We start from the raw sequence: 70,959 nt of genomic DNA, 5'->3' as shown, positions 1-70,959 counted from the left end.
AGGGACCAGCAGCCTCGAAAATAAGGGATCAGCAGCCAAAATAAGGGATTTTTTGGGCACAGGTATGTTCAACTTCTGAGCCCCTCCGAGCCAAAGGCAGAAAGCCCAGCCAGCAGCCAAACGAAGCCTCAAGCGGTAGTTCCTACAGCGCAGCAACCTGGCAAAGGGGATGCAGCAAGGAAAACCACCGTCACCTCTCCGCTGGGAAGTGCTGAGCAAAGGCGAGTCCCCAGGCAACGTGGCCAATTTGATCAGCACAAGGCATGCAAGCTCCACCCCCCAGTCGTTCTTAGACTCATTGGGTGAGCAATGCAGCCAAGCAACACAGTTGGAGCCTCCCTCCTCCCTGGCCGGCAGGAAGGGAGGGAGAGGAAATGCTTCCTTTGAAACCCGGGAAATTTAAGGGACATCATCAATAAGGGACAGCAGCAGGCCACGGCGCTGGGATAAGGGACTTTCCCGCCAAATAAGGGACGGTTGACAGCTATGTGCAGGAGTTGTTAGAAGGAGGCGTGCAAGGCACTATCCAACCATATTGGGGACTGCGCTCCAGATTTGTGTTTATTCCTTACTTCATCTATGGAGGCAGAGCAAAGGCATCACTCCTAGTAGCTACTGACAGACTTATCTTTCCTGAAAAGTATGAGATCACTAGGACTGCTGTTTTCCGTATCTGCTATGTAGCTTCTGTCACATCTATAGCTGGGTACCTCCCAGATGCCAGTCACTGCCAAAAAAAAGATCAGATTTGTTCAAAAATAAAAATATCTGGCTCCAAATGAAAGTGTGCAAGTAAAACATGTTGGATCTTAGAGGGCAACTTTTCAACTGACTGGATTTAGAACGGAGGTAGTAAAAGAATCTGGATCATTTTGAGTCAAGTGCAAATATTTATCTCTTTGGAGCCGAGGTTATGTCCATAAGACGAGGCAGCAGTCATTTAAGAAGAGCCAAAGGCTTTGATATCCAGTTCAGCATCCCGTTTTCATGGTGGCCACCCAAAAGAACGGCATGAGTATAAAAGCAACTCTCTCCAAGTGTGCTCCCCAACAATGCCTCTGGAATTGGAGGTAGTAGAGAGACATAATAGCTAGTAGACACCGATAGCTTTAACCTCCACAAATTTGTTTAAACTCATTTTAAAGCCATCCAAGTTGGTGACCAGTACTACATATTGCAGTTATGTACTGTGTACAGGGTTGCCATATTTCAAGAAATGGAAATCCAGACAGTTGCTGAGCTTTTGGGCAAAAGCTAAAAAAAAAAGAAGAAGAAGAAAAAAGAAATAAAAGGAAGTTTTGAGCTATTTTTAAGGGAAATTGGCAAAAATGACACTGCTGACATGGGTTGCCATACGTCCAGATTTTCCTGTACATTTAGTGATTTCTGCCCAGACACTGCTTCTGGCTTCAGTACTCCGGGTATGTCCAGGAAATTCCAGACATATGGCAACCCTAGTACTGTGTAAAGAAGTACCTCCTTTTGTCAGTCCTGAATCTTCCTCCAGTAGATAACCCTGGGTTGTACAGTGGTACCTTGCTTTGCAACCGCTTTGGATTACAACCATTTTGGATTACAAACACGTCAAACCTGGAAGTGCATGTCTCTTTTTTTTGGATTACAACCCTTTTTTTGGGATTGCAACCCATTTATTTTTTTTTGAAGCCCCATTGGCGAAAGCGCGCCTTGGGTTACAACCTGTTTTGGTTTACAATGGGACCTCCAGAACGCATTATGGTTGTAAACCAAGGCACCACTGTAGTATGATTGGAGGTGTGGGGGGGGCTTCCCTTACGTTTCTGAGCAGAATTCAAAGTGTTGGTGCTGACCTTTAAAGCCCTAAACAGCCTCGGTCTAGTATATCTGAAGGAGCGTCTTCACCCCCATCGTTCTACCTGGGCACTGAGGTCCAGCGCTGAGGGCCTGCTGGGGGTTCCCTCACTGGGAGAAGCCAAGTTACAGGGAACCAGGCAGAGGGCCTTCTGGGTAGTGGCACCCTCCCGGTGGAACACCCTCCCACCAGATGTCAAAGAGAACAACAACTACCAGACTTTAAGAAGACATCTGAAGGCCGCCCTGTTTAGGGAAGCTTTTAATGTTTGACGTATTACGGTATTTTAATATTTTGTTGGAAGCCGCCCAGAGTGGCTGGGACAACCCAGTCAGATGGGTGGCATATAAATATCATCATCATCTTTCCTCATAAGGCATCCCCGTCATCGTTGTCCTTTTCTGAAACTTTTACAGCTCTACCATATCCTTTTTATGTGTGGTGACCAGAATTGTATATAGTATTCCAAGTACAGTCACACCACAGATTTGTATAACAGCTTTAATATATTGGCAGTTTTATTTTCAACCCCTTTCCTAATTATCCCTATCATGGAATTTCACCATTTCTACAGCTGCAAATGATGAATACAATTATGGAATAAAAGAATGAAGCAATTATGTAAGTAAAGTGGGCATGTTCCTTGTGACATCTGACAGAAAAGGTTTATGAGAGATACAAATTAAAATACAAGGGTTGGCAGGAAGGGTAATCTTCCTACCATAAGCTTGCGTCAGTATTTCTGCTTAAATTACTGAGGATTTCAGCTAAGCAGTTTTTCATGAAATGCATTTGATAGGATTTTACCAATAGTATTTCCCCCCTCTTTCAACAAGTCAACAACCCAGTTCACACATAATATCACAGCTATTTCTGCTCCCCATAGCCACAGATGAGTGATCAACCTTCTGGTTCCTAAATAAGCTGATGTTTCTTTGACTGAGGCTGGTTTTCTCATATGGGGAAAAGGAAAACCTTAAAAAATAGATAAATTGACTGAAGGGCCATCAGCCATCTTACTTCTCCAAGGCATTTGTAAATATAGCTAAGACAGATAGATGGTATCTGTTTTTCACATGATGATCCATTTTGCACATACTCTGTCCATAACAATAGTTTGTTGCATCTGAATCAGGAACTGGCTAAACTATGGTTTGCTGAGAGATTGTGTTTGTTGAACATAACAAAGAAACAGACCAATGACAAAAAAATATTTGGGAAGCATGTTACAGTTTAGGAATACAGACTTATTGTTCCTATTTCAGTTCAAAGTTTAGGTGAGAACAATCCCATTAAAGAAGGTATCTGTTATTCAAAATCATTGCATGCCATATTGACTTGCCTTTTTCCCACTATTTATTTTTTTGGTGCTGAGATAGTTGAAAAGTGCTTCATCTTGCAAACGTTGACTTAGATCCTAAGGTTCTGCTGGCGAGAATATTCTGTGAATGGAATTCTGCTAACAAGATACTCCCACAGTGCGGAAAGTCTGTATGGCATTCTTTGTTCATATCCCCTTTCCCCTTTGTTCATAAGCCCCTTTGCTTAAAAGGGGGGGGATCTGCTCTAGAGAGTGGGGTGAGAGACAAAAAACAAACAAAATCAAAACGCCACCCTGTACTCAGGCAAAAACCTATGCTGGAGCCTGATTTCCTCTGCCAGTGGAAAGAGCCCTTCTGTTTATGGAGAGTGAGTTAGGACCCAAGGCTATGCAGTATTGAATTAAATTGCAGGCACTTGCTATATCATTCAAAACTGACAGGCCAAAATTTTAAAATGGGGTAGGGTAGTGGGAAATGGTAACGGTATTCCATACATACCAATATTAGCAATATGCATGAGTCCAAATTTTTCTTCTGTTGGTGCAGAACTATTGTCGCCTTCAAGCTCTTCCTCTTCCTGACTCCCATCTATGCTATCTGGCACGTGCTCATTGTCTCCTGGCTCTGCAGTGAGATCATTTGTTCTTTCAGACGACTCTCCTTGCTGCTGTTCCATGTTCTCAAGGAGACCCTCTTCGTGGTCCCCATCTATATGATCAGCAACATGCACATTGTCTCCTGGCTCTCTGGTGTGATCATCTGTTCTTTCAGATGACTCACCTTGTTGCTGTCTCATGTTTTCAAGCAAACCCTCTTCCTGGCTCTCATCTATATGATCAGCAACATGCACAGTGACTCCTGGTTCTCCAATGTGATCATTTGTTCTTTCAGGTGACTCTCCTTGCTGCTGTCCCATGTTTTCAAGGAGACCCTCTTCCTGGCCCCCATCTATATGATCAGCAACATGCACAGTGCCTCCTGCCTCTCTGGCATGATCATCTGTTCTTTCAAGTGATTCTTCTTGCTGCTGTTTCTTGCTTTCAAGCAGATTCTCTTCCTGAATCACATCCTTATTATTGGTAACCTGCTCATTGTTTTCTGACTCTACCGTGCTGCTTTCCTTTTTGCCGTTGGTTCCTCCAAGTGGCTCCTCTGGCTGCTGTTCTGTGACACTGCCCCTCTCTTTCTTAGTTATAAGCAGAGCCACTCCCTGCTCTGCGTCACCTTTTTTCTTTGCTATGAATATCCTTTTAGGCATCTCCTCCTCGCTCTGTTGTCTGACATTCTGTTCCTCTTCATCAGTTACCTTTTCAAGTGTTTTCTCCTCCTCTTCTTCAGGTTGGCTTTCCTTTTCGTTGCTTATATTTTCTATTATACAGGTGGCAGCTGTACAACTGCTCCAGCAGACTCTGGAAACTTCATTTCTCCCGAGCCGTAAAAGCCTGTCCATACGCCAGAAAGACTTAGCATATGCTCTGTGAATCCATTCATAATCACCTGGCCAAGACTTCTTGCCTCTGGCACCCTTCTGAGTGAAAAGCCTCTCCCTCACTTTGTAATCTGCCCTGAAGACGGTGCAAAATGAATCTATGAATTCTTTCCCAGCTTCACTCACTTGGTAAGAGGGATCTTCGTGAGAAAGCTGGTCAAGGAGTAAAACGGGAAGTTCCACGGACGTCGTCTCTGCAGCAGAGATCCCATTGCTTCCATCAAAAACCCCAAGAAAGGACGTACCTGCCCTGTTCCCATAATTGTCTAACACGACAAATACGTCTTCCAAGTTTTCATGCCAATGAGCATTTTTGTCTTGACATATTGCGATGGCTTTTATCAGCGGATTGGTAACTTCTTCAACGTGCACAGAACTTTGAGCAATACTATCAATGCAAAAATATGGAGTAGGCTTCATGCTTTCTTTAAGGAGATCAAATGAACAGCCAATCTTCTCCGTCTTTCGTTCAACGTACTTAGGAGTCTTATATTTTTTCATTTTTAAAAGCAGACGTTTTCTCTGAAGAACTATTTTATTTACATCTATTGATTCCACCCATGGCCGGCGATAATCCAGTACTGCCAGAGCCTGGTGGACTCTTTTATGGAAAAGAATTTCGCTAATGTGTACCGTTTGTTGGCATATGGAGCAAAGTACTGTAATATCGAGTTTGTCAACTTTCTTGAAGTCAATCTTAACTACCTTTGTGGGATCTTCTTCAGATTTGTTGGATTTACATTGCGGAGATCCTTTTTCCCACGACATTCTATAAAAACAAAGAAAAGTAAAATGTGTTTCAACTATCCTTCTCAAACGAAACCAAGAAATACTCATAAAAGAACCTTGCAATTAGCTCTACATGCCAAATGGGGCTTTAGGATTGCGTTCTTCTGATAGCCTGCATACAATATGATCAACTGCTTCTCAAAGAGTTTTAAAGCCGTCTGATATGGAATGCTGGTAGAGGAAATATTTTTCACCCTTTTTAATTCTATTGCTTTGTTAACGAAAAAAACAGGTGCAAACATAAGAAAAAGAAAAATATTTTTTTAAAATCTTTTAAAAATTAAACCATAAAGCGTCACAGCCTGGAAAGACAGCTCCAAAGGGATAATAAAGTATTAACTCCTACAAAGATTTCCTTTACAAACAATAAAGATTTATTAAAAAAATAAAAGTATTCTCCAGCTGGGAGTTCCATCATTATTGAGAATAAAGGTTCTATATAGACTTAAATGATCCAGACATTTGCATATAGTGGCAGCACTGAGTGATTATGTGCCTCGATATTTGTGTAAGAAATAAAATCATGCCATACTGTATATATGTGGCTTACTTAGAAGTAAGCCCTGTTGAGTTCAATGGGACTTCTAACAAATTGCAGCCTATGCACACAGATATAGGAGTACAATTTCATGAACAGTTGGGACTTTTTTCAGAATAGATATCAATTTTAAGTTTTAATTCATACCCCTTTATGAGAGATTAATCATATGCTTGCTACCTACACTATACAGTATATAGTGAATAGCTATTTCTACAATGCATAGTTTCCATGTTAGGAAAATTAGGAAATATGATCAGTATTGCCAAAGAGAACTGAAATATACTCGGAGTTGAGTGTGAATTTCATGCTCTTTATTCAGCTCATAGTAGCAATGAATGAAACTTTCCCCAAAACGTCTAGCTATATATACATTATTTACAGAATGGGGCCCGCGTGATTGGCTAATTCCGGGCTGTTCCTGCAGGCCAATCAGGTCGCTGATTCACTTCCATCTGGAGCTGGATTGGGTGGCTCCTGTGGACCAATCAGACTGCTGCATTCTGGATACTATTGTTCTAGGATTCAGCTCAGTACATGACAAGAACCTAACTCTGAACAAAGTAGGCTGCATGCAATTCTACTGTCAACAAAACTGGAAACAAGAAAGGGTTTTCAGTGTGTATCAAGATCAAGAGCAGCACCATGCCAGTTTTGTCAGGGCCTGTTTAGCCTTAAAATAGCTGCCCAATCATGGTGAGAGTTAGCCAGTACCTGTTTGGACTGAAATTAGAACGCCCTTCATATTTAGAGATGAAGACAAGAGAGGAAGTTAGTTGTTTTACTGCAGGACACTTTTTTGGGCAAAGTTGTTGAGTTTTTCTTTTCTTTTTTTGCAAAATCTCTGGAAAAAATTAAAATTTCCAACATGGGTTGCCATACGCCCGGGCAACACCGTTGAGTGTCCCCCCCTAGGTACCACTGTATTATTTTTCCCCTGTAGTAAGCCGCCTGGAGCATGATTTGAACTGTGCAAAGGTGGCATACAAATAAAATTACAGTGGTACCTCGGGTTAAGTACTTAATTCGTTCCAGAGGTCTGTTCTTAACCTGAAACTGTTCTTAACCTGAAGCACCACTTTAGCTAATGGGGTCTCCTGCTGCCGCCGCGCCACCAGAGCATGATTTCTGTTCTCATCCTGAAGCAAAGTTCTTAACCCGAGGTACTATTTCTGGGTTAGCAGAGTCTATAACTTGAAGCGTATGTAACCTGAAGTGTATGTAACCCGAGGAACCACTGTATGTATGTATGTATGTGGCTGTCATACATCTATAATTTCCCAGACATAGTGTTGATTATTTGGCAATCCCACCCCGCAAAAAAGATAAACAACTTTTGTGTCTGGATTTTCACTTTTTGAAATATGGCAACCCTATGTATTTACTGTTCACATTTAAAAATAAATAACTGATGGGGAGAGATATGCTCAGTGGGGGTGCACAATTTCAAATGAAAAATATCTGTAAAGTTGTGGGGCATTGCTGTCTTTATAGTGTAACAGGGCATATTTACATGGTGTGTCAACAGGGCTATTTCCCCAGAATAAATTAGAGTCCCCCCCCCCAAACAAAGTGACTGGCAATGGGGGGGGGGGGGAGCTAGCTTTTCTGTAACTGAGCTGAGCAGAGCTCCTTTGTAAAGATTTGCAAGAAGAGCAGAACAATAACAATGATAAAGTTGCCGTATCCTTTAAGCTTAAGATACTGTACAACCATATGAAGTGTTTGAATTATTTTTGTTTCAGATATAGAAAGATTTTAGTAACTCCAAATATGATAATATTTGATGCAATCTCAGGGCCTTTCCTTTCAGCAGGAGAAGGAACCTTGTTAAGTTGTGGGTGAACATATCAAACAACACAGCAATTCTTCAAACATCTCTTGTTTATTCACAGGCCTGAACTGAACTGAACTGAAGGGTTCAGCCAGCCTGCTTATATAGAGCTCCACTACAACACAACTGTAACAATTTTCTGTAACTATCCAATCACTGAACGTCACTTTCAATCCCTTATTTGCATATGTGGACCTGAGTGAAAACTATCTACAGTATCCGCCTGCTGGCCCAGGGTGAGAACTTCAGTACATAGCAAACCTCACACAGAATAAAAATGCCAGGCAGAGGCTGCTTAAAGGTTCCTTCACATTAGTAACTGATCTCCACAGCTGGCTGCTTCATGGTCTATGGACTCCACATTTGGATAGTTTCCTTGATGGCCACTTGGTCGGCAACTGAGGACAGAATATGGAATATGTACTTACTTGTCTGATGAATTGGGAAATAGTTCACCTCAGGAAGCGTAGAAACTAGGGTTGTAACAAATGAAGGAAATATTAATGAATCAATTGAATTTGCACAAATCAACATATAAGGGGGTGGGAATATCATACTGAAGGTGTGTGTGGGGGAACCATACATTTCTTGTTCTTAGATCATGTGCCTGTATATTGTAGCAGGCTTCATCTTGGAAGATAATTCTCCTGTATGTGAAAGACAAAATGACCTTTTTAAAGTAGTGCTTAATTTTTAAAGTCATCTTAATATATTTTTTTAATGTACTGTCTTTTTAACTGTGGCAATTTTTAGTTGAAGGGCTGCCACGTGGAAGATAGAGCAAGTTTGTTTTCTGCTGCTTCAGAAGGTAGGACTCGACCGATGGAGCCAAATGACAAGAAAGGAGATTCTGACTAAACTTTAGGAAGAGCTTTCTGCTCGATGGTGGAATGGATTACCTTGAAAGGTGGTGGAGTCTCCCTCCTTGGAGATTTTTAAACAGAAGTTGGATGGCCATCGGTCAGGGATTCTTTATCTGCGATTCCTGCATTGCAGGGAGTTTGAAAAAGTGACCTGGGGGACCTCTTCCAAATCTACAATTTTATGAAAGCGTTCTTTTAAAAATAATAATAATAGCCTAATTGATTAAATAGTGATGCTCTAACTAGAAGAAATCAAGAGCAAACTATGGGGAACTGAATAAGCAATGAAAGGATGGTTTAAGCTGAGTCTGTATTGACTGATTCAAAATTACCTTCATGAGAAGTGGGGCTTCAAAGCCAGGTATCCCCATACAAGTCCAAAAGTGAGTGTCATTTCCAGATTTTGGAGGAAACTTGGGCAAGGCAATCCCCAGGGACCACCCTTCTTCATGAGCCCACCTCCTGAACTGCAAGCAAGTCCAGGGAACTTGAACATCTGGAAACAGTTACTTTAAAAAAACACCTATTTTCTTATGGTTTGTATTGGTCGTTGCCTCTGGGATGAGCCACTTTTTAGCTTAGTTAGAAAGGTGCTCCTAAAAAGACTTTTAACAATAGCTCTTCAGTTTCCCTGTTTCACGTACAATGATTTTTCTGATCCTCATTTATGCCTTTGTGCTAAGGTGTCTTCAAACCTCAGTTGATTTTGCTTACATTCATTCTTTCTTTTGTTTAAAGTTTTACTCAGTGGGAAATGATATACAATGAAATGAAAAGGATGTTTAAAATAACATTTGTAAAATAAACCCAGAATCCTTTCTCTTGGGAATTACAGGGATAGAAATACTTAAATCGCATAGAAACTTATTCATATATGCGACTACAGCGGCAAGAATGCTACTTGCCCCAAAATGCAAAGAAGCAGAAGTCCCAGCAAAGGAAGAATGGATACAAAACTTATGGAAGAATATGCAGAAATGGTGAAACTTACCGGGAGAATAAGAAATCAAGATAACAAACTTTTTATAAAAGAATAGAAATTGTTTATGGAATATTACAGATAAATTGTAAACAGATAAAAACACCGGCAGGATTATTGTAGTAACCTGCAGTTACATAAAAGTATATTCTTAAAGAAAATAAATAAATGAGTAAGTCAAGTTAATTTGGATATGCAGAAGATATTAAAAATAAATTTAAGGAACTGCAGAAAGAGGGGGGAGGAAGTTAAGATTTAAAATGCCAAAACGATTGTAAAATCAGTGAAATGTATACACCTGAAAAGTATAAATAAATAATAAAATTTTACTCAATTAAATTCTGTAAAAATATATACCTTTGATTCCTAGGAAGTTGTGGATTCTTTGGAAGCCATTTCTCTCTGTTGCTATTGGAACACTGGGACAGGACTGGCGGTGCCTTTCCAGTGTTTACAGTTATTACTATAGTAACCGTATCCTTAGCCACTAAGATGCTGTTCTGGTTTGTCTAAGAATCAAGATTAAAAGGTGTGGGTGGTGCTACAGAGCCTCTGTATTTTCCAAGGAATGTGATCAAGAAATGCACCCCCCACCCCGGCAAAAACAACAGCCCTGTTGCAGTTGTCTTGTGAACGGGTCTCGAGGCATACCGTGTCATAGTCCTCAGCACATGTTGGTTACAATCATCACCACCTCAAGATGAGGGAGTGATGTCAATTCAGTACTGCTCTGCTATATTGTACTTTTTGTCAGAATGTAATGGAACCTACATTTCCTCTTTTACACTGTTAGCTGTAACACCACTTACAAATCACTATAAAACCAAGTACCTTGTTTTATGAACTTAATCTGTTCCGGAAGTCCGTTCTTAAACCAAAACCATTCTTAAACCAAGCCGCTCTTTCCCTAATAAGGCCTCCCGCCACTAGTGCCCTTCCACTGTTCGGATTCTGTTCTTAGACCGAGGCAAAGTTCTCAAACCAGGACACTATTTCCTGTTTTGTGGAGTTTGTAAACCAAATCGTTCTTAAACCAGACTGTTCTTAAACCGAGTTACCACTCTATGTCTGTTTCTCCTTGTTTTTCACACTGATCAAACCAATTCATGTGGATTAATTCACTGTGACAATGAAACTGCAATTGCATATTGTATAAACTGAGACTAAATATATTGTATAAGCACTTTGAGAACTCCAGTGCCTTCCGGTCCATGTAAGAGTCCAATTCAAGAGTTGGTGTTTACCTTAAAAACCCTATGCAGGTAGCTGAATGAATGTTTGCTTCTGCATTAACCTGCGCATTATTAATCTGCCTTTGTATCAAAGCTCTGTTCCATCATCCTCATATGAGATGAAGTCCGTGGCATCCTAAGATTACAATGCAATCCTAAAAAGTCTCTTAAATTCACAGCATTAATACTCCAGTAGAAGTTGCTCCCCCATTAGGTTTCCAGCATGGATGTAGCCAGGGGGTGCAGCTGCCCCCCTACATCAAGTAAGTAAATAAAAATACTTAACTGACTAATTGCATCATGGATAACTCAGTTCTGCCCCCCCAACATAAAGCCTGCCCCCCTAAAATAAACCCTGGCTACACCCATGGTTTCCAGGGAGTCCCGTCCCCCCCAGTCATAGCTTGGGTTTCAGTAAGCCAAGACTGAAGGTCTTCCCAAGTCCATGAGAAGCTGAACAGCAGGTACTGGGCAGTGGGTTTTTTTAAAGATGCATGGCATGGCAAAAGTGGATAGAGAAGTTATCATCGAATAGTTGAGTTGGAAACATAGCTGTCAACCTTCCCTTTTTTTGCGGGAAATTCCCTTATTTCAGCGTCGTTTCCCGCTGCTTCTTGCTGCTATCCTGGATTGTTAGTTATCCCGTAGACTGTCCCCGGGACAGGTGAGGCTGCTGATCCCTTATTTTCGAGGCTACTGATCTCTTATTTTCAAATCTGAAAGTTGACAGCTATGGTTGGAAGGGACCCCATGGGTCATCTAGTCCAACCCCCTGCAACACAGGAATCTCAGCTAAACCCTTTTGTCAGAACACCAGAAATTGGGGACATACAATGTTGGAAGACTTCGGACAGATAAAAGGAAGTACTGTACGTTATTCACACAGCACATAGCTGAGCAATGGAACTTGCTCCATCAGGAGACAGTGATGGCTGCCACCTTGGATGGTTTTAAAGGGGGATTAGACAAATTCATGGTGGAGAGGCTTATGGATGGTTACTAGCTGATGGCTATACTTTGTCTCCACAACTGGAGGCAGCAATGATTCTGAATACTAGTCACTGGTAGACACAGGGAGAGTCTCTTGTGCTAGAATCCTGCTTCCAGGATTCCCACAGGCATCTGGTCAGCTACTGTGAGAATAGGATGCTGTAGGAGGTGGGCCATTGGCATGATTATGATTATGATTAATTATAATTATTATTTTTGGAAGTCTACCTTTAGAGGCAATGAACTCCCAACAGAGTTCACTTTGAACTCTACAGTAAAGGGCACGTTGAGCCCTCTCTGCCCAACTCGCTGCCCGTCTAAAGAGCCCATTTCCTTCCCTGCAAGTTTACGAAGAGCCCAGAATTAAAACTACTTGGTTGAAGATAAAATAACAAATAACAACGAGCGGAGTGCTCTTAAAAAAATAAAATAAAAAGGCTCCTTCTTCCTTCCCCGGTCCTAAAAACTGCAATGCCCCCGAGGGAAAGGAAAAGGAAAGCGGGCGCGCTTCGACGCCACTCGCGCTCGCCTAACCCTAGAATCACGTTGGGGGGCGGCTTTGCATTGCAGGATTGGCGGCTTCCCCAAGTCGCCGTCCTCCTTCCCCCATGAATCGCATTTGCAAGCGCGCTCCGACAGAAGCGGAAGAAGCCGCTTGGCAAAAGCGGAGACCCGCCCGCCGCTCCAGAGCTCTGTGGCGCTTGAAAGCCTGACGGACTTATACGTTGCTTTATTTTATTATTTTTTAAGTGCCGGAGGAGGACTCTTCTGCTTCCTCTTTATGACTTGCCCTGAGGGGACACAGCAGCGGCGCACACAGACACACGCCGCCAGTTCTCCTCAGAGAGATGCCCCCTGGAACTGTTCCTAAATTCTTCCGCGGGGCCCCGAAGAGGCGCGACCAGGACGGGCAAATCTGAGCTGCTGAGGCACTTGGCGCGCTTTATGGCCAGGACCGGCGGAGACGCCACTGCGCCGCTTCCCAGGCGAGGAGGGAAGGAAGGGCCAGGCAGGCCGCGCGGCCGCCCGGCTTCCCTCCTCCTCCTCCTCCTGGGCTGCCGGGCGGTGACAGCCGAAGCCAGGCTCGCTGGCGGCAACAACATGTCCGTCGCCTTCCCCTCCTCCCCGCTGGCTTCTTCTTAGCGGCGCCTCCGCCTCCTCCTCTCCGCCCAGCAGGACCCGCCCGCGGTGCGGCCCTGTCCCCTCCTTCCCTCCCTCCGGAGGGAGCAGCCGGCGGCGGCGGCGGCAGGGGGGAAAAGGGGAGGCTCCATCCAGCGCGCTCGCTCGACGGGCGCACCGAGCCGGGCACTGGGCGAGGAGCCTGGCGGCGAGCCTCGTCGTGCCGGCCGGGCTGCGGCATGGCTGAGGCTGGCGCGGCCGGGGCGGGAGCCGCCGCCGCGGCGTCCTCCGCCACCACAGCAGCCGCGGTCGGCGGCGGCGGCGGCGGGGGAAACGGCGGCGGCGGCAACGGAGCGCTGCAGCAGGGCTCCCCGGCCGCCGGAGGGCTGGCCGCTTGCGGACCCGTCCGGGCTGTGGTCGCCGCCGCCGCTGCCGCGACAGCCGAGAGCCCCGCGGCGGCGGCGGCAGCTGCTGCTGCAGCAGCGGGAGGCGGCGGCGGCCCGGGCAGCGGCGGCCCTGGCTCGGCTCGCGTCGTAGGGAAGAAGGCGCAGCTCCGCGCTGCGCCGCGCGCCAAGAAGCTGGAGAAGCTGGGCGTCTACTCCGCCTGCAAGGTAAGCCGCTCGGTGCGGGGTTTTTTGGGGGGGGCGGTGGAAACGAAAAATAAAATACAGTAATAATAATAATAATAATAATAATAATAATAATAATAATAATGGACTCGGCAGCGGCATCCATCCGTAGACGTCGCCCTGTTCCCTTGCAGCCCCCAGGGGGCGTCCAGCGTTGCCGCTGTTGCCGTTTGCTAGTTGCCGTCAGAAGGGGAGGCGCCGGAGCTGCTGCCGGCCGGGCTACTCCTTCGGCCCGTTTGGAAAGCGGAGCGAATAGGAGGCCCTTAAAAAATGGAACGGCTGCACCGGTGAGTGCGTGTGCGGGGAGGGGTGTGTGTGTGGATGTGCACGCACGCGCAAACGGGTGTTTTCATTCCTGCCTCTCTCACTTAAGGCAGCCTGGCAACAGGTTGCTCGCTGGGAAAGCAGCGATTTGCTTAATTTTCTTCTTCCTGACCTGTAGCTATGTTTCGTTGCGCGATCGCCTGATTCGGATTAGTTCATGCATGCGTGCATGCATGCCAGCGTAGCTGAAAAGAAAAAAGAAGGATCATTTCCCATTAGCTCCTGCAAGCTCCGTTGTTAACTGTGATTGGGGTTGGTAGTTATTGTGGGTTAACTGGCTCAGGGTGCAGTGGTGCACACAGTATTATGCGGTTGGATTACCGCAGTGCGCTCTGTGTGGGGCTGCCCTCGGGGTTGGCCTGGAGGCTGCAGCTGGTGCAGAATGTGGTTGCCGAGGTTGGAGACAAACTACTGTTTGTTGGGCTGTTGGAACAAAAATGTGTCCAACTCTTTCCAGAAACTGTAGATAATACGCACCTGTCATATCCACAGGACAGGACAACCACACAAAACACCCTGCTCCAAGTTACTGGGGAGTGCACTTCTGAGAGCTTTGAAACTGTCCCACAGACTGCAGCAATCTACTGGAAGTATAAGAAATAAGGCAGCCTCTCAAGGAACCTGGTCCTGAGCTGTACAGGGACTTAGGTGCATACCAACACCTTGAACTTGGCCCAGTAGCAGATTGGCAGCCAGTGCAAATCGCTCAAGCAAGGTGTCACATGCTGGCAGTAGTTTGTCTCCAACCTCGGCAACCACATTCTGCACCAGCGCGCATATATATATATATATATATATATATATATATATATGTATATATATGTGTGTGTGTGTGTGTATATATATATATATATATATATATATATATATATATGTGTGTGTGTGTATATATATATATATATATATATATATATATATATATATAAAATGTTTTAGCTGTTATTAACTATCGTAAACGTAAATCATCTTGAAATGTTGGCTTAGAATGCAAATAATTCATTAATTGTAATTATAATAACACACACACAAACAGTCTCTGAGCAGTGGGATACTTGAGGAGTGCCAGCGCTTATCTTGGGTTCTGTTTCTTTGGCATGAAGATCACTGTGGTGTCTTTTTGAAATACGGCTTTCCCTCCACATTTATACAACCTGAGCATAAGATAGAAGGACTCACAGCATTAACATTCCAACAGATCTTAATACCCCATTAGGTCTCCAGGGACCCTTCCCTCCTAGCTTTGGTTACAGCACAGAGAGCAAGTCAAGCCTTTGTATTTTCCCAGCTCCATACAAGCCTATCCCAGAGTAGAATTGTAGAGCTGGAAGTGACCCTGAGGATCATCTAGTCCAACCCCCTGCAATGCAGGAATGTGCAGCTGTCCCTTACTGGGGTCGAACCTGCAACCTTGGCATTATCAGCACTGTGCTCTAACCAACTGAGCTATCCATCCCTGGCCTATCGTTCTCGAGGGGCTGGAGGCATCACTAACAAATTGTTTCTATGGCAATACATTTATACTTGACCAGGCTCCCATTGTACAGATATAAAACCACAGGCTTGAAGGGCATCCGAAGGTATAATCCAAACCAAACCCCTTTCCCCAATCCATATTGTGGGACAGGTTGTGATTACTTAAGGGAAGGGGAGTACTTTGCACTTTGTGCATGGCTAGAGCTGCTCAGTTCTTTGCTTATGTGCCATATGTCCCAGGCTTGGCATGAGAGATATCTTTCAGAACTGGGTGAAATTCAGCCTTCCCTGTACTTTGTCTGCCTTCAGTTTCTCTATGACTCATTTCTACTTGTCAGCCCAATGGAAGGTCTTTCCAAAAAAGCCCCTTACTTGCCCTGCTCTGTTTTTAAGGAAGCCCCATGGCAAGACTGAAGGTTGCAATGTGTGTTGGTGCTTAAGTGGAGTTGTTCTGCAGTTCTCTGCACAGGAAGAAAAAAGAACCAATTTGCAGGCAGTTGTAAGGATTGCGAATGCATGTCAAAAAGGAGAGATGTCAGTGCATCTTTTTGGAGAAAGTGATATGGAGAGAGAGAGAGAGAGAGAGAGAGAAGGGGGGAAAAAACCAGGGAGAACATTGTGTTTTCAGAAGAAAAGAAAACTCAGGCCCAGCAGATTATGCCAGCCGTTGTTTTTACTCTATTATTTGCTTGGTAAAATGGTGCCCCAGCTGCTTGTCATGTAAACACAGGATTGAGCACAGAGACAAACTCCTTTAAGTGCCTGCTGTGTGTGTCTGTTTGAAGAGATAAACAATCCCTCCCTTTCTTTCTTTTTTGTTTGCACAAGAAAGCCATTCCAGCACTCTGTATCCAGTTGTGTGCAGTGCCAGTGTACTTGGGGAAGGAGAAGCTTGGATTGGGCGCTTTGAGCTGTAACTCCTCCCAAGCTCCCCCCCCCCTTTCCCTCTGCCTGGTCTTGGCAACAGAGCCTTTGTTTTGACAGAATGACAGCTGAAGGAGGTGGAGACTGTGGCTTGTTCCTTTTTTGCAGCCTGTAGCTGACGGGAAACCCAGATTACCAATAGTATGAGAAGCTCGAAGCTCAGCCGTAGGAGAGCACAGGTGAAGGATCTTCCCCTGCCTTTCTCCTTTACTACAGTAAAAACGAGCTTGAACCATGAATAATTTGGAAATTATTTCTTTTATTTTTACAATTTTATCTCTCCAGGAAACTTATTGTGGCGCATCTTCCGCCTTGCCCATTTTATCCTTAGAACAGCCTAACTAAAGTAGGTGCCTGGCCCAATTGCACTCTGTAAGGGGGTGGGGTTCAATTTCTCCAAAGTCTTAGTCCAGTATTCGAACCCACTTTATCACACTGGTTTGCAAACACTCAAGGCTACATCTAAGGCTAGGTTTGTATACCTCATATTGCAATGTGTGAATGAAACAAGCATATTTGGAATGCACAGTATATTCTCTAGCGAGATAAGATTGACAGCATCTTCTTTGTGCTTGGGTGAGGCCTTCACCCCCTCTGCAATCTGAAGATAAGATTATAAAGACCTTTTCCCAGCATTCCCAATACAAAAGTCCTTGCCACTGCCCAGTCCCCACTGACAGCTCCCCTCCCCCTGCCAAGCTAAAAAAAGGTATAAGAGGTAAAGGACCGCTGGACAGTTAAGTCCAGTCAAAGGCGACTATGCGGTTGCGGCGCTCATCTCGCTTTCAGACCGAGGGAGCTGGCGTTTGTCCGCAGACAGCTTTCCGGGTCACGTAGCCAGCATGACTAAACCACTTCTGGTGCAATGAAACAGCATGACGGAAACCAGAGTGCATGGAAACGCCGTTTACACCACAGTGGTACCTTTTTATATACTTGCACTGGTGGTCTTCTGAACTGCTAGGTTGGCAGGAGCTGGGACAGAGCAACGGGAGCTCACCCTGTTGCAGGGATTCGAACCGCCGATTTTCTGATCGGCAAGCCCAAGAGGTTCAGTGGTTTAGACCACAGCGCCACCCATGAGGGAGGGATGCATTCTGTCAGGATGTGAGGAAGTGTTTAATCCCCCCTCCCTGTGTCATGAATTCTGGATTACAATGCCCCTCCACATACACCTACTATTAATTTAAATGCGAGTTGTACACCATGTATTTAAGGTATAGTTTGACCCTCAGAATTTGCTATGAAACATTTTAGTACTCTGAAGTTTCTAAAAATAAAAAAAAGTCATTCTTTGACTGGAATTGTTTTTACACTGATAATGTGCACAGCATGACCTGCTTGTTAAAAATGGCCAAATCATCATAAGATTAGGCACTTCATTAGAAGTTGCTGCCTAATCCCTGTGCTCTGCACACAAAAGTAAGAAAATGAAGAGTTAACCTCGTCATGTCCCTCTAACCAGTAATATTTAGAGTGGCGATAAGGGCAATGAGACATTAGGAGCTAGTAAAACTGGCAGAATAATGCCTTTAAATCATGCATATACATATATGTCATGGTTTTGCACATTGCTTACATGGTGTACTGCTCTCTGTTCCAAGTAGCGTACAACCTAAAATTTAACGTAGAGGAAACGACAGATGGGGTGTGTGTGTAAATGGGGAACAGTTTAGGTTAGATTTAGATGTAGCTTATACAAGCTTAGTTACAATAGGGGTTGAGAATTTAAATAATTTGGCTTTGATCCCCTACATTCCAATAGTGGAAATAATACTTCAAAAGATGCTAGTTCCTGCTGGAACACTCTGCCTCCTGTCATTCCAAAACCCTGAGTCATGCAGTAATAGTCTGTGGGTAATAGGAGTAATAATAATCATATTGCTAGAACAGGGACATTGATAAATTAGTCCATGAAACAACCCTATGTTGTGAGGTTGAATAGAGGAAACTGTTTGTTAAAGCATTTGTACACTTGCAACTCGGCTCTGAACAAGTTTGCTTAAAAGTGATTTGTAGCGAATTGGCTGGGAATTTCACTCTAGTCAACAGCACACTCTGGTTCCCTTTGGATGTTGATGGACTACAAATCACATTAGCCTCACTCAGCCAGCACGGCCAATGGTCAGGGATGATGGAAGTTGTAGTCTACAACATCTGGACAGCACTGTGTTGGCTTCCTCTGAACAAAAGCCTTAAAAGTGCTGTAGTGTTGGGGTACTGATATGTTCCTGTGTTTTGGAACTAATATTTCCTGTGGACTTTACATAATTGAGTTCGCTCCTTTTACATTAGAGTGGTTCAATGTACAATGTCTCCAAATGCTCTTCAGTGTCAAAGGGTAAATTTCAAATCAGAAAATCCTTTTAAACTGCCCCTTTCTGTTTTTTTAAATACCGTATTTTTCGTCCCATAGGACGCTCTGTTTCTGTTTTTTTAAATACCGTATTTTTCGTCCCATAGGACGCTCTGTCCCATAGGACGCACCTAGTTTTTTTGGGGGGGAAATAAAGGAAATTTTCCCCCCTTTATTTCCCCCCAAAAAAGCAGGTCGGAGAAACCGAACCAGGTCGAGGAACAGCGGGATGGCGGCACTGCGCCTCCCTGCTGTCCCCCGAGCTTGTGGGGCTGGCCGATGTCTGCCCAGCGCGAGGGGCGCTCTGATTCAGGGCGCCCCGCCCGCTGGGCGGCAGGCTGCTATCTGCAGCGTGGGGAGCCCTGCGGGGAACTCCTGCAGGGCTCCCCCCACTGCGGATGTCTGTCCGGCGCGCGGGGCGCTCTGCTTCAGGGTGCCCTGCGCGCTGGGCGGCAGGCTGCTATCCGCAGCGTGGGGAGCCCTGCGGGGAACTCCTGCAGGGCTCCCCACGCTGTGGATGTTTGTCCGGCGCGCGGGGCGCTCTGCTTCAGGGTGCCCTGCGCGCTGGGCGGCAGGCTGCTATCCGCAGCGTGGGGAGCCCTGCGGGGAAATCCTGCAGGGCTCCCCACGCTGCGGATGTGTTCCCGAAGCGCCGGGCGCCCTGAAAGCAGAGCGCCCGACGCTCCAGGAAGCAGGCTGCTATCCGCAGCCTAGACATCCCTGCGGACCTCCCACATGGCTGCCTAGGCTGCGGATGTGTTCCCGAAGCGCCGGGCGCTCTGCTTTCAGGGCGCCCGACGCTCCGGGAAGCAGGCTGCTATCCGCAGCCTAGACAGCCCTGCGGGAACTCCCGCAGGGCTGCCTAGGCTGCGGATGTCTTCCTGAAGCCTGGAGAGCGAGAGGGGTCGGTGCACACCGACCCCTCTCGCTCTCCAAGCTTCAGCGAAAGCCTGCAATCGCCCTATAGGATGCACCCAGATTTCCCCTTCATTTTTGGAGGGGAAAAAGTGTGTCCTATAGGGCGAAAAATACGGTAACTAGTATGCATTTGGAGGTTTCTGCATAATGTTTTAAGAGGACTGGAAATGAAAATAAGCAGCAGGTTGTAAGTCATACTCAAGAGTAGATCCATTGGAATCAGTGGAGTAACTTAATTTGATGGGGGGGGGTTTCTTTTTAGACTGGTTTCAAAAGTTCTCAGATCTGAGAGTCTTCTGTGCAGCAGCAGCACCTACTCATTCTGAAACTCTGGTTTTCAAGAGCAGCTTGTCAGGCAATAAATACAGTCCTTCTGTGCTTACAGAAGTAGATTCACAGCTCTCTGGATCACAGCCAAAACATTATTACATTAATCTTCCTAATCATTAGCACTTCACTGTTTACTATTTATTAGAAGAAAGGGCAGTAGATATAATTAGGCATGTGGTGGATATATAGATTAATCACAGTGGTCTTTGAGAGTGGTGTATATAATCTGCAATCCATATATTGTGCTAGCACATATCATTAGAAAAATGTTCATCATAAACCAAATCCATACAGTAATTTATTTTCCAATGTGGGCGACTCATGAGAGCCAAGATTCCTCATTGATTAGAGTTTCAGTTTAGGGAAGGTAGTAATGCAAAGTTACACAATGATCCAGTTAATTGGTAAATTATAGAAAACAAAGACGTGCTCAGCTAAGTACTTTGGCTTGACTGAGTCCGTGGGCTGAATGCTGAGGGCTGAACAACACGTTACACTCCACTTCCCAAATGACATTATCCTGTTGAGTTTCCCCCAAACAAGTAGGATCGCTTGCTCTTATCCTGCTGTCATAATTATGTCCTACATTTCCCTACCAACATGGGTCAGAAGTTCACAATGTGGTGACCTCGGAGCATGAATCACCCGGCGTATTCTGAGAGAGTGGAGGGGAGCTCAACACAGGGGAGCCATTTTCAGCAATGGTTCCTTGTCTGTGTGATCATCCCTTAGCATGACAAATCTTCCTTTGTTTAAGAGAGTGATGATCATTGCCCAAGTGGCGTGAACACTGTGGAACACTCTAAAGCGCACATAGTCAATTCAGTGCCCTACAGAGTTTGTTGTATCTTATTTTGGCGCCGTACTTACCAGTGGAATGTACATAGAATCATAGAACGTTGGAAGGGACCCTGAGAATCATCTTCTAGTCCAACCCCCTACAGTGCAGGAATATGCAGCTGTCCCATATAGGGATCGAACCTGCAACCTTGACATTATCAGCACCGCACTCTAACCAACTGAGCTATCTCCTGCGTGTGCAACCTTGACATTATCAGCACCGCACTCTGACCAACTGAACTAACTCCTGCGTGTGCAACCTTGAGATTATCAGCACCGCATTCTAACCAACTGAGCTATCTCCTGCATGAGCTAAATCAACAGCAAAGTTCTCTGCACCTCTTGCTTCTAGCTTGTGCAGCCTGAGGAGACAGGCTGGCTCTCTTGAATTGGAGTCCAAAAATCTGGAGGGCACCATGTTGTCTACCCCTGCTATTAAGTACCCACAGCCTTCATTTCTTAACCTCATATACATACTGTACAATTTGTACAATGTTTCATAACGTTGGCACTAAATATTTTTTAACTACTCTCCGCAACTCCTTCCCATCACTCTCAAGTTCTCAAAAGAGGTAATTTCATACATTCTTTCCTAATGAAAAGCAGAGGAGTGACATTTTATTGAGTTGCACGAGAGAGGAAACATTGCAAAAGACTCAAAAGCCACTCAGCGGGGTGTAATTTGAACTCCTTAGGAATGCTGCACTCACTATTGAGGGCAAAATATTTTCACTGCTGGGGTCAAGAACAGAAGGCATATGGCCTCAGCAAGAATGCTGGATCTGAATGCCATTTGCTGCCTTTGAAAACCACTCAGAAACAAAACGCAGCGGCTTTTTTTCTTAGCTGGTGGAAGCACCTGTGCTGAAAGAACCTTACTGGCTTCCAGTTTGTTTCCTAGCACCATTCAAAGTGCCCCTTTTCATCTTTAAAGCCCTTAGTGGCCTCGATACAGGATGCCTTCGGAAGCACACAAGCATCTCTGCTCCGAATCCCTTCCTTTTCGGAACCCGAGATCGGTTGTTTAACAAGAATTAGCTTGCTAGAAATAAAACTGAGAGCTGCAACGAATGCCTGCCAGCAAAACAAAACACTTTTTTCTCCATTCCTGTAGGAGGGTTGGTATTCATTCCTGGCAGTTTAGCTCTTCCGACTACAATATTGGTACATCTGTTTGCATCTCTGATGCTAATTAGTGTGCAGTGCTACATTTTTGTGTAGGTACTCAGTCTTTATGGGTTTGGGGCTCTGGGATAATTATGGCACAGTGTTCTAAAATCAAGTGCTTATTCATATTTGGGAGAAACTGTGTGTGTGTACGTGTGCTCGCACGTGCCATACAAAGGCTTTTAAATTTATTTTTCTTACAGCAATGATTTACAGATCCACAGCAGCAAGCTTACCCTTTACAAACCTGGGCAGCAACCCTTCCAATGTTTTTCTTAAAAACAGGCATACTTAGTAAAACAAACAAACAGACAAATCCCCTCCACACGCATAAACAATCATACACATAAACAGAGTTCATACCAAGGGCAAATAAATAAATGAACACATTGTGATGTTCAACAGATTTGTCATGCAAGTGAAATAAAACAAATGGCTGTTGGAAAGAAGTTGCTTTGGCACAACTTTCAGATATGTTCTGTTCTGAAACATGAAAAGTTACAGATTCCAGTGATCTTTCTGTTAGAACTCCTAAACTGGGAGGTAACAAAATCCAAACGTGGATCAGAGGGAAAGCCTGATCTTATTGAGACATGAAAGACTGCAAGATACAGTAGTAGTTTTTGTGTGTGGCGTTTGCAGATTCCTGTAATATATGTAGTATGTTCGAAAGCACATTACTAGCATAAATAGCGTAGACCAAGCTACTAAAATATTAATAGGAAATTTTGCAGTAATGTATATCTCTAAAACTATGGCGTTGCATGTTACGATGTGTTTTATTAATTTTAAAAATACTGAATTACTTCAGTAGCAATGCTAGGCTTTGTCTGCATGTTACGTTTGGGATAGCGAGAATGATGGTGGCCTCCAGGAAAAACAAAAACAAATGAAAGGTTTAATGTTAACCTTTGTGGAAGTTTTCATTAAAATGTATGGGAATTTCCCAGTAGAAATCCACAGTATTTCTGGCACGTGTAATCATTTAAGGGTGAGAAAACATTGACCTATAACATCATGATTAGATGTAATGCATGCCCAGAATTGCATTGTAGCTTTTTGGTTCGCTAATGGCTAGGAGAATGATCCTTTGATGATGTTGCCTACTTTTTTTTCAGCTAGTACTTCTTCCACATCTAATGTATAATTTCATATAGAATATACTGTTTGGAATGTTTATATAATGGCTTAGATCCAGAGTTACTTTTTTATGGTGGTGAATATCATCTTCTTCCCCCTTACGTGAGCAGGAGCATAGAGTAATATTCTGTCTTTATATCCATAGAAGATGGCTACTAGCAATGACAGCTATGCTTTTATCTCCATTGTCAGAGCCAGTGAATTCCAGTTTCTTAGAATCACAAGTGGGTTGAGAAATGTTGGGCTCAGGCAGGAGTAGGCAAGCTAAGGCCCGTGGGCTGGATGCGGCCCAATCGCCTTCTCGATCCGGCCCGTGGACGGTCTGGGAATCAGCGTCTTTTTACATGAGTAAATGTGTCCTTTTATTTAAAATGCATCTCTGGGTTATTTGTGGGGCCTGCCTGGTGTTCTTACATGAGTAGAATGTGTGCTCTTATTTAAAATGCATCTCTGGGTTATTTGTGGGGCTTAGGAATTCATTCATACCCGCCCCCCAAATAGTCCGACCCACCACAGGGTCTGAGGGATGGTGGACTGACCCATGGCTGAAAAAGATTGCTGACCCCTGGCTCAGGTCTTGGTTTTCAGGCTTCCCATAGGAATGTGGTTGGCCACTGAGAACAGGGATACTGGATTTCATTTCTGGTTTGATCCAGAAGGATTTTCCTTATGTTGTTCTTCTGTATTTGTGTATAAACACAAGCGCATCTTACAGAAGTCAAGAAAATAGCTGTGTTGTGGCAATGTAAAAGCTCTCCTTTCCTAGCATTACTAGTAATAGGGGGAATGTTTATACATTCTTTAAACTCGTACAATCTCTCTCTCTCTGTCTCCCTGTCTCCCCACCCCACTTTCTTAAAATTACAGGCTGAGGAATCTTGTAAATGTAATGGCTGGAAAAACCCTAACCCACCTCCAACTCCACCCAGAGCAGAACTACAGCAGGCGGTTGTGAGTCTTAACGAACCATGTCGTAGCTGTAATCATGCACTAGGTAGGTTTTGTAGCATTTTCTTCTGGAATTTCTGTTTATTTATTTATTACTTATACACCGCTTTCCCCACAGTAAGCTGTGCCCAAAAGCGGCTTACAGCAAACCCATTTGCAACATTAAAATGGAGAAACATAAAAAAACCACAAATATTATTCAGAATTGTTAATAACAAAATCCAGAAATTAAGGAAATACAGAATAAATTCAGTTATTGCAATAAAACAAAACAACAATTTTGGCTTAAGCACATAAATACAAACCAAATACGAAAGTTGACCGACAGTAAGGTTTCGGGTACTGGTATTTCTCTGCACTCCCAAGGTGCACTTAATTGAAGTTCATAGCCTACCCAGTTCCAAAGGTTCGGGGAAGGTAACAGTAAATTGAGTAAATTAAGAAAAAACAAATGGACCTAAATATACTGTGTATTTGAAAATATGCTAAAGCTGAGCACAAGGGTAGAACCGAGACCAGATATTCAGTAGTTCTGCAGAGACAATGCATAAATTTTTGTTCTCTTTTTAGTTACCATTCTTCTCCTTTTTTCTATTAATATTTGTTGGTATTCTTACAATTAAACAATTTTAAAGTAAAATCATTATATAAAGAGAATGTAATGCAAACATTTTCAAGTAGAATTTCCCAATTTATGGTTATCTATTGCTACTACTCTGGATAGTAGTAAAATCATTTTTTAAAAACAACAACAACAAAAGCCTCTAATATATTGTGGCTCTCAAGTTCTGCACTCAGAATTCCTTACGTGGAAAACACATTATTATTATTATTATTATTATTATTATTGTTGTTGTTGTTGTTGTTGTTGTTGTTGTTGTTCTAGATTCATAATTATTATGATAATGCACTGTGAGGGGGGAAAATCCTATTTTTGTTCTTACATATATGCGTTTATGTGCAGTTGTGCAGCACATGGACATAACTCACCTGCACACTTCTTTTTTTAGGAAGATGAAATGCCTGATTCATGTAGCACTTCAAAATTCTTTGTAATAACCAAAAGAGTGGGGAAAGCACCATAAATAACTTTATGGTATGGGTCAGTTTCCAAAGTTATTTTCAAGGCTGCAGTTTGAAACCTTAAAGCAAAAATAGCTGATCTTATTAGCCAAGAAGTCAAATTACATATATAGAGGTTTTTCTTCTTCTTCCTCTTCAAATGTAATGTCCTCCATGGCTGCTTGTTTTGCTATATCTATCAACCTGTATTTGGGTATGGATTCAGGATTTCAGTGCATGAAATAGCTTTCCCAGATCAGACTCTTGGAACAGTGTTTTCCTGTCACGTCACAGAAATGCGAACAAAATACATTTAAATGACTCAAGATGTGTTCAGCTGCAAAAACAAAATAAATCTGAAGATTATGCATATACCTACGCGGCTCAACTAAGTATGGAAAACAAGAGGTAGCAAAGAAGCAGGATTAAAAGATATGTCATGTCATTCTGCTGTTGTTTGTTAGCAGTTTCTTCAGCAGATCTAGGGAGGCAATTTTGTACCAAAAACTGATAGCCAGAGCTCCACAAGAAAGCTGCAAAATGTAGACGTTTGCTAAAATTCAGTATTGCCGTACCCAAAACATAAATATATTAAACTTTAAAACAGCTTTCTATGACTAGTATGCTAATGATTGCTGAATATCTATGTAGTAAGGTATTCTCTAATATTCCCTTTATTTGTGAGGATTGGAGGTAAGTTTAAATACTGTAGAATGGAAAACAGAATGGCTTTCTTATAGCAGCATAGGGCCACTGAATACATTTGGTTAGATCTGCAGGGACAATAAGACCTTGAGTCTGAACAGGCTCAGAAATGTCGGACTCCTTTCTCTCTCCTTTGGAGAGAATAGATAATCTATTGAGAATAGGAGCTGCTAACAGAAGTGTCTTCACAGTTCAGACCCTGCTGTCATTAAAATGACAGTGTAACTAATTTCCCAATTAGCCTCCTGCTGTTAGATGGTTACAACTGCCATTTATTAAGCTTCTAAGACATTGAAGCATTTGCTTTTCTTCGGTTCTCAGGGAGCCTAGGAAAGAATTTTGCACCAAGTTTTTACGCTATAGCACCTGTGTGTTCTTAGGGTAGCCTGATGACATTTAGGAGAACTAATTTGTTCCAACAAAGTTACACCAGAGATCTTGCAAATAATCTTTTGCAAATCCCTGAGACCTAAATGCGCCATAGAATGAAATAAGTGAGAAATCTCAGATTGACAATATTATTCCGGAGAGGTTTTGGGACTACTCACATATCTAACTGGATTGCTTTCCTACTAGCAGACATACAGAAATCTCTCATTCTCATAGCAAAGATATGTCGTACAATTCAGCATTGTGATATATCACCAGCTAAACAGTGCAATATATCACAATGTCTGAAATAAGGATGGAGCTCTGTAGAGGCATTGGCTGGCTTCACAGTTTTTCCTGCATTGTGATTCTCTGCCTCCTTGCAAGAGGAAGGGGAGAGCTAAGCCAGCAGAGTTAACAGGGGCTGCAGGAATCAACGGAAGCTTTGGCTTGCTTCACAGTTTCCCCCACATTGTGATTTTTGTGTAGCATACATACACACATCATGGTTTGTGATATATTGCCGCGTCAAAAATTATGAAACCAATATCACAATGTGGACTTCAAACAGGTTTAGGATGATATATCACTATATTGCCCAGCCCTATCAACACAGTAGATAATCAATGTGTTCTCAGCTATGGAGAATCTAAATGGCACACTGTAAAGGACAGGAGAGATAACATTTTCTGAAACAGGAAGAAGAAAACAGGACTGATTCATGCCCTACTCTATAGTTTACTACACATAATGGTTAATAATCAGCAGCGGACAGTGTGGTGGGATGGTACTGCTCACCTGCCCTGTGGTTGGTCATGTTGCTGTGGCTTACTGGGACGTAGAGCAGTAGGGTGGCAGGGAGGTCAGCACAGTGTAAACCCCCTACAGGAGCCACAAATGGGCTTCACCACTGTGTTAGCTCTGCACTGACCTCGCTGCTATCTTGCCCCCCTCTTTCTCGGTAAGATGCAGCAACATGACTGACCGGAAGTCAGATGAGTGTTGCCACCTCAACATGTCATCAGCCACTGCTAATACAGTTTTTGCAGCAGCACAAATGGTGTGTGCTCAGAATTGGAGGGAAGATACAATACCAGTGAAGGAAGAATGGTAAAAGGTAAAGGGACCCCTGACCATTAGGTCCAGTTGTGACCGACTCTGGGGTTGCAGTGCTCATCTCGCTTTATTGGCCAAGGGAGCTGGCGTACAGCTTCCGGGTCATGTGGCCAGCATGACTAAGCCGCTTCTGACGAACCAGAGCAGAGCACAGAAATGCCATTTACCTTCCCACCGGAGTGGTACCTATTTATCTACTTGCACTTTGACACGCTTTCGAACTGCTAGGTTGGCAGGAGCAGGGACCAAGCAACGGGAGCTCACCCCATCGCAGGGATTCGAACCGCCAACCTTCTGATTAGCAAGTCCTAGGCTCTGTGGTTTAACCCACAGCGCCACCCACGTCCCCAGGAAGAATGGTAGATGAAGCTAATAGAATAAATAGAAAGGGCAAGATGGACAGATAAGAGTAAAAGATCAGGATAAAAAAAAACCATTCAAGGAAGATTGGAAATGTTTTATAGATTATTTGGAGAAATATTGCAAGCACTTAAAAAAAGTTAACAGTAATAGAATAAATTCAGCAGTTAAAAATACCGAGATATAAAATGGGGAGAAATTAGAATATGTGGTGGAAAAGATTGTAATAAAATGCACCATGGAAGTGGGGGGGGGAGGGGAGTCAATATTAATTGTGTGTTTTTTTATATTTGAAATTTTGTTATTGTTTCAAGTGTTAAATAAAAATTGAAAATAATAATAATACAGCTTTTGCCGCATCAAATGCTGATTTTAGGTTAACACAGCAGGGTGCAAATCTGACAGTAACTGTTTGGATGTGGAAAATACTTGATGTGTTAGTAGTGTCTGTGATAGCATCTCTAGCGGGTTGAAAAAAAGATTCTCCATGACTTCGCTTTGGCTTGTGTGTGTCTCCTGCCCATTCCCGAGACAGGCCAATTTAACAAAGAACAGATAAATGCTTCCATTTGCTCAGGCCTTTCCCTTTAAGCTTTGGATTTACTTGTTTGTTTAGCTGCTCACGTTTCCCATTTGGAGAATGTATCTGAAGACGAAATGAACAGGCTCTTGGGGATTGTGCTGGATGTCGAGTATCTCTTTGCCTGTGTTCACAAGGAAGAAGATGCAGATACCAAGCAAGTCTACTTTTACTTGTTCAAGGCAAGTTGCCGGTTTTTGTTTTGTTTCCCGGAATACATTCAGTGCTGCTGTTATCTTGCATAAAACATCCGTAGAGATTGATGCAAAAACTGAGCAATGTTACCATCAATTAGTGCACTGTATTTGGCTTGGATCCTGTATGACAGTAATTCTGGGCTTGACTCATACAAGACGTAGTGCCTTTCCTCTATATATGATAGAGTCTGTAGGTAATGCCCCACAGAGGACCTTAAGGTCCATAAATAACAACACTTTGGAGGTCCCAAGCCTCAAGGAGGTTAGATTGGTTTCAAGTCGGGCCAGGGCCTTTTCAGCACTGGCCCCGACGTGGTGGAATGCTCTGTCACAAGAGACTAGGGCCCTGCGGGATTTGACATCTTTCTGCAGGGCCTGCAAGACGGAGCTGTTCCGCCTGGCCTTCGGCTTAAACTCACTCTGACCCCTTATATGGGATTTGGTATATAAATTTTCCCTTGGCTTTTTTGCTGGCCCATGTAAGACCAGCATGGATAGCTGGCTCGGGTGAAGATCTGATGTTTCCTCCCTTTATGGTCTTGATTTATGGGCTACTACTAAAATGAGGCTGCATTTTAAGCTGTATTTTAATTAACTGTTTGTTTGTTGTTGTTATTGTTGTTGCTGTTGTTGTTTCTCTGTTATGTTTTATTGTAATTCATATTTGGTGCTAGCCGCCCTGAGCCCGGCCTTGGCCGGGGACGGTGGGGTATAAATGAAAATTTATTATTATATTATTGTATAATTGTTATAGTTGCAAACCATAGGTTCTATCCAGTGAAGACATTCCTTTGGTGCACGGATCTCTTCCCCTCCCTTTCCTCTTGCCACATGCCCCCTGCAGATTTCCTTCAGAGGCCTCAGGGAACCTGCAGAACAGATTTGGGGCATGTGGGGAGGAGGGGGAAGGGAAAGTTCCATTGCAGAAGCAGAAGTTCTTGCACAAACAGGATGGCTTCATTGGATACTTTGGTCTTGGAGTACCACATGGTGATACTCGGGACAATCCAAAGTATGGTGCTGAGTTATAGTGAATACAAATAATCTGGGACTGTCAGATTAGCCAGGCCCAAAACCAAAAGTCTCATTTGGATGCATTTTGGCTTGCCTGCTGCTGAAAGTGACCATGAGGTGATTGATAATTTCAACATTTATCACTTTTAGTCCCTTAAGTAGCAGCAGTTGCCAGGACATTGTCCTGTTCACCCCTCCGTAGTTCCTTCCTTATTTCAGATATCGTGATATATTGATACATTGCGATGTTTACCTGGTGATATATCGCAATATTGAGAATCAGTTATCATCCAGCCCTAGTTAGTAAGCTTTTTAATGAATTTATTTTTTTAAAAAAATCTCTTTTCAACAGCTTTTGAGGAAGTGTATATTACAGATGGGAAAACCTGTTGTAGAAGGATCTTTGGAGAGCCCCCCGTTTGAGAAACCTAGTATTGAACAGGTAAAGTACATCTATACAGAGGCATCTCCTATTAGTAGATGAAGAGTCTTGCTGACCTGGGGCTAAGAATGATGACTAAAGACTTTTAGGGATATTAGCTGGTGTTATAGATCAAGTACCCAGTGAGAAACAAGGTCTGCAGACTAGCTATGCCATGCTAGTTGACTGAAGTTAGCTTGGCTGGTGCAGATTCGATTTATGTGCAAAAGTGGGGCTTCCCTGTTATTGGGAACACTCACTCAGCTGTGGTTTCCATGCTTACCAATGGGAGCACATATGCACCTCTGGACCGCAGCTAGGAAAGACCCCCTGCCCCCTTTCACACTTCTGCAATTTCATTCGGACAGTTGCCCATCCTGTCTTTAAAGCTACTGCTCTAGATGGTTTCCCTGGCTTTGCTAAGAGACTTTTCGTGAGTTGCCAGCGGTGGAGGATAGTCTGCTGCTTGAAGTGGGGAGCTCAAAACCCCACTTACGGCCCTCAGTTGTGCTAAATCAGAGAGTGCAAACCTTTTTGGGCACATTTGGGATTTTGACAGAGAGTCTGCACCACCCTATCTTGTTGCGTCTGTTCTCTAGGTCACAGCTGACAGATAGACAAAACACACACACACACACAAACACACACTTTGCTTTTCAGTAGAGTCTGGGTGAAAGTAGATTCCAAATTCATTTGACCGTTAAGATAATCTGTGACAGCCAGTGGCATGGTCATTCGACAAGCTACATCTGTGGGAGAAACTCCTTGCTTTTATTTAAGAGGTGGTTTCGGTTTCTCTTCCAGAGATTTACTTACACGTGTCACCTGTGCTGTTTGGATTTTGAAAAAGATAAAATGTGAAGTGGACCTCAACTAGCCACTAGAGAGAATGCAGTCATTAAATAGGAAATATGCATTTAGTCCCCCCCCCCAATTTTTTTAATATTAGTTTTCACAGTATTATAAACAAACAAACAAACACATAAGACAAACAAACATAAATCATAGCCTTATTGAAAATTACACTTATTAACTTTGTTAAGTGACTTCCTCGCTTCCCCTTGGTTGAATTTCATTGCATGTCCTTTTAACGGTTTTCCAAATCCCAATTCTTATAAAATTTAACTTAAACATTAACATCCTTAAATCTTCACCTTATGGAGTTAAACATATTAATTCATCACTTAACATAAATAAAATCCTAAATATGCATTTAGAGCCTTGTCTTCCTTTTGATTTACAAATGGTCTTATTTATTTGTCCTCTCTTTTTAAGGGAGTTAATAATTTTGTGCAATACAAATTTAGTCACTTACCATCGAAAGAAAGACAAACGATAGTAGAGCTGGCTAAAATGTTCCTGAATCGCATCAACTACTGGCACCTGGAGACACCTTCACAGCGAAGACAGAGGTCACCTAATGACGACATTGCCAGCTACAAAGTGAACTACACAAGGTAACACTGTCTTGTTTCAACAAAAAAATTTTTTCCCTTCCAGTAGCACCTTAAAGACCAACTAAGTTAGTTCTTGGTATGAGCTTTCGTGTGCATGCACACGAAAGCTCATACCAAGAACTAACTTAGTTGGTCTTTAAGGTGCTACTGGAAGGGAAAAAATTTTTTTTGTTTTGACTATGGCAGACCAACACAGCTACCTATCTGTAACTGTCTTGTTTCAGGTATTCATTTGTACCTGTAGGATCAGTTCCGGTGGGTAGTGGGTGCTATTTGCCCTTTCCGTATTACGTACAGTGTTGGGACCAATATTCTTGACTTCATATTTATTGACTTGATTTAGACTGGATCAGATAAATACATGCAGGGAAAGTCTGTTTGTAGGGTCAAGCTGTAGACACAAGCACAGCCTACGAATTCCAATGCAATATACCTGTGATGACCAGAAGCTAGGGAGCGGGCAGCAGGGCTAGGATATTGCCACCATTCCTAGATAAAATATTTTCTTGCTCCTGTTGAGGCTGTCCTTATTTTGCCCTGTCTTTTGGTGCTGCCTAACAATGTTCCTGTTGCAGATGTCTATGGTTTTGTGGCCAAGCCTTTAAAGGTAAAGGGACCCCTGACCATTAGGTGCAGTCGTGACCGACTCTGGGGTTGCGGTGCTCATCTCGCTTTATTGGCCGAGGGAGCCGGCGTATAGCTTCTGGGTCATGTGGCCAGCATGACTAAGCTGCTTCTGGCGAACCAGAGGAACGCACGGAAATGCCGTTTACCTTCCCGCCGGAGTGGTACCTATTTATCTACTTGCACTTTGACGTGCTTTCGAACTGCTAGGTTGGCAGGAGCAGGGACTGAGCAACGGGAGTGCACCACGTCACAGAGATTTAAACCGCCGACCTTCTGATCAGCAAGTTCTAGGCTCTGTGGTTTAACCCACAGCGCTACCTGCATCCCTGACCAAGCCTTTAGGAGAGTGCTAATGAAATTGTTTTGCAGGTAATCAGGTGCAAGTTCTGTGTGAGTAACCTGCTTACTGTGTGCATATTCCCAGCATTTTGGGCAGGATTTGGCAAGCAACATGATTGCTACAATTCTTAGAGTCAGCTGCCAGGGAAAGGGAAATTTCTGCACAATCTTCCTAAAACGATCCACCTCCCGACACATTTTAGTGCCTCGTGCAAAGGTCCTGTTCCGCTGCAGTATCAAACCTGGCTTAGTGGGGGCAAGGAAGTCTTTGCACGTCTCAGGGCCCATTCTGTTCCCTGCAATTTCTCCAGGGAAGGGTGCAAACATCTTGCATCTAGAGAATATCACGTTCACTGAGGTTCTTGCATTGCTGGGGATTGGACTAGGTGACCACCATCATCATCATCATCAGAAGATGCCATAGCAATAAAATAAAATAAAATGTACTGAAGATAGAGGTACAAAATACATTTTGGACATTTACAGGACTACAATTCTATGATTTGTCAGTCTACATTTGTTTAGATGTCAGTAGGTGCCTGAGCTGGAAGAGCTGGTGACTTACTTTTGACCCAGTTTTGCAATTCTTATTTTACAATTTGGACCTGCTAGAAGTTTTCTAGTGTGCATGTAGCTACGGAATTTTAATGTGTTTTCTAACCGGATCCTTTGCAGCAAATGTCATGATTCTGTATATTAATTAAATATACTTTTGTTAAGAGGATGCAGTAAATTCTTACTCTAAGGTGAATTGATGTGAATAGAGTAGTTAGGTTTTGACAGGAGGTATTTTTTCATATTAGTTTGGATCCGTTGCCTGGGTTTATTCTGTCTTAATATTTCCCCCTTCGCAGGTGGTTGTGTTACTGCAACGTCCCCCAGTTTTGTGACAGTCTACCTCGATACGAAACCACACAAGTTTTTGGGAGAACACTGCTGCGCTCCGTCTTTACCGTCATGAGAAGGCAACTCCTTGAACACGCAAGACAAGAAAAGGACAAGCTTCCACCTGAGAAACGAACGCTAATACTCACACATTTCCCTAAGTAATTTTGCTTTTGTTGTGAACTTTCTGATTAACTTAAAATATATTTACTATTATTATTATTATTATTATTATTATTATTTAAATTTGTATACCGCCCTTCATCCGCAGATCCCAGGGCGGTTCACAACATAAAAATATAATATAAAAGCGTAGTAAAAACAAAAACAAACTGATAAACTCCACCTCCCACAAAACATTTAAAAGGGTATCGGATGTTAATCAGCCAAAGGCCTGGTTGAAGAGGAACGTTTTTGCCTGGCACTTAAAGGTATGTCCTGAAGGCCAAACCTCTCTGGGGAAAGCATTCCACAAATGGAGAGCCACAACAGAAAAGGCCCTTCCTTGTGTTGACACCCTCCGGACCTCTTGAGGAGGAGGAACATGTCACAGCTTAAAATTAGCCGCTGTTTCTTTAGTACAAAAGGAACTGAGTCAGCATGAGTCAGCGGCCTACAATGAGTCGGCAAAGCCTACATGACTCATGCAAACCTTTATCTACCTATGTCTATAAATATATAGAGTGGTCATTGATTGTGTGTGTTGTGGGTTGGTTGGATGGTAGGAAGTTGGCTGCATTTGATATGTAGTTCATAGTTATGTATGATATGTAGGTCGTAGTTGGAGAAGACTTTTTTTTAGAATAAAATCAGCATTCTGCAAAGTACTCTTTCTCAAGGACTCTTTGTGCCAACTAGGGTCTGAGGACCAGGCAAAGGAGGTCAGAACCTTTTCCTTTTCAAACACTGGCAGAACACAGAGAAGGCCTCAGATGATGATCTCAGGGTCCAGGTTGGTTCGCATGGAGAAAGGTGGTCCTTGAAGTATTGCAGTCCTGAGCCATTTTATAGGTCTTTATAGGTCAAAGGCTTTATAGGTCAAAACCAGCTCTTTGAATTGCGCCTGGGAACTAATTGGCAGCCACTGCAGGCAGGCCAGCATTGGTGCAATATGCTCAAACCGTCTTGTTCCATTGAGGAACCTGGCCACTGAATTCTGCACGAGCTCAAGTTTCCGTACCATCTTCAAAGGCAGCCCTATGCACAACACACGGCAGTAGTCATGCAGTAGAAATGTACATGTTGCCTTTTGTGGTTTGCAGGAGACAATCCGTGAGCCTGGGTTTGGAAGTAGTGCTGCATCAAACCACAGCTTAGCTTTGAGTAGTGCCAGGCCCTGGGGAAAGAGGGTTGCAGCTGCTATCTTAGCTCTGGGAATCCCACTTTTCCCCCATTTACACTAAGACATGTTTGGCTTAGTGTTATATGTGAAGTGGGCCTTTGTATGTGGTTCTGTTTGGGCATAGGCAGAAAAGCAGGATAAGAATGCTGTGAAACAAATATTTTAAAAAATTTCAGTGAAATTTGGTCTAGCTTTCAATTAAGTAATCTTAATGAATTTCTTAAGATATGCATAATGAATGTGTTATGTGATAAACATTGGCTCAGAACCTGAGTTTTCACTGTGTGGCTGGAGAGAGCTTCCGCTCGTTGGAATGCGGTCCTGCAGTGAACAGAAGCTCCTTCTGTTCACCGAGCAAAAATGTATACGCCAAGCCAGGCATTTCTGGAGTTGACCTGCTGTTAAAGTTGATGAAATTCATAACCCAAGATTTAACTCCACAAGGATTGGATTGAACTTGTTTATGTTCAGGACTCAAAATGAGCTCCAAAGGTCCAAAACTTCATGGGTGGACAGCAAATTGCCAGCTTTGCCACAACATCTTAAACCATAGTTGTGGTTTAATGTGTGTGAGGATAATTCGCTTTAGCCTTTAACAGGCTGCATTTCATTATATATTATATTATTTTATATATATATATATATATATATATATATATATATATATATATATATATACACACACCGTATTTTTCGCTCTATAGGACGCACTTTTTCCCCTCCAAAAATGAAGGGGAAATGTGTGTGCGTCCTATGGGGCGAATGCAGGCTTTCGCTGAAGCCTGGAGAGCGAGAGGGGTCGGTGCGCACTGACCCCTCTCCCTCTCCAGGCTTCAGGAAGCTATCCGCAAGCCTTGAGAGCCCGCGGGAGTTCCCCCCGGGCTCCCCCGGCTTGCGCAGAGCTGCCTCTTAGCCAAAGCCCGGGCGCGCTGAGCAGTCGTGCCGGGACTTCGGGTAGCTGTGCACAAGCCGCGGGAGCCCTCCCCCGGCTTGCGCAAAGCTGCCTCTTATCCCGAAGCCCCGGCGCGCTAAGCAGTCGCGCCGGGGCTTCAGGTAGCTTTCCGCAAGGTGTGGGAGCCCAGCGCCAGGCTCCTGCGGCTTGCGGAGAGTTGCCTGCACGCTGAAGCCTGTGCACGCTGAGCTCAGCGCGCCCAGGCTTGGCGCAGCTCTCTGCAAGGCGCGGGAGCCCGGCGCTGGGCTCCCGTGGCTTGCGGAGAGTTGCCTGTTCTGGGGGCTGGGGTCAGGGGTCAGGGGAAGCTCGGGCTTCCCCCGCCCCAGCCCCGTGCCTGGGGGGGGAATAATTCCCCCCCCCTTTATTTCCCCCCCAAAAAACTAGGTGCGCCTTATGGGACGGTGCGTCCTATAGGGCGAAAAATACGGTATATATATATAGAGAGAGAGAGAGAGTTAGAGAGAGAGTTATTCAAAAGACATCATTTAATATAAATATTTTATGCAGTATTAGTTTATGTGTCTGTGCGGTAGGATTTGAAAGTGGTCTTTTGTACCCTAGTGAGTTCAAGTATCTATTGTTTCCCTTGATTTCGTTTTCAATAATTTAGCAGAAGCTACTCGCTTGCATTTTTAGACCTATCAACACAGTGCAGTGCATTACATAGCTTGTGACTTTATAAGTAGTGTGTCTTGGTGGGGAAAGCCATGAAGATGTCAGCTTACATAATAATTGTACTGTAACAGGAATAATTTATTCATGACTGCTTGCATTTCAAACACATTAGTGGGACAATAGCAAAAGGTACCATGTAATTACCTTTTTTTTTTAAGCTGCCTGTTTAGCAAAGAACAAATTGCTCAGCAGTAACATGCAGCTCTTTAATAGTGACTGCTTCATCATGAAGAAATGTTGGCAAAGTAGTGTCTCTGATGAGATGAGTTAAATATCTAATGTTGCAAAGCTTCCACACACTCGGATCTTTCAGAGAACAAATAGGATAAGGATAAAGATAAAGAGAGATCTTTATGCCTGACTATCTAGGCTTGCTTCTCTCTTAGAATTAAGGGTGTGGGAATAAAGATTGTGAAAGTGAAAGAAACTGTTCTATGACAATTATTAAGGGTTTTTCTTTTTAAAATAACAAGCCCTATGTCATTTTTGATGAGCTGGCTGTTTTTGCACCATCTCATGGAACAGTTTCTTTCTCTTTCAGAATTTGTTTATATCCACTTGTTCTTTGAGAGTCTAAGGCAGCCTTCCCCACCCTGGTGCCCTCCAGATGTTTTGGACTACAACTCCCACCATCCCTGACCATTGATCTTGATGGCTGAGGCTGATGGGAGTTGGAGTTCAGAACATCTGGAAAACACCAGGTTGGGGAAAGACTGGACTGGGAATTAGTTAGGGTGTACCTGAGTCTGATCACAGTGACATAATCACAACTAATGCCATATTTCCACCACACTGAAGGCAATTATAGTTGGCTAATGCATCTTGGAATTACGCTGCAAATCAACCTGAATGAGACTGTCACGATGTTGTGTTAGTAATGTGATTTTGTTGGCTTTGCAGCAGAGACAGATTGGCCCAGTTCAGACAATCATTGAGGATTTCGTAAAACCACGGCACATGAAGCTGTGAATGAGCACAGAGGGGACGCACATACCTCTTGCTCTGCTTTCATGTGCTGGGTTTGGTGTGGAGAGCTTGGTTTATATTAATCCAGAGTTCAGTCTTACATCTGAACCATGCAACCCGGGTTTATTGCCCTGGTGTGTTTTAACCAACTTTAAATCAGAAGTCTGTAGTCCAGATGTAATAAGAAGAGCTGTGCTGGATCATATCAAAGTCCAGCATTGCCAGTGGCCAAAGAGAAGCCATTTGGAAGGCCACAGGTAGGACATGAGGTGAATAACATTTTCCTGCTGTCATAAACAATGGTTTAGTGCAATCCCATGCAGTATCTATTTAAAAAGAAGCCCCACTGAGTTTGCTGGGGCTTGCAGCCTCACATGAATGTTAAACCATTTTTTTAAATAATCATTCTTGCTGTGAGCAATATTTCCACACAAAACGAATGACTCAGCTGGTCAAACTTCGGTTTAGAATTCTGAGCGAGTTCTTATTTTTCAAAGCAGAATTCTCAACAGACCTTGAGGAAAGGATTAAGCAGGCATATCCTTAATAATATGAGGGTTTTCTAATATTGCATGGTTATCATCTTAATGCATAGCCCGGTCAGATATTTCGATGTTTCAAAGGAAGCTCTCTAGTATTATTCCTAAAATGTGATCTGTCGCCTAGCAGGATCTGCATAATGGCAGCATAAACTTCTTTTAAGTGTTTGTTCAGATTTTTTTTAGCTATTTACAGGCCTAAATAGTGAAGGCTTTCCAGTATCTTCTAGCATAAATGTTCCTAGATTTTCTGTTGTGACCTTAAAGGCAGCACCTCCTAAGCAGGAATGAGAAACCCAAGCCCCCCACCTCATGCTAATGGACTACAACTCCTATCCTTGAGAACTGGCCGTGCTGGCTGAAGTTGATGGCAGTTAGAGCCCAATGTTAGAGGGCTTCAGTTAGAGGGCTTCAGGTTCCTCATCCCTGGTGTAGAAAATACTCCAAAACAAACTTGTGGGCTTCTAAGGCTGCAGCCCTGTACCTACTTACCTGGGAGTCAGCCCTATTGAACTGAAGTGTACTTACTCCTGAGTAGACAAGGATAGGATCATACTGTAGATGACTTGATACAGTGTAGAGAAGGGGGGAATTTAAAAAAAAAACATGGCAGTAACAACAATTGTCGGCAGTAGTGATGAGTAGTAACGCCAGCTAGAGTAGCTCAAGAATTTTTATAAGCATCTAACAAATGCATTAGATATATAAGCAAACATCAGTACTGTGCTTTTTCTCTCAACTGTTACTAGGTTCCATCAGAAATTTGCAACGGACCATTTTTCCAAAAGTGTTTTTTGTTTGTTCAGCTTGTTCCTGTTTTGATAGCTTTCTGAAATTATTATTATTATGAAGCAAGGTATGCTTTTCTTGGTAGATAAGACTCCCATCTATTAATGCTGCCTCAATTCCTGTGTTAAGGTTCCTGTCCATGCTGGAGGAAGAGGTGTACAGTCAAAGTTCTCCTATCTGGGATCCAGATTTCATAGCATCTTCTTCTCGAAGTGCCCAGCTAGGCATCCAGACAGGTAAATGTAATGTGGTGCAGGACAGAATGAAAGTCAAATTAGACATGGATGCTATGCAAACAGCAGCTGTTGGGACAGCCTGAGCTGCCTGTGGGGTGGAGAATGGGAAAATTTACCCTTTCTCTTCCTGACTACAATCCCCTCTCTGAAGCTGCTATTTGCATTTCAAGGAAAGCTCCCATAAACACCAATTGGAGGATTCCCTGAACATGTAAATAGCTTCAGGGGGGCTCTACTTAGTGCCGATCATTCCTACATTCAATGTTGTTTTTCTGTCTCCTTGCAGTTATCAGCCGCCCCCCTGTGGTAAGGTCTGTTCCTTACAGTGCAAGCCCCTCCTCTCTAGAGCAACCCAGTGGTGGAAGTATGAGTCCTGCTTGCAAGGCTGCTTCTAGTCTGGACCCGAATCTAGGTAACGTGAAGAGCAGTGGGCTTCTAGCTTTTTTTGTGCTCAAGCTAGGGAATCTGCATGGAATTTCTGCTGAGCAAGCCCCATTGAATAGAATGGAAGTTGAGCAAGATAAAGCTGTAGGAGATGCCCCACATTGATAGGTTATGCAACAAAAAAGGTTCTAGCCATTGTTCTACAGTGCTGGTGTCTGCTGTTAGTTTTGCTTCATGCTATTTAGAGGGCTTAACTATCAGTCGGGTTGACCAGGACCCAACTCGGAAACCCAGTCTCTTTGGCAGGTAGGGGACGCGGGTGGCACTGTGGTCCAAACCGCTGAGCCTCTTGGGTTTGCTGATCAGAAGGTCTGCAGTTCTAATCCATGCAACTGGGTGAGCTCCCGTTGCTCTATCCCAGCTCCTACCAACCTAGCAGTTCAAAAGCATGCCAGTGCAAGTAGATAAATAGGTACCGCTGTGGCGGGAAGGTAAACAGTGTTTCCGTGCGCTCTGGTTTCTGTCACAGTGTTCCGTTGCGTCAGAAGCGGTTTAGTCATGCTGGCTATATGACCCGAAAAGCTGTTTGTGGACAAATGCCAGTTCCCTCGCCTGAAAGCGAGATGGGTGCTGCAACCCCATAGTCGCCTTTGACTGGAGTCCTTTACCTTTACCTTTACCCCTTTGGCAGGGCTCAACCCTCAGACATGTGAAGCAATTAAATGAGGGCTTATCCACACTTACCCGCTCTTTCCAGCCGTGGTCTGGGCTTTCCAGGTCTGTGTGTGTCCAACCAGTGTAGAAACCAGTCCGCAGAAAACTCAAATTGACGTTTGTTCTGATTCAGTTTTAAAGAGCGGGTTTTGGTGGGGAAAGCTCAGGGGAGAGGATGCTCAGACACAGAGCATTAAAGTGCAGATCTCTGCCTGGAAATTTCAGGGTGAAAGGTAACGGTAGATAAGCCCTGAGTACGTGCAGAGTGACTTTCCCTCAGCAGATATTAGCCCCCGTACATTTGAAATACCTGTTGGAGATAAGAGACAAAGGATGCCCTTCGCAGACCAGGCAAATCTGAACTCCACAATCTCTAAGAAGGCTTGCTATGAGGTATGGCCTGTTGAATGTCTTGAAACAAGGACCGGGCTGCAAGAATTCAACTGAAATTGTCCAGAGAGGTGTGGTGGATGCTTGTTGCTTCTCCAAGTGACCTGACTTCAAGCACATACATGTTTTATGTGCCTCCAGTGAGCACCTTCTGAAGCCCATGTTTTGTTCAGGAGCAATTTGGAAAATCAAAGCTCATCTAAAAATTTCCATTCTGAATTGACAAAGCGCTTCCCCCCTTCCAAGTTATTTGATTCTGCAACACGCCCCCCTGCCCAGCAGTTAATGAAGCAAGTCAAAATGCGGCTATTTTTAGCTGATCCTGGCCCTAAAGTGCCAGTCTGTCTCCTTGCAGCTTTTAATGCCATATGTGCAAAACGTTATACAATGGAAGCTTAACTGCCATTTTTGTTGATTCATGAACCAGAAGAGACATCTACTCTTAATGCAGCTGTATATCTGTGTCTTCTCCTTCAGCGGGGATAAATGCAGCTGCAGAGAGGGAGGGAGGCAGGAAGAAGCATTTTCAATGGGAAAGAAGTACAGGGAGAATAGGGTTCAGGAGCTGTTCATCCATACTCATCTTCCATCTCAGCAGCTGCCCTGTATCGGGGGTTGGGAAAATGAGAAAAGAATCACATAGTTCTGTGTGCAATTTCTCTTACATCACAGAGGGAAAAGGCAGGCTTGGAGACAAGAAACTTTTGTCACATTGACACAAATAGGAAATGCCTGTATACCCCACGGGACAAGAACTTGGGGTTTTATCCAGGGCTAGTCCTACGTAGAGTAGATCCATTGAAATTAACGGATATGAGTTTGTGGTGTTTGTTACTTTCAGTGGGCCTATGCAGAGCAGGACTGGCATTGGCTATAACACGTTTTGTGCAAAGTAGTGATAATTGTTATTTTTAAATTTGTGTTGCACAACATGTAGGTGTTTATATACACTTTAGAAAAAACAGCAACCCAAAACTATCATTTGTCCTTATTTATTTATAAGAAGTGTAACCCATCTTCTACTTAAGGCACCTTAGAATGGATTTCAATAATGCACATGGATATAATCAGACCCGCACAATCCAGAAGCTGTGAGTTCCCCTGATGTCAGATGGGGCCAGGGAAACTGGCCGTTAGAGCTGAATGTTCTTTTTGGGTTGGAGAAGCAAACTTTCTCCTTCGGACTGGGCTAGGCTGGCCCTCTAATCTGCTGGGGTGTTCATCCCGGTATCATAAACTGCTCAGAGGCTTTTTATTTCCATGGAGAAGGCAGAACCCAGAAGGGTCCAGCGAAGGCACCTGATTGATGTCAATAGGCAGAGAGTTCCAAAGTGTGGATGCTGCCACACTAAAATATTGATTTCTTACATTTCTTATGAGTAACATAATTTTGCATTTTCCCATTCTTTGAATGTCTGCCTTTTGACAGAGTTATAGCTCCTTCAGTAGTTTAGATTATTATTTCAATTGCTGTTGGTATATTATCCAGGGGAGAAGAGAAAAAGCAATGAGCCTTATTCTGTGGAGGATGCTAAGAAGCCAAGAGTTGTAGGAGACATTCCTATTGAACTCATCAATGAAGTGATGTCAACCATTACAGATCCAGCTGCAATGCTCGGCCCAGAGGTGAGACATGTAGTTTTCTCCAGTTTGCAAATGTGCCCATCAGCCTCATAAGGTTGGCAACCTCTGAACTAGAAGTTGTCTGTAGGTTTTGTCACGCCTAGCTTCGTTTTATTTCAAGCAATGCATTTGTTCCCTTTCCCAACAGAATATCATAATTCAGTGTGACACGTAATACTGCCTACGGAATAGGAAGCTGCCTTAAACCGAAATAAACCATTGGTCCATACAGCTGAGTGTTTTTCACATGGATTAACAGCAGCTCCCTTCCTGCCATGATGTTCTTCCTGTTATCACAAACTGATACCTTTCCTGCAAATAGCAACTATGAAATGCTTTAAGTAAAAAAGGCTTCTCTTATAGAATAGGTGGTGTGGAACGGTAAAATCTTTAAGTGTGAATTCTGAGTTTCATCAGAGCTCATTTAAAACAAAGCAACAACATTGCTAATACAGTGGTACCTTGGTTCCCAAAAGGCTTAGTTGTCGAACAAATCGTCTCCCAAACGCCGCAAACCCGGAAGTGAGTGTTCCAGTTTGCGAACGTTTTTCAGAAGCCGAACGTCTGACGTGGCTTCCGTGGCTTCCGGTTGAGTGCAGGAAGCTCCTGCAGCCAATCAGAAGCCACGCCTTGGTTTTTGAACGGTTTCGGGAGTCGAACAGACTCCCAGAATAGATTAAGTTTGGCAACCAAGGTACCACTGTATGTAGAAAGGGAGCTGATTAGTTCACCTTATCAAGATAAGTCACAGGATCACACCATGTCTCTAATCACATGGAGAAAGATCCAGTGAAATTAGTCCCATTGTAATCAAATTCTGTTGTTTTTCAGTGGAATTTCTAACACACTTAGAAATGTGTTCTGTCAAAACAGATGGAACACATTTCCAGGTGTGCTGTGTGCCTGACTGTGAAAACAAAGTAGCCAAAATTCTCAAATGTATACTGAACCTTTTTTCTTTTTTCTTCTTCCTTTCATAAAGCAGACTAATTTTCTATCTGCACACTCAGCCCGGGATGAAGCAGCAAGGATGGAAGAGCGCAGGGGAGTGATTGAATTTCACGTAGTTGGAAATTCCCTAAATCAGAAGCCAAATAAGAAAATCATGATGTGGCTGGTTGGCTTACAGAATGTATTCTCACATCAGCTACCCAGAATGCCGAAAGAGTATATTACTCGTCTAGTCTTTGATCCGTAAGTTTTTCCTCCCCTCTCCATGGGAAAGGTAGATTGAGAAAGGCAATACTTTATATTGGATAAATTTGGCTTCTAGAAAAAGCATGTTTTCAGATTTTATGTGGTGCGTGGATGCAATCTTCAGAGCAGAAAAAGAAAGGTAAAGATGAACAATAAAAGCAGGTCCACCAGATATGAAAGGCAGTTCACAACATGAAAAAAATACAGCTTGATATATCAGGTGGCTTCTGCCAACATAAAAAAATGGAAAAAGTCAGTAATAAAATAGACCAATCCCACAAAGCTTGGCTAGACTGAAAAGTAAGGCTTAAGCACCAGTATTTACACTTACTGACTATGTCACACTAAACCATGGTTTGCTCAATTTCGTAGTCCCACAGATGGTTTATTTTCTAGCTGTTCCTGCATTGTGCACCCTGTAGCCTGGTGACTGTTTGTGGGTGGCCAAACAAACTCTGGTTAAACAAGGTTGTTAGATTCTGGCACAATGCCAAACTATAGCCAAAATAATCCATGGTTCTTAAGCAAATAGCAAACCATGACTTCACATTATGGTTTGTTGCAAGATAAAGAAGCCATTTTGGACTGGATTCAGGCGTTCAAACATATCACACTTGAACTAGACAAACCATGGCTAGCATTATGTAAGAACCAGGGCATTGATTCATATAAATTAATATTTGTCTATTTTAGATATTACTGCATTGTAGATTATGGTTCTCTAATATCAGCCAATAAAAATGTCTCCTTAGCTGTTCTTTGAAAGCCTCTTTCCACCTGCTTAACAGCATCTGTATTTCGTTACTATTTTTGGAGTCTAATATCTTCACCAAACTTGGGTTTCAAAAACCTGCCCCACTGTTAACATATTGTTGTTGTTGTTGTTGTTGTTTTGGGGGGAAAAGAGGACTGTTGTTTTATATGTGCACCTGTGGTTGTTACAATGATAATTTCGTGCTGGGAATTCAAAACTGTTCCTCAGTTTGAAGAAACAAGTAATTCTTCAATATAATGTAGGAAAACATAATACAGAACTGTATGATAGGACGTTCAGATATTCGTTTGGAAGGGGGTTGGAAAACGCGGTAATAATTACTTTCCTGGGCATCTTTACTTTTTAAATAAAGTAAATCAGCAGCTTTGTTTCTCTTTAATGTAATATATTGCTAAGATCTTGTATTTACCGACTGTGCAGAGCATGAAGTTGGCGTCAGGTCTTTGCATCAAATGCTTTTATTATTTATTGCTGCTCTAGCTGTGGATGTGAGATATGATAATGCTTATACATCACTCGCTGTGAAACAAGCCTGACATAAAATGTATATAACTCCAGGAAACACAAGACCCTTGCATTGATCAAAGACGGCCGTGTGATTGGCGGCATCTGCTTCCGAATGTTCCCGTCTCAAGGATTTACAGAAATAGTTTTCTGCGCTGTGACTTCTAACGAACAAGTCAAGGTAAGGACAAAGTCAGTGGCAGGGAAAGGCACAAAATTCACTGTACAATATGCAGGCATAATTGCATTGTGTAGGGGCACATCCCATTTGATTAGCACACAGCCTTTCCCCTGACTTTGAGCCAACAGAAACAACTGCACATCTGTCCCATAGGCGGTGAGGGCGCTCCCACAGCAGGCTCATGCCAAAAAGTGCCTGGATGCAGAAATAAATGCCAGCTGTAGAAAGGTTGCCAAATTTAAAAAAGCCTGGAAATTCAGCTTGTAAAAAGAAGAAAACGTGTTGCGTTTTTGTCTCAACCGTTATGCCATTCTCCTAAATGTAGTCTGGCTATCAGCAGAGAGCCAGAACCATGAATCCATGCATCTCTAAGAGGCATTCAGCTATGCCTCTTATCACATGAAATGAACCACATAGGAGGAACTCAGAATTCACCTTTTCTGGAATGCCTTTCAGTCATGTAACGAAGTCAATATCAGTGTAACTGAACTAGTCGCATATTATTCTGCCCTCGCCTTTGTTCCCCACCTTGCTCTGATGCTTGCTTGCATATATCTTAGATTGTGAGCCTTTTAGGGCAGGAACCGCCAACATCTGTTCTTTGACCTTCCCCACCAGATGTGGGGGACCTTTGGCCCTCCAGATGTTGCTGGACTTCAGCTTCCATCATCCCCAGCAGGCATGGCCAATGGCCAGGGATGATGGGAATTTTACTTCAGCAACACGCGGAGCTCACCACAACTAATGTACATGGGTGGTGGTAAGTAAGCACCGTATTTTTTGCTCTATAAGACGCACCAGATCACAAGACGCACCTAGTTTTTGGAGTAGGAAAACAAGAAAAAAAATATTCTGAATCTCAGAAGCCAGAACAGCAAGAGGGATCGCTGCGCAGTGAAAGCAGCAATCCCTCTTGCTGTTCCGGCTTCTGGGATAGCTGCGCAGCCTGCAGTCGCTCCATAAGACGCACACACATTTCCCCTTACTTTTTAGGAGGGAAAAAGTGAGTCTTATAGAGCAAAAAATACGGTAAGTTAAGTTTCTATGTCAGTCACTGGTTAAATACATCGTTCCACAATTCTGCTCTCCTGCCTTCGTCATAGCTCATGATCATTACCCAACCCAGTTAACCCTTTCTTAACCCACAGAAATTATTCTGTTTCCTCCTCAGTCACTGCAGATTACTTATGTGGCGGGTGGGAGCATTAGGCAGGAAAATAATATGCACCATTAGAATGTTGTTGTTTTTGTTACTTTGCTGTTCATTTTAGCTGATACATACCCAAAATAAAAAAAACCCTTTAAATAGGACATATTTTGCAGAAAAGTGTATTCATAGCGGAGAGAGACTTCATGATAGTAATAGACCGCAAAACTGGAAAATCCCTGGTTAAAATCTCGACTTTAGCCATGAAATCGCTATTCTGTCAGTCTCAGTCTCCACCAGAAATATGGGGATAGCTTCTTTTGAAATGATTACTGAAATAATATATGTGATGCACTTTGAACACCCAGGAAAAACTTTTAGGGTGGATTTCAGTGTAGTGCTGAAGAGATCCTTCCGTCAGTTCTGAGAGCAGGGAAAGCCCTTTTGAACTAGCAGGAGTCCTTCCATTGGCTTCTGCCAGCAGAACAGGGTAGTTGATTCCAGGTCTAAATATTCAGTCTGGGGCCCAAAGGCCTTTGTGCAGACTTGGCACACACAGCAGAACATTTAAACTTCCCTTCCCATTGCAGGGCCTGAGAGCTTCTACCCTAAAGCTTCTCAAGAGGCTGGGCTCTGAAGCAAAATTCAGTGTGCATGTGAAGTTGAAAAGGGAAAATCAGCAGCCCTTCACCCTGGAAGTCGGAAGCATGTTATTCGGCACCCACACAGCATTCCTGCTGTCCCAATATGTTTCTTTGATTAAAGTTATTTTGTCCTCAGATTCTTACATATGAGCTTCAAGGTTTTTGGCTTGTTGCATTTCACAGAAAATAAATTGTCCTCCTAATTTCTGTGCAGGGATATGGAACTCACCTAATGAATCACCTGAAGGAGTACCACATTAAGCACAATATTCTCAACTTCCTCACATACGCAGATGAATATGCAATTGGCTACTTCAAGAAGCAAGTGAGTAGCCCTGAGACAGTGCTTTTAATCTTGTGCTGAAATTTTAAGAACGGTCTGCAAAGATGGAGAAGTCTTTCAGGTGGATGGTGACCAAATGTCTGAGCGGAAAACGGTGTTATTCCTTGAATCGGAAGAGCGGTGCATGTAAACCCATGCTTTGCCTGCTTCCTAAAGCCATTGATGAGCTTTATTGTCTAGTGCAGCTATCATGTGACTCTTCTGCATTGGATAAAGTTTTAGCACCAGTCCCATACACCCAACAGTGTATCTGGGGCTGGTAGGGAATAGTAACCAATACTAGACATCACTGGGTGGTGGTGGGAAATCATCCTAAAGAACCTACTATTATGCAGGTGAAGTGGCTTTTAAGTTCTCCTATAGCCAGAGCCATAAATTGGATTTCATTCTCTAAGGAGGTAAGGTTGTAATCTGCCAGTTTTTTGTGTGTTTTTTTTGTGGTGGCCCCAGAATTATGGGATACACTTCACTCAAAGATCTGTATGTTTTCACCTGCTTCTCAAAAGACAACTGGGAGGAAGAAATTTGTGTCCCACCAGCTATTAACTGGAGAATTAACAGGAATTAGCTCCAGAATTAACTGGAGATTGTACTGTTGCTTTCACATAGTTTCACATTTTGCATTTTTTCCTGTTCCACAGAATTATTTTATTCCTGTGTTCCTAATATTTTGTAAAGTGTCCTGCAAACATTTTTGTTAGGTCCAATTAGAAATATTGTTAATAAGTAGGTTTTCCAAGGAATGGCAGAGAACATTATTAACGGAGCATTCTGTATTTTGAATGAATTTCCCAAACACACTTTTAATTTACTGCACAATCCTGTGTACAGTATATCTCCCTAGAAGTATATTCCACTGAATTCAATCTCAGATAATTAATGTATAGGGTTACAGCCTTATGCCAAAGTTGTTAACAAGCAACACCCCATCCCATCCACAATTTGCGGGGCATTTACATTTTTAAATGGGTATCATGCTTGCTCTTATGCAATAGAATGATGACCTAATGCCAAACTTCCCTGTTGAAATCGTGCTCTGCTGTTACATTGAAAAAAAATGTGTTGAGTGACCGCTCTCCTTCCTCCAAACACGAACTGGATATATACTCTAATTCTTCAAAGCATATTTCAAGAATATGCACATGAGAGTAGCAGTTAATGCATTCCATTTCAAAAGTTCAAGGAGGAGAGAGGGCAGCTGAACCAGTGTGGGATTTTTGTCTCTGCCTTTGGGCACTCAACTTAACTCACCTCTCCTTCCTTGTAGAACTGCTGTCAGTCGTAGGCACCATATCCACATCTATTGAAGTTCCACCAGGGATCTTTCCCCTTTAATTTTATTGCACAGGTTTTTGGAATATCTATATGCCATTTGGGTTTCTTTCATTGTTTCCTTTTTGAGGTCTTCCTGAGGCCCTATGTAGCTCGCAGGGCAACTTTGGAAATCAGAGGTAAATAGTGAACTCAATCTAAAAGGGGCCCTGTGGTATATAATGTGACTGCAGGCATATGTGTATTTCAGTAGTGTGTAAGTTGGTGAACTGTGTATTCATCTGGGTTCATCTGGGCTGCAGAGTTGTGGTTTGAAAGCCCACGAGGCAAAAGGTCACTCTGTTCTTCCACGGGGCTGGGGACGACAATGGACGAACCTCACAGTGGTCCCAGAAGGCTGCTGGAAAGCAGGTGAACAAAGTGCATTGACAATGACTCTTCTTTCCCTTAGGGGTTTTCAAAAGAAATAAAAGTACCAAAAGCAAAATACGTTGGCTATATCAAGGATTATGAAGGAGCAACTTTAATGGGATGTGAACTAAACCCAAGGATCCCTTACACTGAATTCTCAGTCATCATTAAGAAGCAGAAAGAGGTAAAAAAAGAAAAAAAGAAAACCAAATGTTTATTTTCTTTTATTATTTTTTAAAACACAAATTACTAGTACCTGCCCCACAAGTATTTCTTAGAGATAAGGTTTATTGCACAACTTTGACAGAGGGGCTTGTTCTGAATAGCTTTGGAAATGGGAAAGCATTCCTTTCCTTTTCTTACAGGCAAAAAATATTGATGTATGGAACGCTATTTGTTAGAAATGGAAAGTAGTGAAGTGTTAATTTGGCAGTTTGGTACACAAATGTGGGTTTTCTTCTCGTTGTGTTACAAGCCAGCCTTACTTTATCAGAAGAATATATAAATTGCACCTTCGTTCAAAAGAGATTTTTTTTCATCTGCTATACAACATTAAAACACAGCTCAACTATACAAAAATACAGCAACATTTATTTATTTGTTGAATTATATTCCACCCTGAATTGGCCCCAGCAGCTCAAATTTGATCCCGTTGGGTCACTGTCAGCCCCTGCAGTGCTCTCAGAACGAGACCGATGAAATTTGAGAAGAATAAAATAATTTAGCCAGGTAAAAAAAATAACAGTAATTCAAAAAGCCTGGACAAATAAAAAGGTTTTACTAGAATTTTTGACACCAACCCCCCCCCCCCCGTTTATAAATAGTTTTCTATTTAAGGCTGCAATCCTATGCACACTTTCCTGGGAGTAAGCTCGGTTGAGCACAGTGGGATTTCCTTCTGAGTAAGCATGCATAGGATTGCCCTGCCTGTTCACAGCATATAATGTAGAACAGGAGTGGCTAACCTTTTTTCAACCAGAGGACAGCGTTGCCTTCTGGGGACCTCTTGTGAGAGCCACATAGCAGCGGCCAAAAAAGTTTGTGTGATGAAAAAAGGTCCACTCTACTTTAGCACATATACACAAACAATGGCAGGAGTGGGATTTGAAACCATGACCCCCAATTGGCAAACTCAGGACAACTTTCCATGTATTCCCCACATTACTCTCCACCCATCCCAGCAACAGAAGCCTATGCCAAGTGCTCCATCTTTCAACGACAGAGCCCCCGTGCTGTTGGTGAGGGAGGGTGAAGGGTTTTTTTGTGCCCCTGCAGCCACCAAATTCTCAGGGGTCTTTGGGGCAGGGGCAGAGGTTAACCACGCCTAACATAGTTGTTCCATGGACCAGGTAGCCCTACCACCAAAGGCTGCCTCGCAGCAATAAAAGAGCAGCTTTTAAAATGAAAAGCGGAACATTCTTAATTTTTAATCCGACAGTGTTTTTAATTTGGTGTACAAAAGTCCTCTAATGCCATTGTCCCGTAGCATGGTCAGAGTGATGGGGAGACTACCTGGGAACCACATGCTTGCCACCTTGATGGAAGAAAGTTGTGATGTATAAACACACCTAAGTGAAGTCCCTAGTTGTGGTTCATCTTTAGCTGGAGGCGACTGGTTTTGTGCAGCAGCCATGCTTTCAGTAGAGCATGGATAAGCATCACACTGCAGACAGTGATGTGACTCAAGCCTGCTCCTAATGTGTGAGAAGGCCACCTAGATCCATAGAAATCGTAAGCACCTCTAATGCCCCTTTACTCATCTATGCCTGTTGGTGCAGCACCTACTTCCTTCACCCCAAAAGTATAATTTCCGTGTTACTTTCGTTGCAGATTATTAAAAAGTTGATCGAAAGGAAGCAAGCTCAGATTCGGAAAGTTTATCCCGGCCTTTCTTGTTTCAAAGATGGTGTACGGCAGATTCCCATAGAAAGCATTCCCGGAATTAGTATGTACCATCATACATCAGTTATCATTGGGTTCATTCTTTTTCAGTTTAAACTTGAGAATTTCTTTTGCTGAAGTGACTTGCTTCTAGTTATTCATAACAATTCTATACCACTTTTGAAATAATGCATTAAAAGTAGTTGATTATATTTGAATCTGAGGCTCTGTGGTGTTTTATGCACACGTTGGTTTATTTTTGTAGCCACAGGCTTTTATGCCGTACTGTACAGCCAGTGCTTACTCCATTAGATTTTTTGTGTTCTGCTATCTAGTACAGGCAACGACTTTTTACGCTTGTCCAGTATATGCACAACTGCACATTGTTGCAACGCAGAAGTGGCCAGAAAAGGGGGTAGGCTTATGTGTGTTCCACCGACACGCACAGGGGTCAGGAACCGCTGCGCAAAGTGATCATTGCCTCTACACAGATTTTCAATGCAGTCCTAAACCTACTCAGAAGTAAGTCCCACAGAGCGCGGCTCAATTCTGTAAAGAAAATTCACATGGGATTGTTAGCAAGCATCCAGTTACACAAGAAGCCTGTTTCTGCAACAGAGCAAGCAGCTCCTGCCCCTTCCTCTACGCTGCAGTCCCCATATGCCCCCCCTAAAAACCTTTTCCAGGAGGTTGGGAAGAATTAACGAAAGGCCTCTAAATAGACAAGGGCTACAGCTTGCAGAAAGCAGCAATGGATGCTGTCCTTTGGGATTTGCATCTGAATAAATTAGTGCGATGGGACATACTCCTAAATAACTGAATAGAATTGCAGTTGTTATTCTCCCCAACTTTGAATAGCAGAACCCCGTGCCATACTCCAAACTGTGTTTGAAAGTCCTCTCAGTTTCAAAAGCGGTTTGCCACATAGCCTGGGGAGGGGGCAGCATTGGACATGTAGGATTAGATTATTAGGATTAGATTATTGGATGAATGGATAAATTAGTCAATTTTTTAAAAAATTATTTCTTCATCAGATTTGTATACTGCTCTTCATCAAAAGATCTCAGGGCGGTCCACAGGATTTTGTGGTTTATCCTACTTAGACATACTTGAACATATAATTGAATGTTGGGAGTGTTGACTAAAGCAAACTAAGTGGACTTGGAATTACTATAGCTGTTACTTTTGATTGGTATTTCAGTAAGGATGCAATATAATTCTATGATAGGTCCACACCAACTCAGTTACTTTGTAATCTAATGTAATTTATTCTTAAACGCTTCACTTTTGTTTGCTGTATAGGAGATACTGGCTGGAAACCAAGCAGTAAAGAAAAAGGGTAAGCGTTGTTTTCAACAATAAATAAAGCCTTTTAGAGTTTACCTGTACTGTACCTCTGAAGCATTGATACGTGCTGCACAATTGCTAAGTAACTAAAATACATTTTTAATTTGTGGGTGATTGCTTTTTATTAATTAAAAAGCATTATGAAACTGAACAAATCATACATTTTAATCTTGTCTACTTTTCTTTTTTTTTAAGTAAAGAACCCAAAGATCCAGATCAGCTTTACAGCACACTAAAAAACATTCTACAGCAGGTCAAGGTGAGCATTCATTTTCTTTAAATATTTTGAAACCTTTTTGCGCTATGGTGCGTTGTTTCATGAGTGTATTTTCTCCCCTCTACCAGAGCCATCAAAGCGCTTGGCCATTCATGGAACCAGTGAAGAGAACAGAAGCTCCTGGTTATTATGAAGTTATAAGGTTCCCTATGGGTAAGGCCATCAACTTTTTTAAAAGTAGAGCATCCAATGAATCAGAAGCAAATTGAGTATATAGGCTTTGCTCCCGGAAACCAAGAGTAAAAGAGGGGGGAAACTTATTTATACTGCTCCATGAAATCTTGCACAAACGCCTGTAGTTTCCTGCAGTGCATTGCAACAGTGCAGCAGTTCTTGCATTTATAGTACAAAAGGAAACAGGAAAAGGAAGCTGCCATATATTGAGTCAGGACATTTGTACCTCTAGTTCAGTATTATCTTAACTGACTGGCAGTGGCTCTCCAGGATTTTAGACAGGGATATTCCCACCCCTACCTGGAGATACCAGGAATCAAACCTTTCCCTTAAGATAAAGACTACCCTAGTCCTTCTGTGTAAGTGGAAATTATGTGTAGTAACAGAACTTTGGATAGTAGAAAAGTGTTTTTGTGCTGGTCCCGGGGGGTTACCGTGCGGTGTGGTCTGAGTCCGGTCCTCGGTCGAGGGTCTGGAGGCTGTCTGTCAAGGGCGAAGCGGGGTCCAAGGCAAGGAGCTGGGCGTGGTCAGGAACTCCAGAAGAGCGGGTCAGGGTGCTGGCAGGAACAGGTTTCCAGCGATGTTGCTCCCGCAACCTGGGACTGGGCTGACTGGCCTTTATTTCCTCTGGGGCCTAGGGCGGTCCCGGCCCACAGGTGACTCGCCACTCCTTGCCTGGAGGCGAGCACTCCTCCTGATAGAACTTAGTTCCCTCCGCCTCTCTGCCCTGAGCCTCTGCAGCTCAGGAGAGCCTGGAAGGTTACTGGACCCAGAGGCAGCCTCACCTTCCCCTGACCGGGCTGGGAGAGGAGCACCTGCAGGCAATGGGTCCTCAATCACCCCCGGAGCCAGAGTGGATTCATCTGGTGTCTGCTCCTGAGGATCCGGCACAGGTGAGGGCCCTTCAGGTTCAAGGCCCTGCCCCGGCTCAGCCGGCCCTGGAGGCGGGGACTCCTGTGCAGGTTGGGATTCCTCCGGTTCAGCCTCTGAATCAGATTCCCAGGCCATCACAGTGTTATGTATAGCTTACAGTAACACCTTTGCCCTACCCTCCAAATAATTACAAGTTTTCACTACTGAGATTTTCATCAACCCAAATGATTTAATTTCAGGGGATGGGAGCCACAGGTCTGGCTGGTGGGGGGCACTTACCATGATGGTGGTTTTTTTAATATACTTTTCAAACTGTAGCCCCTAGCGGCAGTCATATCACAACTCTGTCCACTGTGTGGGGAACACAGTTCCCATAATTCATATTTGCTGGAATGATTCCAACTGTAGTCTGGTTATCACCATGGGCCAAGGTTTAAATAAAATAAAAATGGGGGAAAGAGCTCTCACCACCAGCCTATTTTCAGCATGTACATTTTAAAATAGAAATTAAAAGGTCTGTAAGGGCACTTTTGAAACAGGACCTTTTCACTAAAGAAGCAGAGGGTGGGGAGGATGACAATAGTAAAAAAATTCAAGCCTAGGATATACAAATGTTGTAGGAACAAGACTTGATTTTTCTGTTTTTATACAGATCTGAAAACGATGAGTGAGCGACTGAAGAACAGGTACTACGTGTCTAAGAAGTTATTCATGGCAGATCTGCAGCGAGTCTTTACCAACTGCAGAGAGTACAACCCTCCTGAAAGTGAATACTACAAGTGTGCCAATATATTGGAGAAATTCTTCTACACAAAAATTAAAGAAGCTGGGTTAATTGACAAGTAATCAGTCCTTCTCTCATGCAATCAAGATGCCTAATTTAAGAGCAGAATATGCAGTTGATCTTTGAATAGAATTGAAATCTGTGTTTTAAAAAAACATTTTATTTACTAGCACTTTTAAAACATGTAATATAGAAGAGTTTATTTTATTAAAGTTTTTAAATGTACACTTGCATGCCCTTTTGCAGTGTATTCAATAATACATTTTTATTAGAAGTATTGCACAAACTGTTTGGGGATTTGAAAAGGGAAATTTTTCCAAGCAGTGAATGTTTAAGCTTAATGTAATGCAGTATCAAATTGTAAAATAGCTTTTTATTTTTTACAAAAGATGCTAATGAAGGGGGAAATGAGTTTTATATATATTTTAATGAAACACTCAACTAAGAAGGTGCTATGAAAGAAAGAGAAATCCTCTAAGATACAAAAAACCCAGTAGGTTCAAACTTCCTCTGTGAATTTGATTCTTTAATATTAGAGTTTGCAAAGAAAATCTAAATATGTAGCATAATCTGACTTTGACTGTGTTAGGTCACATTTCCAAAAAAAAAACTGTGGTAGTCACAAACCACTTTTTAAAACTTTTGTAGTGCCAGCAAAAGCTTAATTTAGATAAACGATAACCATTTCTACCTTTATGCCCTAATCCAGCAAATGCTTTGTCTGCATAAGTTTTTACATACCTTTATCCCTGAAAAGCCATTCTTCCCTTAAAGTCACACTTGGTCCTGCAGTACTTGGGTGAAAAGAGATAGTCTTGATTTTCACACACATAGGCTAACACTAGATGTCAACAGTCACCAGATGCACTGGCGGAGGAAGCGCACTGCTCCCGGCGGTGCAATCTCAGTGGGGTGCCACCGTGGCTGCCTCCCCCCGCCTGCGCCCTGCCCACAGCACACCCTGCCCCCCGGTGCCAGAGCATGAAGCTCCGCCACTGACCAGATGTGACTGACATACATATGAAACCAAAGCACATGCAGATTTACATGTGCATTTGACTAGCCCATATGATATTCCTTTACTATCCTTACCCAATGGGAATGTCTGCTCTCTAGCTGCTACCACAAATTATTTAATTCTTGTGTTCAACACTTTCTAGATCAGTACTGTTGATACTGTCAAAAGGTTTCATGAACTTCCCCATAAAAGTAGTTTTGAGCACATCCACCTCTCCCAGTTTTTATAGGGATTATTTTGGTTACATTAAACTGATTTTCAACCGAAGTATTACTAGAACATTATTGTTCATTACTTCTGTATTTTACCTACTCGTTACATTAAATATTGGAGTTACACCTTCATTCATGTAGGTGGGGGAAGGAAATATTCACTTGCCATTCAGTTGTTTGAATGTGAGCAGGCAGCAATTCTGCAACCCCCAAGAAAGTAAATTTATTCATTTTATTTTTTTCTCCTAATTTATACAAAGGCATTCAAGAACTAGTTTCATTGTTTTTATATGCGCTGAAATATTTCACTAGCAAAACTGATGTAAAAAAATTGCCAAACAGAATTACAAGAGAAATTTATTTTCAAAATGGCTATGGTAGTGTTTATTCTAAGATTAGATTACCCTTGCTAGGTAATGGTACAAAATTAAGTCAAAATGGTAACATATAAATGCCTTAGTGCTTTATATAAAAATCAATTTATTTGGCTTTCTTATTTAAGGTACAATGATGCAGCTGTGTGTTAGAGTATTTAAGTAGTAATTTTCAATTATTTTGTAAACTGGGCCAACAAAATCACCTCTTAAGCTTGATATCCTGTGAAAGTGTTATTTTCAAAGATTCTTATTGTCTTGAAATTAGAGTCTCTTCTATATTGAGAACATTTGGTTTCTAATTTAAAGATTATTTTCATAGATATTGTGCAATAAAGCTATATAGTACGATGTGTTTTAAAAATGCTTTAAGTGAAATTCTACATTTGTAAAATTATTTATTGTTCTGGTATAAAATGGTTTTAAATTATATGTATAAAATTAATCTTGTGTGCTATTTCGTACTTTGCATATAAAAAAACCCCTGAAATATTTAACTTGTGTGAATAGACTTTCTGACAATTGTACCATCACTTTCAGATGGTAAGAACCAAACACTATGCTATTCCATGTAGTTAATCCGTTTTCCTGTGGACCCATTGAGGGTCCCCCCCACCCCCAAGAATAGATCTGAATTGAAAAGAGTGCAACTATTACCAAAAGAAACTATCTTCATTACATGTTCAGTACTTCATGTGTGTAGACACACATGCAGTTCACAAAAAAAGTTGGCTTATAAATTGAGCATTCCAATTCACCCCTTGGAACCTACTCGTAGATTGAGGACAGCCAGAGGGTAAGCTTATTCATGTTTACTCAGAATCATTGTGTTCAGTAGGGTTTACTTCCAAGTAACTGCGTAAGAATGCACCTTGGAATCTTTTTAAGATAGCTGTGCTACTATCCTTATGCAGTTAAAGTGAAACATCGGAACAAACACAACGGAATGGATGCTGGAACAATAGCACTACTGAGATAGCAAACTAAAATAGCTATCTTTTTCAAAAACATTGACACATTTTATTTCAATATGATCATTTAGAAAACACTACAAAGACTTTCAACAGTTAAATCTGTAATCTGAAGATTTGCTATAAAAGTAGAATTACATTAATCTGCATTTCAAGCAAAAATAAATTCCCATTTCCTGTGTAACAAGAAACTAGAAAAAAACACTAAATACATCAACAAATTTGATGTTTACAAGTTTTAATATAAAATCTAGTTGTTCATATATTACATAAATTTCAACTGTATGTGCGTTGTGTTGGGCCAGGGTGTGTTAAAATCTAAAAGCTGTTTTATGTACAAACATAGTTAAGATTTTCCAGTAATGATATTTCAGCAAATACACTTTACCTTTATATCAATACAACTACTTAAATTGCCAAGTTAAAGGGTTTGTTCCCTAAAAATGTTATTAAAATCAACCAACGCATTCAAATACCTCATTAGATCTGGGCAGTGATTTCTTTTTAAGAGAATTACACATGCGGCTCTTTTTCTGCTTAAAAATTGGAGAATCCAGAAAGATGTTATCTGTAAAAGGGTCTCCTCTTCTGAGCTTCCTATCAAAGCAAAATAGTACATTAGTTTTGAAAGCATTCATGTAATTCTTACTTTGCCTCATAACTAAATTCATAAGCAAGTCAGATTCATAAGCAAGGTTGGATTTTATATTCAAAATTTAATTCTAAACTAATACAACAAATTTCTAAAAACTAAATTATACAATAAATTTTTGAAAGAAACTGGTGCATATCCATTTAGAAACAAATATACTGACCTGCTGAGACTTGGTTCCTTATAGCTCACGCGATCAGTACATCTACGTTTCTTTCGAGGAGTACCTTTTATTCCAGTACTCATCGGTGGGTGAGAAACTCTAGTTTGGATAGAAGTTGATTCGAAATTGGTAATATCACTGAAACAGGGATGACATTTTTCAAGAGCCCTAGATGGTTTATCTGCTGGGAGAAAAATGTTTAAATGGTAACGTCAGCAATGAATAACCTTTAAACAAACCCTCTTCCTGTGGCTCCAAACAACACCTTAATACTGGTAAAGCTCTGTATATGAATTCTGCAGAATGTTAAGTTTATTCGATTTTTAAGATGACAATAACCAATATTCATGATAAAACCAGACTTGGCTCTTGCTGGAAAACAACAATTGATTTCAAACCATGCCTGCAAATGGGAGTTCAAAGGGTGATTGGTGGTTACCAGGAAATCCTTTGAACTTCCAAAGTTTGCCTGTGGGAGGTGGGGGAATTGAGGATCTGGCCCACATGCTGCTTTGCCACCTTTTACAGGTTATAAGACTAAAATGTGTGCAAATTATGTGTTTTCTTTTAGTCATTTTTTCATAGCTTATGATGTGCAAATCAATCAGGAAAAGGAGTATGGCTATTCTTTCTCCCTCTGGGAAGCTCCAGAGGGTGAGTGCTCTTCACTGGGAGACAAAATGTAAGAACATGAGCATGTTTGTGTCTAGTTCATTGGTTTTCCACCAGTGTGCTATGGAACCATGGACTTGAGGAACATTTAGGGGAGCCCTGGGGGCCATTCTTTCATTAACTTGCAGCCTGTATCTTCCTGCATTATGTCTTTCTTTCTGGGGAATGTTTAGGGGAGCCGGCAGATTTAACTTGCAGCTCATTATCTTCCTGAAATAAAAGTGGCAAATAAAGTGAAGACACTTTTGCATGACTGCTTATCTTCTTAGAGAATCTCCCCCAACAAAAATCCTCCCCAGCTTCAGTAACTAACAGTTCCATAGTTTTACACAGAGGGCATGAGAAATGCAAGAAAATAGCAAAGTAGCTTGATGGTGTGTGTGCCTGGATGTGTGTTCTATGAGGAAGGATTTAAAAATAACCCTAAAAATGAGGAGTGTCTTTTGTTTCTCACTCCTTCTACCTCCAACATCCCTCCCCCCTCTTCTTCTCTACCCCCCCCCCGGCAACCCCCCCTTTATGGGGACAGGGAGAATGTTGCAGGAAAGGAGCATGTCTGAATGTGTGTCCTGTGCTGTATTTCTCGGTTTCCTTCCCCATGATGACAAGATATTTCTGCTTCTGATCTTAATCTGGTATTGCCCTCTGTGTCCCACCCCCCATTATGTGCATGCTAATTTCAGGGAAGGCAGACACGGGTTGCCAGGTGGGGTACGTCAGCTCAGCCCTGCAGAGCAGTGGCATTGCTTTGGTGCGCTCCCACTTACATGCGCACCAAAAATTGTGCCAAACAGGGCTGGGGGCAGAATGAGAAAATCCCCACTTATGTGCATCCTGTAACAATCCCAGTCCAAGTGGATTCCACAGCGGAGCCACAGAAAGAATGTGGTTGGTGAAGGGAGCTGTGGACTCAAGAAGGTTGAAAACCGCTGGTCTAGTTAGCCCTCTTCCTGGCAATTCTAAAGTGGAGAAAAACTACAGGAAATATCCGGTTATGGCATTCCATTTCTGCAAAGGAATTCCACTTGAGCAAATTAGATTTATCCTTTTTGCAGCCAAAGAAAGAGAAATCCTATTGTGTTTGATCAAATTTAGATTTCCAAACTTTTCAGAGTTAGCTGTCGGTATCTCTATGCTTATTCACATACAGATTTTTTCAAAACAAAATTATAACTTACTTTCAACATTTTCCTTATCTGCAGAATTATCAGATTTTTTAGTATTCCTGTTTTCCCCCTCAGGACTACTGCCATGCTGTTCATTCACAGCGTTCTTTGATTGTTGCCTTGTGTGTCTTGGGCTGCCATCAGTTGTGCACTCTAAGCTTTTCCTGGATTTTTTCATGCAAGGCACATACTGACTATCATCAGAGTCCTCTTCTGAAGCAAATGATTCGTTACAAGAAGTTTCTGTTTCTTCTCCATTATTTTTTTCTTGGATGTTATTTTCTTCAACTTTGTTTTGTCGGAAAGGTGTGATATGGACACACTCCTCAAAAACAAAATCATAAGCATCATTGGAACCAGTTGATCTATCTGTTTTTTCTTTGGAACAGCACTTCCTATTATGGCTTCTCTCTTTTCTGGACCTTGTCCTGGATCTAGTTTTTGTTTCCAATTTTCTTTTCTGGTCTCTCTCTTTGTGTGTTTGAGAACCTCCAACAATTTTAAAATCAGTTTGTTTGGGGGCTGCTGTTGGGGTATTTGATTCAGGTAACATATTAGGCTGTTCCAAAGTTTTGTCTGTGTTTATCTTATGTTTCTCTTGAGAAACGTAAGTTTCTTCATATTGTTCATTATTTTTCACCAAGCCTGACTCAGGGCCAGGTTCATCTTGTTGGCAACATACTGTTATCTGCTCAAGTACTTCCGGACTGCTACCATCAGATACATCAAATGGATACTGAGTTTTGATCCTGGAGTAGTGACGACGGATAGATACATTTTTTAGTAAGCTACTTTCAAATTGCATCTTCTCTTCATTTCTGTTCTCATACTCCATATGACAGTGGGAACTACTTTGCCAACCTGGTAATTTAAAATAATGTGTCAATTCTGCAGGGAAGCTTAAAAATACATACATTAAAGCTTTACGTAGTTTTACTAGAATAGCACAGAAAAAAATTAGATGCTAAATATGGTTAGTAAGGTTTGGCAGATTGGTCCATCAGATTGAACAGTTATAACGAACAGTTTTAATAATAAAAACATTATTATTATTATTAATTATAATACTGATATAGCAGAAGTAGACATCGTTTACCAATAATGCCTGTGCATAGAGAAGTACAACAGAAATCTGTGAACCTGCTCTGTTTCCACAAGCAAAGGTAATTGTATCAGGTCATTTGCCAAAGCTGTGCAGAGTGGGAAACAGAACTGTAGAACTGAGTCCTGTGAGAATCGGTTGATTATGCCAAATCTATATGTACATTTATGTCCCACTATCTCATGCCTGAGTATTAAAGGCAGCAAATTTGACTTAAAATGTTTAATTAAAAATGTATTATGGTTGCAAACCAGTTGATATCCTTCTGTCAAATCTTTGATCCAACAGAGCCTTCTGTCAGCAGAACAGAGATTAAGGCAATTGTAAATGAATCTTCCCCAGCATCCCCAATTCCACTGCTACCTGCTCTGGAGGCAGGGGGACTCTTCAGACCTTGGGCTGAGGGGCTGCCTCACTGAAGATTGCCTCAATCCCTGTTCCACTGACAGGAGGCTTTGCTAAATTAAGAGCCTTCTGTCAGCAGAGGGACACCTTTCATAAAAAGTGGTTATGGAACATAGCAAGGAAATAGCTTTGCACAAGATTATGAAACTTCTTTGATGTTATGCTGCTACCTGTGACCAGAATCCAAACAGCTACTTTAGGTGCTCCTAAGACAGGAAAGGTATACTCCTCGCTCCCACTGCAATAAGCAAACCTTCAAGTAATACTGTAATCTGCTTTTAAAATCCACTCAGCTTCAAAGAAGCACGTGGTTTAAGAAACAGAATATAAGGTATGCAGAATTAGCAGCGGTTCTTTAGAACCCAGCCAATGCTCTTTAATAGTAAAGCCTCTGACCCATGTTTAGAATCTTAAATGCGGGATTACCTACCTGTATCCTTCTTTGATGTTGAAAAAACATCTTCAGTCATAACATCTCGCTGAGAATCAGCTGCAACATCTGAATAATTTGTATCTGTATTATCCTTTAATTCTGTTCCAGATGTTTTATCTTGCTTGCTTGCATCCACAGAAAGGATATGCCTTAGATGTGCCCTAAAGGGGGGGGGGGGGAGGTGAAATTCAATGAATTATTTTAAGAGCAGATTCTCATACAGCAGTTTTGGTACACACACCCCGCAAGAAAAACTAAGGGTTTCCTAAATTAAAACTGAATGAGAACCTTCACTCTTGTAAACAAAGGTATATTCCAGGAATATGCACTTGAGAATGAAATACAAAGCTACTTGGCAGTTAGTTTTCTCAACTTCAAATTGGCTTTGGACAGGGGAAAATGTTTTGATTAAAAACTGCATTAAAACATGCTTTCTAAGAAACATTCCTGTTCAAAAGTGCTGTGCTTGGTGGTAAAGTACAGTTGTTCTAAAGAAATAACACTGTCAGAAACTGCTAAAATATGCCTCCTGTTGTGATCTTCATAACTCCACCCTCTCTGGGGAAACATGGAACAAAATTTCGCTTCACCCATGCAGGCTAACCATTGCTTTCTCCTAGACAGGAAGGGATGTACGAGGGCTTCCTGTCTCAGTGGTGCTTGGTTAAGAGTGAGCCTTGTGTTTCTGGTCCTGCTCTTTGATCTTGCCTCTTGGGTTTTGCTTCCTGGTTTGCCAGATTGCTCTTTGGTCCTGACTCATTGGCCCACACTCAGTCAAAACTCCAGCCCACGGGCCAACCCTGATGATTACTGGTACTTATGGAGAAAATATGGTTGCAGAATATGCTGAATCATAATTTCAGATCTATGCAAACATTTTTGAGCTTGGCATTGTTAACTGGTCATTTGGCAATTTTCTCAATTCTAATCATTTTATTTCATAATTGAGAGACAAAAGGCATCTAAGCTCTTCTCTCACACCCTGCATTTTCCACTTTTGGATTGTCCTCATCACATACTTTTGACTCAGTGCTTTAATAACATGGACTATAATCTTTAGTACATATATTCATGGAACAGTTTTCATAATCAAATATATAGGCTTTTTAGAGAAGAGCTCTTGAAATTCAAGAACCGCCAGTCAACATGAGAAAACCATTTTTTCTATTCCACAGCAACATTTTTTGGGGGGCAAGGGGGAAGTGATAAATTAACAGAAACCATTTTCAATTATCATAGTGTCTGTGTATGTGTGTACCTGCGTGTATAAAACACAATCTAAAATATATTTTATTGATGCAAGTTTCTTGATTTTGTTTTGAAGGGAAAAAACAGGCAGAAAAAATGAAATATATTAAGTATACTTACAAGGAATCTTGGCTTCTTACATTGCTAGAATCACACTCTTCAGCACTGGAGGCACTGAGAGTCTGGTTCTGTAAAAATTCAAGATATTATGCTGAAAACTATTATGCTGTATGGACCATACATGAAGCACATAATAAAAGTGAGATGTCTGAAAATGTGGCTCCCAACTACAGCTTATGAGGCAGACTATTGGACAGTAACAGAAAAGATTAGTGTTACCATTGGACAGTAACAGCAAAATATTTAAGCAATTATCTTAATGGATGCAGAACTGATAACAGTCTAAAGTCAGAAAGTAACATACAAATACAAGGATGGGAAAAAGACTTACAAGAGCTGTGTTATATTGATCTTTTGCTGAACCAAGAAGACTTGTTGCATTGAGTAGGTCTTGAACAACTTTAGAAATAATCTCCTTCAAAGCCATTAATCTAGTCTAACAGAAACAAAAAGAGTTAACTGATGTAGTTACAATACAACAGTGAGCTTGTTTGGAAATAAAATGAACAGGAAATAGTGGTTTCTATTTCTTGTTTATTATACAAGTTATCTGCTACCACAGGTACATTCTCAAGGACCACCCTTCCCCATATGAACCAACCCAAACCATGAAATAAGACATTTGAGGTCCTCATCTGTGTGCCCCACGCAAGGTATGTCAGCAGGATGACAACAAGAGAACAAGCCTTTTCTGTAATAGTCCCCAATTATGAAAAGCTCTACGCCTCCAAGCTTGTCTGCCATTAACATTTGTCATCTTTTTGGCAACAGAAAAATAAATACCTTTTCTTTTCCTTGGCATTGGGACTAATGATCTGGCTTTATGTGTTTTCTTTTTGTAGTCATTTGTGTTTTTAGCTGAAGTGGATATTTTGTGTTTTAAGGTAATTCTTTGGATAAACACTTTTAGTATTATTTGTAACGTTTTAAGGGATTTATTTACAGATTGTGTTTTATTCTTCTTGCAAATTACTTCAAAACTCCTTCTGGTTCTGGTCTGATGTGATAAATAAATGTTCTGTTCCTGGGCCCCGCGTGCGTTGGTGGAGCACCCAGTCCCACTCTCTTTTGGGTCCAAAAGGACTCATGCATCGGCAATCATATGTCAACTGTATGCTCCTAAAACAATTGCTGCCTGTATTTTAATTGGACATTATATATGTACAACATGTATTAAGATAAAATACCTCAGAATGCTCTTTTCCTTGTTGTAATGCCAGTTTTCTATGCAAGGCAAACACCTGAAATTTCAGACTCTGATATTCTCTCTTTAAATACAGGATTGTATCTTGTGCTTCCCTCATTTTGCTCTTCTCCTCTTCCAAAGCCAGAGCTAATGCTCGATTGTTTGTTTGAAAGCTTTTCATCAGTGTAGATGAGTTGTCTGGAAAAAATGGAAATAATTCCTAAAATTTCTATTTCTGGGAAAATTTGAATAAAATACAGTATTAAAAAATACTTACTTGCAATTTTACTGTTGACAGATAAGACTTGTTTAGTTTTGCCCAACTGTGCCCATTTTTTATTTCGCCTTTCTTTCATTCGTTCTTTTATATCTTCCAGGCTGTCCTTAAATGACTTTTTCAAGCACCTTTCTCTAGTCATTTTACACCTTAAAAAAATACAAAAACAACTGATTACAGTTTAACAAATATTTATTTAAAAGGCTTTCTTACCAATATAGAAAAATGAACTCTTTGTCTCATCTTATATTAACAACCCCCACCCCCCAAAATCTATCAGCTATCTGTTATTATCATAAAATGGTACTGAAAAGGTAATGTTTGGCCTATTCTTCAACAGTACATAAAGATTTACTGGAGCAAACCTATTATTTTAAATCATAAATTTGAAAGAATATACTTATTTAATTTGAACCAGTAGTCTTAAATAAAGACTGCGAACTACAGCTTGTTAAAACAAGACAGTCAAAAACACCTAGGAATAATACCCATTTTAAAATATATTTCTTAATAAGATTTTTTATTAACCACCCCCCACCCTCGTTCCCTTCAGTATACTGTAGGGCAACAGTGTTCCCATATATAGACACTGCTTTTTTTAAAAAAAGCAAAGAAAAAGAGATATCAGACCCTAACCACTTAATGTTTTTGCTTTTTGTTTTTACAAACAAGCGGTGTATAAAGAAAAACTTACAGAGCACAATTGCTGCTCTTGTTATTATTAAACTAAACAACAATCTGACTTTTAGAAGACATCTGTAGGCAGCCCTGTTTAGGAAAGTTTTATGTTTGATGTTTTATTGCTTTTAATATTCTGTTGGGAGCCTCCCAGAGTGGCTGGGGAAACCCAGCCACATGGGTGAAGTATAAATAATATATTATTGTTATATTATTATTATTATCGTCCATCCCTGAATTGAGCTTCTGGAGTCTATATTCACTGCAGACTCTTTCCAAACTTCTGTCTTCCGATACCCTTCCTCGAAAAAACCACCCCCAAGTATCAGATCCAATTCCATGGATTGAACCTGGAACCTTTGTATGGGGGACTCCCTGGGCCGCAGCCTGGGAGTTGTTTTGGACTCACAGCTGTCCACGGAGGCGCAGGTCAATTTTGTGTCCAGGGCAGCTGTCTACCAGCTCCATTTGGTACGCAGGCTGAGACCCTATCTGCCTGCAGACTGACTCGCCAGAGTGGTACACGCTCTGGTTATCTCCTGCTTGAACTACTGCAATGCGCTCTATGTGGGGCTACCTTTGAAGGTGACGCGGAAACTACAACTAATCCAGAATGCGGCAGCTAGACTGGTGACTGGGAGTGGCCGCCGAGACCACATAACAGACCTACATTGGCTCCCAGTACCTTTCCAAGCACAATTCAAAGTGTCGGTGCTGATCTTTAAAACCCTAAACAGCCTCGGTCCAGTATACCTGAAGGAGCATCTTCACCCCCATCATTCTGCCTGGACACTGAGGTCCAGCACTGAGGGCCTTCTGGCGGTTCCGTCACTGCGAAAAGTGAGGTTACAGGGAAACAGGCAGAGCGCCTTCTCAGTAGTTGCTCTCGCCCTCCCATCAGATGTCAAGGAAATAAACAACTATCTGACTTTTAGAAGACATCTGCAGATAACCCTGTTTAGAGAAGTTTTTAATGCTTTATGTTTTATCACTTTTTAATGTTCCTCAGAGGGACGTGGGTGGCGCTGTGGGATAAACCACAGAGCCTAGGACTTGCCGATCAGAAGGTCAGCGGTTCGAATCCCCGCGACGGGGTGAGCTCCCATTGCTTGGTCCCTGCTCCTGCCAACCTAGCAGTTTGAAAGCACGTCAAAGTGCAAGTAGATAACTAGGTACCGCTCCGGCGGGATGATAAATGGCGCTTCCGTGCGCTGCTCTGGTTCGCCAGAAGCAGCTTAGTCATGCTGGCCACATGACCCGGAAGCTGTACGCCGGCTCCCTTGGCCAGTAAAGCGAGATGAGCGCCGCACCCCAGAGTTGGCCACGACTGGACCTAATAGTCAGGGGTTCCTTTACATGTAATGTTCCCCAGAGTGGCAGGGGAAACCCAGCTAGATTGGTGGCATATAAATAATATTTTATTACTACAGCACTATTATTATTATTATTATTGTTATTATTATTAGGCCTGGCGCGTAACGGTCCTGCTTCCTATTCCTGCGTTGCAGGGGGCGGGTTGGACTAGATGATCCTCAGGGTCCCTTCCGACTTCACAATTTTCCTATCTGACGAGTGCTGGGCCGTCTGGGTCGCACCCAACCCGGGCCACTTTTAAGCGGCCGCTCCTATCAAATAAGTGTGCTCCAAGAGCACGACTAAGCGCGGATCCGACCCCTTTAGTCAGAACCCGAGAGGCCAGCCGCCCTCGGCAGAAACGGCCTCTCCAGTTTCGGCCTCCGCTTTGTAAGCTATATGGCGGGAGCCTCCATTTCCCCCCTGCTTCCATCCTTTATCGCTCTCTTCCTACCCCCTCCCGACCCGCCGCGAACGGAGCCCTTCAGCCGGGCTCCCTCGCACCCACCCGCCGCCATTACGGACAGAGAAGTACCGCCGAACCTGCGTCTGAGGGGCGCGCGCTCGTCCCTCGTTCTTTTTCCCTCAGCTGCCTTCAACTGCGCGACCGAGTGCGCGCGACGACCCAAAAAGCCGTTAGTAGTGGTGGTTTTTTTGTGTGTGTGTCTGTGTCTTTCAGGCGACGACTTCGTTCAAAATTCTCCGCGGCGCTTCCCGATTGGCCGGCTTGCTCCCAGCTGAGCGGCGTCGTCGTTTCGTCATCGCGCATTTCCTCCTCCTCTTTTGTTTCCGCCTTCTTTCTACGGACCTGTGGGTGGAGCTCTAGCCTTGTTTTCATCTTTCGCTCCGTTCTCAACGCCGCAAAGTGGGGCGGGCACGGCGCTCTGATTGACGCGCGGCTGCGCCAGTAGAAACGCGTAGGCTGGTGAAGGTTGCGGACTGCAGTTGCGAGCTGTTTTTCTGCTTCTGCGAAAGTCTTGTGCTGCTGGGTCTAGAATGAGTGATTGAGTGCAAATTAGAAAAGGACCCCAGCTCTGCCCTGGGAAATATAATTTATATGTAATTTATATTTAAATATATGTAAATATTTTTCAGGAGGTGTTTTTAAAAAATACTCTTTAACAATATTCTCTCCCTCTCATTTATAACATTTGTTTTTAAAGATTTCAACAGATAAAAGCAAACTCCAGAACTAGCTCGAAGTATTTTCGAGTCAGATTTTTAAAAAATGTATGTTGCCTTCCACTGCGGGAGGCACAGTGCCTGGCGTGCTCTGACCCATGGGGTCACGAAGAGTCGGACACGACTAAACGACTAAACAACAACAAAATGTTGCCTTTCTGAGGCTGCTGGTCGCTATTCTACGTGTGAGATAAAACTTATTTCATTCTTCTTTTTCCTGTTATTTAGCAAGAGGTCGAGGCTATTGCAACATATGAAAACTGGTGCAAGAGTAATATAGTTTTCTCACCTTGTGTGCATGTGAGATCCTGGTCCTTGTCCAACTCTAATTGTACTTAAGGAATTACAGTACAGTACAGTACTACTGCTAACTAGTTGAAGGTTTGATTTTGGGTGCTTCCATAAGGCCTGTTTATTGAGTATTTATCCTGTTTTGATTAGACAACATTGGCTGCTTAATAAGCATTCGTTCTGATTCGTTTGCAGGATGAGGACAGATAACATTGCATCAAAGCAAGTGTTGGCCCACACTTTCCAATGCAACTGCTTCCTCTTTGCTGCAAAAAATCTGATCTTTTGGGGAAGCGAGTTAGTTGCTCAACCCTAATTTGTACAGCCTAAGTTTGTTGGAATGTGATGGAATTCCTTCCCCCGAAAATAGCGACAGCCTAGAAGTGACAGTTGGCAAGCAGTGGTTCCCACTGATGTCCTCCGACGCAAGGGCGTGAGACTGAGCAACTGGAGGTTACTCAACTTATACTGGAGGTAAATTTGCTCTCACTAGTAGAACATGCCAGAGGGACGTGGGTGGTGCAGTGGGTTCGAATCCCCACAACGGGGTGAGCTTCCGTTGCTCGGTCCCTGCTCCTGCCAACCTAGCAGTTCGAAAGCACGTCAAAAGTGCAAGTAGATAAATAGGAACCGCTCCGGCGGGAAGGTAAACGGCGTTTCCGTGCACTGCTCTGGTTCGCTAAAAGCGGCTTAGTCATGCTGGCCACATGACCCGGAAGCTGTACGCCGGCTCCCTCGGCCAATAAAGCAAGATGAGCGCTGCAACCCCAGAGTCGGTCACGACTGGACCTAATGGTCAGGGGTCCCTTTACCTTTTAGCAGAACATGCCAGGCAACAGCTCCTGCTGATCTTCTTTGGGACAAGGGAGTGGGGTTGAGCAGCTAAATACCACTTGGTCCACTTTGTTGTCTTATCTACAACAATACAGTGGTACCTAGGGTTGAGAACTTAATTCGTTCTGGAGGTCCGTTCTTAACCTGAAACTGTTCTTAATCCGAAATATCACTTTAGCTAATGGGGCCTGCCTCGCCGCCGCTGTGCGATTACTGTTCTTATCCTGAAGCAAAGTTCTTAACCTGAGGTACTATTTCTGGGTTAGCAGAGTCTGTAACCTAAGGTACCACTGTACAATTAAAAAACAAACCCAATAAAAATGTGGAAAATAAGATGTAAAGATTTTATTTATCCCTTGGTGCAATTAAAATAACAAAAACGTTAGTTCATAGTTCAGATATTGTGAAACTAAGGAGTAAGTGGGTCTTTATGACTGCAGTCCTGAAATATACTCAGAGTCGCAAGGTGATTTCATGCTCTTTATTCAGCTCATAGTGGTGAGGAGGAATGAATGAAAGTCCCCTCAAGGTATCTGCTTTATATACATTATTTACACAATGGGCTGCACATGATTGGCTAATTCCGGAATTCTACTGTAAGCCAATCAGGTTGTGGATTCACTTCTATCTGGAGCATGATTGGGTGGTTCCTGCCAACCAATCATATTGCTGCATTGTTCTAGGACCAATCTGACTGCTGCATTCTGAATCCTATTGTTCTAGGACCAATCAGACTGCTGTAGTTTGGATCCTATTCAACTCAGTACATGACACCCCTCCCCTCTAAGTTCCAGTCCTGCCCGGGAGGTCGCATTCATAGTCCTCGAGGTACGCCGGTGGCCTACGTGTGCGTTGCGGCCTGGGGTGTTCCCTGGTCCGGGGTTCAGGTTCTGGCTCATGTTCCAAGGATGCTGGCTGTGATGGGCCTGTCTGGTCTGGTGCAACCGGCTCGCTCAGTCGTGGTTCTGGTTCCGGTGTCCTTTTGGCTTCGCGGGTCCTCTCTGTATTTACTGATTCTGCCTCTCCTGCTGGCCCCTCCTGCTCTATGGGCCTCACTGCCCCTCTGTTCCCTTGGGACTCCTCTGACCTTTCCTCCTCCTGGTTTTCTCCCGGGAATCGTCGCCGTATCTGGTCGCAGTGGCGGCGCCAGCATTGCCCCCCATCCGTTAGCACCTCGTACGACACGGGACCAGTGACCCTGGTGACTGTGGCGGGTACCCATGCTGGGCCTGCCCCAAAATTCTTTGCGTACACTGGGTCCTGGTCCTCGAAGGTCCGGGGGTTCCTGCCTTCCCCCACCACTACCTCATCCTGAGCTCTATCGGGGTGAAGGCGGTCCAATCTGATTGCAAGGCGCCGACCCATTAGTAGTTCAGCGGGGCTCCGGCCAGTCGTTGAGCTGGGGGTGCTGTGTTGTGCTAGGAGGAATGTGGCAAGGCGGTACTCCCAATCCCCTTGCGTCATGCGGCGAAGGGTGTCCTTGGTGGTCCGCACCATGCGTTCTGCTTGGCCATTGGTGGCAGGGTGGAATGGCGCCGAACGGATGTGGCGGATGGCGTTCTGCGCTGTGAAGGTTTGGAATTCTCCTGACGTAAATGCAGTCCCGTTGTCTGAGACGAGAGTGTCAGGGAGCCCGTGGGTTGCAAACAGCCTGCGTAGTACCCGGATGGCTGCGGACGTAGAAGTGGACGGTACCAGTGCGACTTCCAGCCATTTGGTGTAGGAGTCCACCACTATGAAGAATGTTTTCCCCTGAAAGGGGCCAGCGAAGTCCACATGCAGGCGTGACCATGGTGCTCGGGCGGACTCCCAGGACTGGACTGGGGCCCTTGGGGGATCTGGGCGGGATTCTTGGCAGGCCTGGCAGTGTTTGACCCAGGCCTCTATCTCTCCGTCGATCCCCGGCCACCACACATAACTCCTGGCAAGGGCCTTCATTCTTACTACCCCTGGGTGTGTCTCGTGTAGGGCTGTGAGGACCCTTTTGCGGAGGGGCTGGGGAACAACGACCCTGCTTCCCCATAACAGGCACCCCTTGTGGGCCGACAGTTCATGTTTGCGGGTTGTGTAGCCGGCGAATTCTGGCCCGGGGCTGCTGCTGGGCCATCCCCTCCACACCCAGTCCAGGACGCGGGAGATGACCCTATCTTTCTTGGAATGGTGTGCAACTTCTTGTGCCTGAATGGGGCGGTCGGGAAGCAGCTCCAGGCTCATAACCTCTTGTGCAGGTGCTGGGTCGGGGCCTGTTTCCGGTAGTGGTAGCCTGCTGAGGGCGTCCGCATGGCCCATCGCCTTCCCAGGGCGGTGAATCAGTGCATACTGGTAGCTGGCAAGGAAAATTGACCACCTGAGGACACGAGGAGACAGCACTTGGGGGGTCTGCTTTTCGGAGGCAAACAAGCCAAGCAAGGGCTTGTGGTCAGTAACCACGGTGAAGGGCCGCCCGTACAAGAAATCATGGAATTTTTTTACTCCCTTCACGATTGCAAGACCCTCCTTGTCGATTTGCGAGTAGTTCCGCTCGGTTGCGTTGAGTGTCTGGGAAAAGTATGCCACCGGTACCTCTCTTCCATCCGGGAGTTGGTGTCCCAGGACAGCGCCAATGCCATAGGGTGAGGCGTCGCATGCTAGCACCACCGGCAGCCTCTCGTCGAAGTGTGCCAAGACCGAGTTTGAGACAAGCAAGTCCTTGACTGCCTGGAATGCGGCCTCCTGGCGCTGGCCCCACACCCAAGGGGCCCGCTTGTCCAGGAGTCTGTGTAGGGGCTCCGCTACCGCCGCCTTGTGGGGAAGGAAGGAATGGTAAAAGTTCAATAGTCCCAAGAAGGCCTGAAGTTCAGTCTTGTTCTTGGGCGCTGGGGCATCACAAATGGCCCGTACCTTGTCCCCAGTCGGGTGGACCCCTTCTGCGTCCACCATAAATCCCAGAAAGTCCACCTGAGGCACTCCTAGTAGACATTTTTCCCGCTTCACCTTGAGACCCGCCGTCTGGAAACGGTGCAGAACGGTGCGGAGGCGGTCCTCAAACTCCTCTG

At 43.1% G+C, this 70,959-nt stretch overlaps 3 protein-coding genes across 9 annotated transcripts in view; 1 reads left to right on the top strand and 2 right to left on the bottom strand.

The window, feature by feature from the left end:
- PP2D1 (protein phosphatase 2C like domain containing 1) overlaps positions 1–8,361 on the bottom strand; it is a 10,692-nt gene extending 2,331 nt beyond the window's left edge. Inside the window, exons 1-2 of the mRNA XM_083577720.1 lie at positions 8,232–8,361; positions 3,652–5,411 (exon numbers count right to left, since the gene is read on the bottom strand). Of these exons, the coding sequence (XP_083433846.1) occupies positions 3,652–5,410 (1,759 nt within the window). The 5' untranslated portion in view covers position 5,411; positions 8,232–8,361. The remainder of the gene's footprint in view (positions 1–3,651; positions 5,412–8,231) is intronic.
- Positions 8,362–13,210: 4,849 nt separating this feature from the next.
- On the top strand, positions 13,211–55,685 carry KAT2B (lysine acetyltransferase 2B). 3 transcript variants are annotated; one of them, XM_083577741.1, is made up of 18 exons: positions 13,211–13,597; positions 23,955–24,081; positions 28,264–28,409; positions 29,791–29,880; positions 31,135–31,316; positions 33,137–33,328; positions 38,560–38,666; positions 38,953–39,078; positions 41,644–41,780; positions 42,763–42,971; positions 44,308–44,434; positions 46,440–46,550; positions 48,292–48,435; positions 50,082–50,196; positions 51,435–51,471; positions 51,675–51,738; positions 51,825–51,909; positions 53,456–55,685. In XM_083577741.1, the coding sequence occupies exons 1-18, from the start codon at positions 13,226–13,228 to the stop codon at positions 53,647–53,649; spliced, it is 2,565 nt and encodes an 854-aa protein (XP_083433867.1). In that variant the 5' UTR covers positions 13,211–13,225; the 3' UTR covers positions 53,650–55,685. The 3 variants fall into 3 exon arrangements, with proteins under 3 accessions (XP_083433867.1, XP_083433868.1, XP_083433866.1); XM_083577742.1 differs by having other exon boundaries at positions 42,760–42,971; positions 51,680–51,738; XM_083577740.1 differs by having other exon boundaries at positions 42,760–42,971.
- Positions 55,686–56,188: 503 nt separating this feature from the next.
- SGO1 (shugoshin 1) lies at positions 56,189–66,304 on the bottom strand. 5 transcript variants are annotated; one of them, XM_083578020.1, is made up of 9 exons: positions 66,161–66,304; positions 63,587–63,735; positions 63,311–63,507; positions 62,455–62,559; positions 62,124–62,191; positions 60,753–60,916; positions 58,828–59,676; positions 56,978–57,161; positions 56,189–56,759 (listed from the first exon to the last, which is right to left on the bottom strand). In XM_083578020.1, exons 2-9 carry the CDS (start codon positions 63,726–63,728, stop codon positions 56,618–56,620), a joined length of 1,851 nt encoding a protein of 616 aa, XP_083434146.1. In that variant the 5' UTR covers positions 63,729–63,735; positions 66,161–66,304; the 3' UTR covers positions 56,189–56,617. The 5 variants fall into 5 exon arrangements, with proteins under 5 accessions (XP_083434146.1, XP_083434149.1, XP_083434148.1 ...); XM_083578023.1 differs by having other exon boundaries at positions 56,978–57,158; XM_083578022.1 differs by having other exon boundaries at positions 66,126–66,162.
- Between the last annotated feature and the right edge of the window lie 4,655 nt (positions 66,305–70,959).

This window comes from Podarcis filfolensis, assembly GCF_964270895.1.
Source record: "Podarcis filfolensis genome assembly, chromosome: 12".
NCBI classification, from domain to species: Eukaryota; Metazoa; Chordata; class Lepidosauria; order Squamata; family Lacertidae; genus Podarcis; species Podarcis filfolensis.
The sequence above is the reverse complement of the archived record's forward strand: the minus strand, read 5'-3'. Positions and strand labels throughout refer to the sequence as shown.

What these genes read in the sequence shown, in the direction of transcription:
- KAT2B (XM_083577740.1), top strand. Translation starts at nt 13,226, where the DNA reads ATGGCTGAGGCTGGCGCGGCCGGGGCGGGAGCCGCCGCCGCGGCGTCC. An exon ending in TAGCTGTAATCATGCACTAG is followed by an intron (nt 24,082 to 28,263) that starts GTAGGTTTTGTA and finishes TTGTTTGTTTAG; the next exon opens with CTGCTCACGTTTCCCATTTG. An exon ending in TCATTAAGAAGCAGAAAGAG is followed by an intron (nt 48,436 to 50,081) that starts GTAAAAAAAGAA and finishes CTTTCGTTGCAG; the next exon opens with ATTATTAAAAAGTTGATCGA.
- SGO1 (XM_083578020.1), bottom strand. Translation starts at nt 63,728, where the DNA reads ATGACTAGAGAAAGGTGCTTGAAAAAGTCATTTAAGGACAGCCTGGAA. An exon ending in AAGGAAAAGAGCATTCTGAG is followed by an intron (nt 62,560 to 63,310) that starts GTATTTTATCTT and finishes TGTTTCTGTTAG; the next exon opens with ACTAGATTAATGGCTTTGAA. An exon ending in AAGGAACCAAGTCTCAGCAG is followed by an intron (nt 56,760 to 56,977) that starts GTCAGTATATTT and finishes TTGCTTTGATAG; the next exon opens with GAAGCTCAGAAGAGGAGACC.